At 34.5% G+C, this 51222-nt stretch overlaps 4 protein-coding genes and 2 long non-coding RNA genes across 8 annotated transcripts; 2 read left to right on the forward strand and 4 right to left on the reverse strand.

Moving 5' to 3' along the window:
• Window positions 1–9858: 9858 nt before the first annotated feature.
• LOC108989883 (RING-H2 finger protein ATL63-like) lies at window positions 9859–11080 on the reverse strand. Its single transcript, XM_018963647.2, has one exon. The coding sequence runs from the start codon at window positions 10857–10859 to the stop codon at window positions 10041–10043; it is 819 nt and encodes a 272-aa protein (XP_018819192.1). The 5' UTR covers window positions 10860–11080; the 3' UTR covers window positions 9859–10040.
• Window positions 11081–11868: 788 nt separating this feature from the next.
• On the reverse strand, window positions 11869–23079 carry LOC108989881 (6-phosphofructo-2-kinase/fructose-2,6-bisphosphatase-like). Its single transcript, XM_018963644.2, has 23 exons — window positions 22702–23079; window positions 22504–22567; window positions 21843–22138; window positions 21023–21241; window positions 20482–20691; window positions 20277–20372; window positions 19930–20028; window positions 19793–19822; window positions 18915–18968; window positions 18575–18631; window positions 18415–18492; window positions 18221–18312; window positions 18093–18150; window positions 17918–17992; window positions 17388–17435; window positions 15706–15803; window positions 14723–14798; window positions 13271–13333; window positions 12980–13071; window positions 12735–12803; window positions 12577–12640; window positions 12420–12485; window positions 11869–12122 (listed from the first exon to the last, which is right to left on the reverse strand). The coding sequence occupies exons 1-23, from the start codon at window positions 22894–22896 to the stop codon at window positions 12045–12047; spliced, it is 2277 nt and encodes a 758-aa protein (XP_018819189.1). The 5' UTR covers window positions 22897–23079; the 3' UTR covers window positions 11869–12044.
• A 4411-nt stretch (window positions 23080–27490) lies between these two features.
• LOC108989894 lies at window positions 27491–28039 on the forward strand. Its single transcript, XR_001995897.2, has 2 exons — window positions 27491–27597; window positions 27695–28039. It is a non-coding gene; the product is annotated as an uncharacterized LOC108989894 (long non-coding RNA).
• On the reverse strand, window positions 27862–31197 carry LOC108989893 (protein CHUP1, chloroplastic). 3 transcript variants are annotated; one of them, XM_035689933.1, is made up of 5 exons: window positions 30115–31190; window positions 29703–30019; window positions 29505–29616; window positions 28940–29071; window positions 27862–28864 (listed from the first exon to the last, which is right to left on the reverse strand). In XM_035689933.1, exons 1-5 carry the CDS (start codon window positions 30742–30744, stop codon window positions 28823–28825), a joined length of 1233 nt encoding a protein of 410 aa, XP_035545826.1. In that variant the 5' UTR covers window positions 30745–31190; the 3' UTR covers window positions 27862–28822. The 3 variants fall into 3 exon arrangements, 2 of the variants coding, with proteins under 2 accessions (XP_035545826.1, XP_018819203.1); XM_018963658.2 differs by having other exon boundaries at window positions 27862–28871; window positions 30115–31186; XR_004801484.1 differs by lacking the exon at window positions 27862–28864 and having other exon boundaries at window positions 28969–29071; window positions 29695–30019; window positions 30115–31197.
• A 3145-nt stretch (window positions 31198–34342) lies between these two features.
• On the reverse strand, window positions 34343–37101 carry LOC108989858 (pyruvate decarboxylase 1-like). Its single transcript, XM_018963620.1, has 6 exons — window positions 36493–37101; window positions 36058–36221; window positions 35251–35901; window positions 35033–35150; window positions 34718–34906; window positions 34343–34600 (listed from the first exon to the last, which is right to left on the reverse strand). Exons 1-6 carry the CDS (start codon window positions 37027–37029, stop codon window positions 34481–34483), a joined length of 1779 nt encoding a protein of 592 aa, XP_018819165.1. The 5' UTR covers window positions 37030–37101; the 3' UTR covers window positions 34343–34480.
• Window positions 37102–38853: 1752 nt separating this feature from the next.
• LOC108989871 lies at window positions 38854–39216 on the forward strand. Its single transcript, XR_001995893.2, has 3 exons — window positions 38854–38894; window positions 38992–39070; window positions 39188–39216. It is a non-coding gene; the product is annotated as an uncharacterized LOC108989871 (long non-coding RNA).
• The last annotated feature ends 12006 nt before the right edge of the window (window positions 39217–51222 follow it).

Below are 51222 nucleotides of genomic sequence, written 5' to 3' on the forward strand. Positions count from 1 at the left end.
TAAGTTGTTGAATAAGCTGCTGAATATGATTCAGATTTGTTCATGTGATGATAATATCACCAACATACACAAGCACAAAAATGTGAATGGAGTTGAAGTGGAAAGTAAAAAGTAAGTTATCCACTTGAAATTCATTAAAGCCAAGAGTAGTCGGTGCTTGTGACAGCTTATTAAACCAAGCCTGATGGGCTTGTTTGAGACCATAGATAGACTTTTGAAGTTTGCATACATGATCAGGAAAATGATTATTGACAAAACCTGGTGGATGTTCCATGAACACTTCCTTATTTAGTTGATCATGTAGGAAAGCATTTAAGACATCTAACTGACAAATTGGCCACTGATGATGGACTGCAAGAGTCAAAACCACTCGAATTGTGGCTGGGTTAATGACTAGACTGAAATTTCAGTGTAGTCAATATCATCTTGTTGTTCATATCCTTCAGTAACAAGTCTAGCCTTATATCTGTCTAGAGAGCCATTTGATTTTTGCTTAATTTTAAACACCCATTTGCAGTTGAGGACATGTTGGGTTGAGGGTCTTGGACATAATGTCCAGGTTTTATTTGCTTGTAATGCAGTGAACTCAGATTTCATAGCATCAAGCCACTCGAAAAAATTGGAAGCTTGTTTGAAAGTGTTGGGTTCAGTAGGCAACAATGGTGTGTGGAGTGCCATGATGGGATGTTTGCTGAAGTAGTATAACTGATATCCAGGAAAGGACTTAGGCCTGGATGTTCCAACTTGAGCTTGAGTGATCATTGGGTGAGATGGTTGAGTGAATTCTGCTGAGGCTGATGGAGGTGGGGATGAGTTATTATGTTGAGATGTTGATGTAGGCTCTATACTAGGAAGGTTTGAAATTGTAGATATTGATGAAGAAAGAAATGGCAATGAATGAGAAGAAATGAGAAGTGCATTACCTGAAGAAGATCCTGTGTCTGGTTTGGAGGAGAGAATGGCTAAATCTCTAGATGGGAAAGAATCTTCATAAAAAATCACATGTCTTGAAATAAAAACTCTATTGGTTGATGTGTCAAGACACCTGTAGCCTTTTTGATTTGGACGGTAACCAATGAAATGCACTATCTGGTTCAAAAATCTAACTTATGCTTGTTGTAAGGTCTGAGCAGAGGGAAGTAAGCACATCCAAATACTCGAAGAGAGGCATAATTAGGATCATTGTGCAGAATTTTGGTGTAGGGAGAAGTGAAGTTTAGGAGTGGAGTGGGGAGCCTATTGATCAAATAAATTGATGTGAGAAAGGCATCAACCTAATAAGGTTTTGAAAGTCCAGAGATGGCTAAGACAGTTAAACTTTTTTCCACAATATGTCTATATTTGCGCTCAACCACCCTATTTTGTTGGGCAATATGTGGGCAAGGGATTTTCAAGGAAAGTCTTAAACTGATTAGAAATGTATTCTCCTCCTCCATCTTTTTGTAAGACTTTGATCTTAAAGAATGGCAGATTTTCTACTAGACATTTGAATTTGACAAAGCATGTATAGATATCAGACTTTTGTTTGATTTGAAACAACCATGTGAACTGAGAATAGTCATCTACAAAGATGACATAATACTTACAGCCATTCTATGATGGAATGGGAGATGTCCACACATCAGAATGTATTAAATGAAGGGGAGCATTGCTTTGTCGAATGGAGTTATGAAATGGTAATTGTTTGTGTTTTGCAAGTTGACATGAAGAACAAAAATGAGTTTTATTAATATAATCTGTAACTAGAAGATTAAAATATTACAGTACTTTTCTAGTTACAGAGAGATGAGGGTGGCCTAATCTAATATGCCAAATTGAGCCGGAGGTCTTGGTGCCAACTGCCAAGTAGAGCAGTGATTTGACTAGTCTTATTCTTGGAGATTCTTCCCAATTGAATCGGATAAAGTCCATTCTCACTCTTTCCTTGCAGTAGGATCTTCCCTGTGGTGATGTCCTTAACAAAAAAATGATCAGAGGTGAGTAAAAAATAGCAAGAATCATCAGTGTAGAGTTTTTGAATTGAAAGAAGATTTGCAGAGGCTTTTGGACAGTGTAATATGTTTTGCAAGTGTAAAGATGAACCATTGGCTTGAAGGGTAGCTAATCCAATGTTTGCAATGTTAAGATTAGAGCCATTGCCTACAACTATAGAGTCATTGCCTTTAAATGGATGTTGTAGGCTCAGATTTTCAATTGAGGTAGTGATATGCTGGTTTGCTCCATTATCTGCAAACCAAGAGTCAGTTTCCTCAATTTGAGCATTGGTTTGAGCAACCATGACAACTAGTTGGTGAGGAGGATGACGCCCTTGAAAAGAGTAATACATCCTATGAAAACAATCAAAAGCTTGATGGTTAGTTTTGCCACATATTTGACAAGGTGTACGATGTTGTTTGAAGGCTGCTAATTTGGATTCTTAGAAGGGAAAGTTTTGGATAAGGTATTTTGTCTGAACTTTCAATTATTGAAATTCTTGTTGCCTTTGTTGGTAAAGAGATCAAAAGTACCAGTTTCAGGTGGAATAGCTTTTTGCGGAGAGTCAAATAGAATTTCATAGTTAAGTAATTCTACTTGAAAATTATCAAAGGTCATTGGACTAGTACAAGTGGCAAAGGAAAAGGAAGTAACAAAATGAGTATAAGATGGATGTAAGCCACTGATGATGAAGGAAATCAAATCTTCATCATCTATAGGCTTACCAACTGCTGCAAGCTAATCTGCCCAAGATTTGGCAAGTTAAAGATATTGAGTGCTGGACTTTGAGTCCTATTTGAGTGTTTGAAGTTGCCTCTTCAAATGAGTAACTCGAGACCTTGAATGAGAGGCAAATTTAGATGCCAAGGAAATCCATACTTGGCGTGAGGTGTTGAGACCAAAAACAGTAGAAAGAACACTCTCAGTTAGAGTCACATTAATCCAACTCAGAAGGTACTGATCCTTCTTATTCCAAAGAACATAATCTGGATTCAAAGTGAATGTAGACCCATCTTGAGAAGGAAGGAATTTGGTAGGACATGGCTCAGATCCAACTATAATTCCTACAAGATCATGGGTTCTTAACACTGGTAGGAATTGTGAAACCCATAATAGATAGTTGTTGTCGTATAGTTTAATGGAGATGAGTTGAGTTGAGTGATATTTGGAATGATAAAGGAAGCAACAAATGATGTATTTGACATGATGAATTTCGGTGTTAGCTTTTGTGGCTCTGGATATTATGTAAAAATAGTAAAAAGAACACAAAGAAGAATGGGAAAATTAAAACTGTATTTGCCTCAGTTTTACATGTCTATTTATATACACCTTGTAATGTAAAGTCTAAATATGTAAATACAAGATGATTTTTTCTTGTGTTGTATTAGTTGGTTTGGGACCTTCCACCATGGTGGTTAAAAAAAAAAAAAACTAATTTTGAAAGAGAAATTTTCACTTCATAGTTTGAAAGAATTTGATATAGATCACTCTACTACTATTCAATATTTTATCATTATTTTTCACATATTTTCATTATCTTTTACTACTATTCACTATTATTTAATTTTTTATCATTATTTTTTTATTACTATTTACATATCATTTAAGATCATCTCACTATTCAAACGTAGTCTAAAAAATAGAGAGAGAGAATAATTTAATGTGTTCTTGTGAAAAGTGATAGTCCAAATAAGTTTTTTATTGTATACATCCCAAAGTGTTGGTCCAAAAAGTTATCTTTTTTTTTTTAATTATTCTTCCAACTCAGACATTTTTATTTCATATACATGGATATTTTTCTTCTCGTTCTAAGTCCTTTCACTTATAAGCTTGTACGAAAAACACACCATCCACATCTTAACATTGGACATTATAGGATTTTATTTGTAAAAATAATTTTAAATTAAATTTTTATACAAATCAATTAAATTGCATCATATGTAAAGTGTGTTCTATACCTCAACTTTTAAGAAATAAATTTCATCTTCTTACATGAGGTCCCATTAAAGGCTCTCTTTTTAGACATGAATATAGCTATTGGAAAGGTTTGCTTAGACTGTCGAAACTTCTCCAGCTAGATGATAATGATGTCAAGCATTCTTTATTGAATTTTGCTATTATCATCTCTACATACCACACATCACATTTATTTATTTATTTTAGTTTTATTCTTTCTAAAGTAATTGAGTTATTCTACTCATCATTCATATACCACAAATTTGATAAGAAAAAAAATAAAAATAAAAAACTATGAGTAGTTTGATGTGAAGATGATGAGTAAATTTTTTTTTTTTTTATCTCTTATTTAATCTGTTTTGATGACTAGGATCTACTCACCATACCCCTTTTATTTTCTTCAAAAAAAAAAGCAAAAAATAATTTATATTCGAACATAACTTACTCTATTTTTTATTTTAAATTTTATTGTTTCAATTATATTTATTGATTTTATCACATTATATATTATTTTATATGAAGTAAACGGGTATTATATATGGTACTTATCTTTTGTTTTATGAGAAGTATTAAAGTTATAAAATAAATTATAAAATAATTTAATATAATTTAATATGATAGAGATGGATTTTAAAATAAAAATAATTTTAAATATAACGTAACACATTTAATTTATAAAATCATGGCTAAAGCATTATCTTTATGTTCCCCAGAAGGGGCCACGCTAGTTCATGCATATATCACATCAGAGGCTAATTAATTATATTTGTCGTTGGCAGCCACTTTAAAGAGGCTAATAGCAGTCTGTTTCATAGATTGGGTCTGGGACTTGATACCATGCATGCAGCTGCTAAATGACACCTTTTGAAAGATGCTCGCACTATCTCCCGTGATACACAATTTTGAGCAGCTCTCACTTTTTATGCGTGTTGTAGGAAGTCATCGATACAATGAGAAGGGTTATTTCTGCAAATAAATTTTATATAAGAAATTTTATATATCATCATATCTATTTTATAACAAAAATTATTTTTAAAATATGAAGAACTACATTGAATCAAGCATTTCTCCAATGAAATTGTTAGGGCTAGTTTGGATTTAGAGATGAGATGAGATTTAGAGATGAGATAAGATGAGATGATTTTAAATGAAAAATGAAAGTTAAAAAAATATATTGTATATTATTTTTAATAATATTATTATTTTGAGATTTGAAAAAATTGAATTGAAATTTGAAAAAATTGAATTGTTTATTATATTTTATGTAAAAATTTAAAAAAATTATAATAATGAGATGAAATAAAATATTTTCTGAATCCAAACGAGACTCTTTGTATGCTTGACGCTAAGAAGGTAACGATAACCCAAAGAAAGACTGCTATTGGCCGTCAAAGATAATTGCTTCATCTATAAAAAGTTTTATAAAAGTAAATTTTACAAATTGACGTGATTTAATGTAAAGAGTTAGATATGTTTTACTATAAAAGAATTACAATATAATATACCACATCAAATAACATTAGTTTGTAAATTTACTTTTATAAAAATTTTTATAAATGCAATTTTGAAGGTATTACCTTCTTTTTTTTTTCTCGGCAGTAGGTATTATCTACTTTGGTCAACTTCATTTGTTATTATCTACTTTGAGTAAAAGCGGGTTTTGATTAGAATTTTTTATATCTAAGCAAGTAAATTATATATATTAAACAGTTATTAGAATTTTTGTGGAAGATCCCAAAAATCATCACAAACCAACTAATACAACAACAAATGCTACTATGCCCCGTCTGCATCACCCCTGTATGGGCAGGCAGGCTACCCCGCATGGAACACCCCATGCCGGGGCGGGGGGCGGGTTGACCCTAGCTGATTAACAATAAGTCTCACATTATTTAAGTATGATTATTGTATTGTCTTAACCTTTTATATAATGGTTAGCTTAAGAGAGTAAGACAATCTAAAATATAATTCTAATGAGTTTATATTTTTTTTGAATGTATAAATTTCAATTTATAATTTAAATTATATTATAATTTGAGTCTAAAAAAATTTAGACCAAAAAATATTTTTAGATTCGATGTGTCATTGGGTTAAGCGGTAGGCGAGGTGTGGTTTCAACCCCACCCCCAATATCGGGGCGGGGGGCGGGAAGGGGGTGCCCCTGCCCCGCACCATGCGGGTAACACCCCTAGGCTCCCACCCATTTCTCATGAGGGGAAGTTTGCCTGAAGAGGTTTTGTTGCAGTCTGAAAATTGGATTGTGATACTACGACCAAAAGCCACAGTAGATTGTTTTATGTAGCACTTTTTTGGTTAAGCTTGGTTGAAGGAAACTCTTACTTCCTCTTTCTCTTGATTTTTGGTTAGGAGAAGCAAAAATATAGGAAAATAAAAACTAATAGATAGTCCAATACGCCGATAAACAATCATAAGTGGTTATGTAGGCGCATGGGGATCACGCACCGCTATTGGAGAGAGGAGGTTGGTTGGATCTACAAAATCTAAGGTCACTAATCTCACTACTGTCGGGCATGGCGGCAAAAAGCTTACCATGACACGACAATGCGTAGATCTCACGCATGACTTAGGCTGCGCACGAGACTCACTCGCCACTTGTTTGGACGATATTATTCCAGAAGCCAAAGGATAGACAGCTGAGGAATCTTATGGCGCAACACGTGACGGTCATAGGTAGCTAGAAAGTAGTAGATTGGCCCATCAAGAAAAATAGCTGAAAAAAAAATCCGCTATAAGCTCTGAAAAAGGACCGGAGAGTATAAGGGATGGAGGAGCTGAAGCTCCACCTACTCAGTAAAAACACATCTATATGTTTATATATTTATGTAGAATATGTATTATATATAACATTCAAAACATACGTACTAACTTATCACAACATAATCGAAACCTATTAAGGTAGTTTTGCCATCTCTTTCTCCAACTCCCAACCATCATCTCATCTCAAACTAAGTCTCTTTTTCCACTCTCAACTGCTTAAGGGTGTGTTTAGTTATTGAAATCCATTCAACTCAATTCAAATTAATCATTAATAGAATTCACTAATTTTTCAAATCCTCGTAAAAAAAAAAAAAAAATCATCTCAACATATTTCATACATTCAAACACATCTCAATCTATTTACACTTAAACACATTTTAATAAGATCTATAAAATATTACTATTTATAGATTAATTCAAATCATCTAAAATCATGATCTTAACATTTAAAAATTACACTCTCTTAGAAAATTATAAGATAGTAAAGCATGAATGATGTGGTATTTTCACTGAGAAAAAAAGAAAAGAAAAGAATGATGTGGTATTTTCGACCTATCACGATATATCATGACAATAAAAAATTTTGAGTAGCGCTACAATTATCGAAAAGGGTTTTGAATTTGGATTTTTATTAGTGTTTTTTTTTATATATACTTTAATCATCATAAATATTTAAAAAAAATAAAAAATTCATAATATCATTAAAAAATATTTATAAAAAAAAAATCTCATTCGGGACATACCCAAATTAGAGATCCAAAATATTTTTCAAATTTTTTGGATAGATATTAATTTTTAATGACATGACACCTATGATAGGTTAGGATATCACGTTACTCCAAATCTACCTAATAATTACTCCTCAGTCGCCTCCGGTCCATAGTCAATCTGCGTGCCATCTTGCACAGCTACTCTAAGCACTATGCTAAGCCTCCCACCGATAAAACCTCTTTCTTCCCCCCTTTCCCTTTAGTCCGATCTGTCTCTCTCGTTATCCTATATTTGTCTCCATCTCACTATTATTAACCCATTTTATTTTATTTGTTGGCTCAAGGATTAAGTGTATGAATGAGATTGTAGTGTGAAATATAGTTTATAATTTTAGAATTTATAATTTTTAATTTAAATAATAAATTTTATAGTTCAAAAGTTATTTATTGTTTAATAAATATGGATCTAAAGTATTTTTAAAATTAATTACATTAATTTTTTAAAAATATATAATTATCTGCATAAACTTTTTTATGAAAGTTTCAATTTGGTATTTTTTAAAAAAGTAGACTTTTAACTTTTTTAAGTAATTAAATATTTTTTATAAATTTACCAAACATATCATATTTTTTAAATAACTTTTAAATAGTTAAAAGTATTTTTTAAGCTTTCAAACTCAATCTAAGACTTTAAGTGATGGAAAATGATAGAATGAATTTTAAATACGTCCATTAAGGTTCCGTTTAAAATTTAGATTAAATTGAGATCAATTCAGTTCAGTTTAATTTTAAATTGAGTCTAACATTCAAATACGTAACTCTCAATTAATTATTAAACTCATCTCAACTCAAAACCTCTTTACACGTGAGACTCATAACATTTTTCAATTCAACACCTCTTTACAAGCAAGACCCACAACTTTTTTCGACATTTCATAAATACATTTAAACTATCGTAACATCTAAACACATTTAAAATATATTAGGTGAACCTTACAAAACTCACTCTACCATCTCAACTCACTACTATTCATAAAGAATTTAATTCATCTCAACTCAACTCAACATTTAAACAGGACCTAAATGTACTCACTCATATATTTTAATTTTTTTAATGATTAAGAAAGTGACTATTAGTGAATTTATATTTTTTTCTTAATAATTAAAGATATTTAAAAAAGAAAAATAATTTACACACAATATTTTTTACAATATTTTATACAATTATGTTTTAAATGAGAGGTATTTTTGTAAAACATCTTATAGAAATAACATTATTGTGTAATGAATTGTATGTATATCATTACTTTTTAAAAAATGAGAAATTATATTTGCAGTCCTCATTTGGAAACTGTATATGCAGACTCTTTATTAAATGAAAAAAATATTATTTTAGGAGGGATATTTTTTTATTTTTAAAAAATTTTAAAGATAAAATTATCTAGACTTGTATTACAATCTCTAAATGAGAATTGTATGTAGTATTGCTCTTAAAAAATACTTAAAGAGAAAAAAAATCATTTGCATTAACGTGGATATTTGGAGCGCACATTTAAGGTGCAACCTATCATTGTCCTTAAGTAATGTCGTATTAGGTTCAATAATTTGACAGATTCGTAGCTTCAACCATAAGGTGATTGTCTTCTTCCTCCTCCTGTTCTTCTTCTTCTTCTTCTTCTTTTATATATATATATATATATATATATTGATTGAAAGAGGCAGAAGAGACAATGATCGATCTTAAATGTAGAACATCGCAGTAGCAGTCGGTTGGACCATTCTCATTCACATATATAATTGGTGCGAGACTCAAAAACATCGGCCAGAAAGCACGGAAAGCTGAAACACTGCTTTTTGTCCTTCTCTCCAGTGTCTCCCCATATTACTCTCCAGTCAACGACATCAGATCCGACTTTTAATCATAATCACCGGAGATAACGAATTTATAAGAAAACAATGTCATGCAAACATGTCGTTTCTGATTTGAACGGGTAGATATGTTGTGCAGCTAGGCACCTTATCATTGAACAAATTACTAGCTTGCTTTTGTCTCAATACTTTAGATATATATAGCATATCAATCATTTTGTAATACTGATTTTAAATCAAATTATATGGTGAGAGAAATGCTTTAACTAATTTCTAAAAATAAATTTACAAAATGACTTGATGTAGTCACGTTATACTGTAAAATTATTTTTATTATAAAATAGATCTAATGTATTATATGAAATCATGTCAATTTATTGATTTACTTTGTGATTATAGTATTTATCATTTGGCAACAGATGGATTATGAAAGGTGCCAAGATGGGTACATAAAACATACAATTACCATTTCTGTAAGGCAAGTTGGGGGCACAATGATTGATAAATTACCACTTCTAAATATGGACCAGATGATCATCAGATGTTAGTGATTAGGAACACAAAGTACAGGAATCTTTGGATCTTACCATTAGTGATAATTAAAACCGGAAGAACTAATGTTTCATCAACATGTCCAATGAGAAAAATCTGGCAAAAGGTGATTACTTTCCGAGAAATCTCTATACAACAAAGAGCTGAGGTATTGGCATTCACAGTGATCTCTCTCTCTCTCTCTAGCTCTCTCTCTCTCTCTCAAACATTCACGTCATTCATATTAGACGATGGGAAAACCTTGCGTTCTGATGATCTGTTCCTGCTCAGCATCCTCTTCAGCGAACAACTCAGGGACGAAGATGATGATGAAGTTACTGATACAGAATCTCCCATCACAGCATTTTGATCACTCTGATTTTCGCAACCCGGAATATCAATCACAAACTCCATTGCAGAATCCCCATCACTGCCCACAGTTCCCAACTCAATCCCTACCCCCTCCGAAGAATCAACAGCTGAATCAGTCCCTGCATTCGCTTCCGAACCAACCGTCACGACCTTAGCCTCGCACACCACCGGAGCTCTGCAAATGGGACAATTCGTATGAGAACTCAACCACGTGTCAATGCACTCCACGTGAAAACCGTGGTGGCACTTGGGCAAGTCCCTCCCCATCTCGTTTTCCTCAAACGGGCTCAAGCAAATGACGCATTCCAACCCATTCTTGTGCTCCGCTGAGCTGTATAGAAAGAGAGGGATCGTAGTGATGAGTGACGCGTCGAGACCTTTCGTTGGAGGGCTGGGAACAGAGGTGTCGAGGTTGAAGGTATGGAAATGGTGGAACCGAGAGGGTCGGAGCGCGTGCGAGACGGTCATGGAGCGTCGCCGCCGTTGCTGGGCTTGGGCTAAGAACCATTTCGCATAGACGTGGAGAAGCAAGACGAAGAGGATGACAAGGAGTAGAGATATTACGGCCGCGAGCATGATGTTTCCGTCGTAAGAGAATATGCTTCGGACTATGTGGCTGAGTGTGTTGGTGGCTTGCTCTGGCAACTCAGGAGGGCTGGAGCTAGACATTGTGATCAATGAGCAGCAAGATAGAATGGTGGGTCTCTCTGCAACCTTGTGTCTCTGAGCAATCTTGTGTGCGGAGAAGGTGGGGGATATAAGAATAAAGATAAGCAATGGAATCTTCTTCTTTCTTTTTCTTTAGCGTGAGAGAACGTTTACGTGAAAATAAAGTCGTTGCTAGAGGTTTTATATTTTGGAGATTGTGCAAAAACTCTCTCTCTCTCTCTCTCTCTCTCTCTCTCGTGTGTGCGCGCCGTGTGGGGTTACTCTGAAGTCAAAAAAGAAATCCCTTTATTCAAGGAGATAATGAGACTCATATGCATGGGAGAGGAGAGAAAGGGGCAGAAATGAAGGACTCGTGAAGGCGACGGCAGTAGAGGGTGTTGGTGGGTGGGTGGGGTTATTTGATTCATGCGGTATTTGATATTTGTTTAGTGTGTGGGGGTGGAGGTGGAGGTACGGATCCCAATGCCAGATAGGTGGGGTTCCTTTTGAGGCCCCCATATTTTTCAACTCATTTCAGGGTCTTAGTTTCTTTTATTAGTTTTTGGTGTTTCTTGTGTGGTACATTGGTAGTAAGGTGTGGGGACCCCCCACTCAGACTATATTGGATCAGAGGTCCCATGTGAATCCAACCAGTAACAAGACAATGTCTTCTTTTGACTCTCTGCAAACACAACCATCTGCTTCCTCTTTTTCCCTTTTTTTTTGAAGTAAATGGTCATACCCATGATCTACAACCACGACCATCTGCTTCTTCTACAGTAGGTCCTTTGCTAGCTTTCTTCCACCTTTTCTTGCTGCATGTTTTGGGCAAGTGATCAAACTTTAGGTGTTAATTCTAGGCTCGTGACCTGGGACCTATCTCAGGGGTCAAATGTACCACCACCCCATACATGTGACAGATTTAAGATTCAGTCGTAGCCTCGTGGATACACAATCTATAGACCCAATATCCAAAAACCATATGAGATTTGGAGCCATTTTGGGGGGTCTGGACTTTGCAGAGAAGAAGACTGCACATCACATATTTGAACCATTTTGGATTTGATGATTATTTGATATGGTGAACCCAATGTTGCATTTATATGCTGATGCTACATCATCTTGTTGACGAATGAGAATCAAAAGAATGGAAACTTGCCTCAGCATTTTGGGTTTATATAATTACAAAGTTCTTGTGAGCTTTATTTAGTCCATGAGTTTGTATCGTTTCTCTTGGACACCTGTAACTCCCATTTGAATCTCAATTATAGTGTGAAGTGGCACCTGAAATCCAAAATGCTGATACTATTAGGATGTAACTCCACAATATACACCCACCAACCAAACGAAAATAAGAATCCGAGATTAATATATGCTAAACTGCTCATTTGCAGTATCACAATCCAAATTATGGTTGGCATCTGTAATTCTCAATATTTACCATCACTTACAACAGATGGTTCTTTGAAATCCTAACACTGTCGTGGAGGAGAAAGAGCTTTATCCCTCTTGTCCCAACATATTTGCATGACATATGGAGGGAGCAAGCAATAGTCAAGTCAACCATAGAAAGAAAATTACCTCAATGTATGGAATTTCTTTCAGAGGCCTGTCAGCAAAATAAGCATATAATGCTCTCAAAACTGCCTGCAATAATAAAGGAATACAGAACTTAGATGGATCATAATTGCGACATCAACTATTGATACACACAGATGCTCTATATGATATATATAACCTGATCAGATATCACTACAACAGGTGCTCGTTGTCGTTCAAGCTCAATAATTACAGGCTCTAGCCTGCATTAAGGGTGGGCGTCAATACAATTGCATTTGTTGCATAAATATGTATTCAAAGACTAAATTCATGGGTCCTCAGACATCAAATACAGACCTTTGAATAACATCCAAATAAGACTCCCCACGAGGATATCGATACCTAAGCTTGTCCTTCTTGCGTGCCCTGCAATTTTGTAAGTGACATAATTATCCAGCACACATCTCAAAACAACCACAGGTTATTCACACCAGGAAAAAATGAACCGAACAAACTGTTTGAAGAGAGATTAAGAAGTGTGTACATTCTCTATCTTTACCATATAAAAAGAGAAAAAAAGATATGACAAAATTGCAACATACTCATATTCCTCGGGCATGTTCTTGTTTATCTCTTCATAGGTCATTCCATCACAAACCCCAGCATTTATCTCATCCAGTGCACGCCATTGTATCTACCAAATATGTAACAAATTACACAGACTCCTATATGTATCCTAGAATAAATTCCAACACCTATCACCCACCAAAATCAGCTAAACATATCTACATAAATGGATTTGCAAATCCAATGACATTAATAAAAATAAAATTGGGCAGCTCTTCATGAAAAAAAAAAAAAAGCCAACGACTTCCACATAGACGAACACAAACCTTAGGAAATCCAACAATGGGACTTGCTGTCAAAATTGTTCGTTGTAACGTGCTTGTCCAAATCTAGACAATAACAAATTCAAAATGAAAGTACCTTAGTTCAAAGAAGTTCACAAACTAATAGTTGGAGTTCAAGCACAAATTAGCAGTTGACATTCACTCAATATATTGTAAGTAACATATTGAATGCTGGTATTTGTGTCGGGACCTGAACCATTTTTATCAGTTGAGCGACGGCCCTTCCACTCGGCACCGTCGGATCACTAAGGCCAACTTTTGTCCCTGCTCGACAGGTGGGTCTTGCAGTCAACTTATAAAAAAAACTGAATCTTAAGTTGACTCCATTGATGCATTAATGACCCAGTAAAAGGTAAATTAATCCCCAAAAAAAAACAAAAAAAAAAAAAAAAATGGGGTCGAAAGATCATAGACAAGTAGCAAGATCAATTCTAGACTACTTTCTTTCTTAAACTTATTTAACAACACTGAAGCCAAGACTTACAAGCAGGCCTAAGACCTCAACAGTATATTACTGCTTGCTTAACATCTTGAAACTACTTTCTGGCTTCTGAGGACAACAGATACCAATTTGTTTCTTAAAGCAAGAAAATAAATTTCAAAATGTTAAACAAAGGAAGTTAGTTTCCCAAATCTATCAGCTGTTAGGATTTAATCATTGTAATAGACTACTTTGTTTGCAGAGAAAAGGGGAGGAAAAGATGGTTCGTAACTCTCAAACTGAAAATCGGATGGGTATTGAATGAGATCTCGTGTTGTCTAAGAGGGAGAAGTTATTTCAGTTTATAACGATTCCAAGGAGATCCTATTGTAACCTTGACTAGTACTTTTGAGTATAAGTCTAAGGCCTTGTTTGTTTTCGCAAATGGGATGAGATGAGATGAGTTGAGATTAAAGTTAAAAGTTGAATAAAATATTGTTAGAATATATTTTTTTAATATTATTTTTGTTTTGGGATTTGAAAAAGTTGAATTGTTTATTTTATTTTATGTTTGAATTTGGGAAAGTTATAATGATTAGATGAGATGAGTTGATAGTAACTATGAAAACAAACAAGGCCTTAAATGTGGCTTGGGACTTTCCTTGTGTCATTTGAGAATGGCCTAATGAGAATATCAGCTCAGGAACTACCTAATGAGAATGTCAGGGATTTTAGTGTGGGAGATTGCAACACACAAAGTTGAGTATAGGAATGGTGGTGAATCAGATCCTACAATGTCTGTGAAGGAAAAATTCTTGCTGTTTATAATGATTCCTAGAAATTCAATTGTAATATTGACTTGTCCTTTTATAGTATAAATCCATTTGGCTTGCGCTTTCCTTGGATTACCACAAAGGTCCTTTATAAATCAAGAATAGACTTACATATATTGCTTCACAGTAAAAGAAACCAAAAACTTGAACATCACTATCATTCATATTGATGAAGCTTACAGAAGCAGCCCTTTCCGACTTCAGTCGCTTTTCAACAAAGTTTGCAAGTTTTTTAGCATAAACTTCTCCACGATCGCTGTACACAGAAGTTGCAGTATAAATGGGTGAGCCACAGTCATGATATAAAACCAGTTGTAATTGAAGAACGAAAGTTCAAAAGTATATTAAAATGCATAACTAGGACAACTAAGTGGACAGGACAAAGAAAAATATTTCTGCATCAAACAAATGAATCCAGCTTTAGATGGACACTGTGCCACTTACGACAGGAAAAAAAATCCAAAAAACTAATTATATGCCAGAAGAAGATTAGGTACAGAAAAAAAAGCTACATAATGTTAAATAGAATTTTGGCACGTCATTGTAAAATTCTACCACTTAATATTCACTTCAAACATCGAATCAGGAGCATATATTATGACCTTTCATTTTTTGGCACGTAATGAAACTCTTATGATGGGCAACAAGGTTTATTCCAGTTCTTTGTAATTTGTACTTGCAAAAATGGCATTCTTATCAATGAATACCAATCTTCAGCAAACTCAAGTTGGATGGCAGGATTTCAATGTGACGGCTTCTGTGTCCAAGTCTGCAGTGTGTCCCTAGTGGAATGGCTAGCAGTACCTCCAATGAAAGGAAAACAAAGAGGGGGAGATCCTGAAGTCTATCACCAGATTGTCAACACCAGACTAATTCCTTGTAAACAATTTCCCCAGAAAAATAAATAAAAAATAAATTAAATCCTTAGAACCTGCTGGCAGCACGCTACTGTAATATGGTCAATGTAAACGAATTTATTAATTCAGTTACTAAGAGAATACCATGTGCAAACAGACGAAAATTAAACTATCAAAACATTTAGGTTATCCAAGATAGAAGACACAGATTACATAGGCAAGTGTTTTATTTCAGAAACACTTCCAATTTCTTCGAATAACAACAAAACCAGCAAACTATTCTTGAATGTTAATAAAAAGATATACCTCAATCCAGTGTCACCTCCAATCCTGCCTCTAACATTGTCCTTACTCTCCCCATGCCGAGTAAGAAAAATTGGGCGGGGCGTGAGATGGGTATTAACCTGCAAAGGAACAAGAATATTAAATCAATATAGTAAACACAGAAAAGGACCTTGTATCAAACAATAAAGCTGCACCTAGTTACCTGTATTCCCTACCCCCTCCCAATGGAAACCATGTTCCAGTTTGCAGAACCTTAATTATAGTGCATTCTTGTTCTATTTCACTAAATTTGGCAATAAGAAACAAATAACAACTGATTTGATCTACGATTGAAGAACGAAAAAAAAGTTTTATAATTTTCCTTTTATAGTTTTTCCTTACCAAAAAAAGATAATGCTTGATCCGATCTCATACCTAAAATATAAACCCAAGATATTTGATTAATCTGATAATATATTGATTAATCTGATATACAATTGATCCCATACCTAAAATAAAAATTAAATCTAATCTTTTAATAAATTTTTCCTTGAAAGAACAGAATATTTTACTAAACTGATACCCCAAATAATAAATCTGATCTGATTTTTAATGGTTTTTTCATATAACCATAATACAATTGATTACATGATTTGATCTCATCCAAAAGTAGAAATCTGATCTAGTTTATAATAATTTAATTTTCAATGTTGTGTTAACACAAACTGTTATGATATTATTTTATCCTTCAAACAATTGCATACTGATTCCTTTTCCTTTGCATTTATATATGCCACATACTTTAAATCCATACATATACATGCCTGCCAACAAGGATACATGACACATACAAAGCTATATGCATGTTCGCTGCCAGTCCGCGTGCATATACATACATACGTACAACATACTCAACATGACCCAAATTAGTGTCCCAACTAAGCCTGCTCCCATCACAGTGATCACACCACATTACAGGCACTAGTATACCAAATTTGCATAGCAATGCCACAGAACCAAATGTGCCAGACTGCAGGTAACCTTGCTCTACACTCATTCAGTACTAAGTGCAGTGATGTAAAAGTCAGTCCCTAATTACAAGCTGAAATTTACTTCAAGAAATCTGTTGGAAAAATGCATGGAACCTTTTATGAACAAGTTAGGTATATCTTCAGATAATGCAGTTCCTCTATTAATCATCTCATTTTACAGTTTTTATTCCTCTAAATTTGCTCTTCTTCAAGCCAAGATGCTTATAGAAAAATCATCTTATTCAAGCCAAATGGTCATTGCATATTACAGATAAAACATGGAATGTATCGTATAGAAATATGGTGTCCGGTACATCCTAAAGCTACCTTGGACACCAACAGGCCTGCCTATTGGTTTACATAGTACAGACACAGACACAGATGTTCATTAAGAACTCAAAATATGACAGTTTGCACATGAATGAAAATATCACCCATGGCTAATTAAACATTCCTTATCCAAATGCAAAACCCCAGGCTAATCCATGCAAGATTAACATTATGGTCTCGAATTCACATAATTTGTGAATACCACTTTGCATTATATAAAATGGCTAAGATTAGAGCTTGCCATGCAGTTGACTGAATTGCATCCTAAAGAACAAACAAGATGAATTATGATGATAAAAAAGCCTAATAAAAGAAGCAAGATATAAAATATGCTAGGACCATATCTTTCATAGGACGACATACCAAGAAAAAAACAATCCGCCCAGGAAGATAGCCACTGATATTGTTCACCTGAAGAAATAAAAAGCATCTTCACTAATTTGGAATTCATAGGTCTATATTACAATAGGAAGACTACAGAGATGCATGATCATCTAATGAAGAATTTTCAAAATAAAAATCTTAAAAAAAAAACATAAATAACATCTTAATATAAATGAAAAATGTTTTAATGGACAAGTAGCATCCTATCCCAGTCCCCCCTACATGGCAGGGAGGTGCCAATGCTATGAGCTAAAGCACTATTTAAGTGAAAAGTTCAAATAAAAGGTCAACAGTACCCAACAAACACTATCGTACACAGCTATCTTCAAGAATATGAGGAAGTAAATGCATCAAACAATACGCAACTCTACCACATTCAAAATTTCCCAGTAATCATAAAGCAATTTTCTTTTCAAGATATTAATGATGTGCACAATTAAAAGACAATGCATTTAACAGGCACACAGCATTCATGAGATTCTTCTAACTAATAAATTCAGCAAACTAACTTGTATTTGTCCACCATGTCCACTGACAGTGTCGATCATTTTGATGTACGATCCTTCTTCCACTGTCTCATAAACCTAGTAACAGAGTGCATTGCATATTGTATCATGATACTAAGCTGTCTAATAACCAAATCTCACCTAGCCCAATTCATAGAAGTAGGGTTGAGGCAATTACTTTTTCATAATTGGATAGTCTATCCTTGAAGTCTAGTAATCCAGCCTCATAATCTAGCCTGCAGGAGGAAAATTTATTAGGTATACAAATCAAAGTAAGAAGTAACTGGTTTCCAAGAGCAACCATACTCTTCTGCATAATCAGGGCTTTGTTGAATTTTAAGACGTATATTTCTTTCAATAATGCGTTCATCATTGCATATTGTTTCCAGAAAAATAATCTGCATCAAAACAAAAGTAATATCTATCAACATTCTATACTATTTATGCTACTTTTCATGCATGGGACTCCTAAACTTTCACCCATGCAATGATCAAGGTACCTTGCATTTTCCTTCAGCCATTTTCATCAACATATTCCTTCGTTTCTTGGTACTATTTGTGGCATCAAATATCCCTACCTAAAACCAAATTCGGGTTAGTGAAAAAAATGGATTGCACAGAAGCCACAGCGATATAAAAATAAATAAAGCATAAATTTACCTGGCCACCACCTTCTTGCATCCAATATATCATGTCTTCCATAGCCAAAGCTGCTACCTAGTAGCATGTGATATATTAAAACTATGTACAAAGAACAGGGTTAATATGGTGTTAATATTACCAACTGCCAAAAATAAAATAAATTAGAAAAAAAGTATTAGAGGCCACCACAGAGAAACTTTTAAGAAATTAATCATTCTGTCCAAGTAACCAATTCACTCACAGAAATGGCATCAACTTGTTTAATATACTGGGAGGTAATAAGAATAAAGAAAACACGGAAAAAATCGGTACTTCTATGATATACTTAAAGCAATAAATCACTCTGGTGAATATTAACCTCATTACGTGCTTCCAAGCCTTCCGGATTGTCAGCTCGGAAAAAATCTGCAGACTGCACAAGGATATTCGTCATCCATCAAGAATCATTCCAGAGAGTTAAGAAAACTAATGCAATCTTCTTCAGACAGACACTTCTACAAGGCATTCCAAAAAGGAAACTTCTGCCTGATGCGAAACTACGAAAACCCTGACATTTGAAAGACGACACCATCCCCGTAATAACCTGGGCTCCCTCTCTCCTAAACTACAAAAGCCATAACATTTCAAAGAGATAATCGCTTCCTCCAGCAAAAACTTCCAGACTAGTTTGTTTAAAAGGGCCACAAAATCAGACGCCACCACATTTATACCCCACCACCAAAACCCAATTCCCTCTTGCTTTAAAATATAGATCCCAACGTTACATCATGACAGACCCACATACATGTGATTAATATACTGAAGTGGACCAGAAGCACAATCACTAGCTATCAATAACTCGGGGGAAATTTCCATGCACACCAATCAGCTTTTTGAAATAAATTTCTCAAAATAGTTTTTCTGATATCATCTATGTGTTGTGCATCATTTTCACTGTTGTGAATTGTGCGAAATTAAAGATTGTGAGCCTGCGACCACTTAAATTAGTATCACAAAGCAAGCGGTGAAAAATTGTAGCAAGTTCTTTTTTCCCAAAAATAATATATAGATATAGTGAGGCTGGCAGAGAAGGAATATCCAACTGTGTTTATCACACAGCCAGGAAACCACTCAACAGATTATAATCAATTGTGCAGCCAAAAGTGTGCATGAAATTAATTGTGCCAGACTTTAGACAACTTAAATGTTTATATTAATAAAGGAAATATCAGTATGAAAAAGTGGTCAGTGATGTACCTGATTCACCCCATGCTTAAGCCGCCGATACTGTTGCAATAAAATAGAATAAACAAATTAGAATGATCTTTACCTTCATATTTTCTCTTTTAGATCTGGAGAGCAAATGGAATAGTCATGGTAAGAATATAAATGACCTTCCCAACATTGAAATGCTTGGTATGATGACCCAACCAGCGAAGATATCTGGTAAGTTTAGCTGCAGTGAAAGTCTTGCCTCGAGCTGGCAAACCAACCTAAAGTCAAAACAACTACTTAGAATTATTCAATCTCAAAACCTCTCTTTGTGAAGCAAGAGAAACTGATGATGTTGACAATTATTGCCAACCCAATTTTCAGGCTATCAAGGGTCAAATTTTTTTTATCAGTAAGAATGATGGCTATCAAGGGTCACATTTTGCATTCCAATTGATGAAGTTCACAACTGGGAGAACAGTGATTAATTTTATTAGCAGTCTCGACAAACAAAATTACAAGGAAATACCAGGACAATTGCCAAATGTCTATCCTCCTTTGGTCCAAGCATCTGATCAGCGACAGCTGCAGCTGCGACAGCTCCAGCAGCTGCTGGCATTGAATTCTAACAATTAAAAAGAAAAGAAAGATTATTACATAAAATAACGCCACCAAAGCATTAATTTAACCTGCAGAATCTTCACTAATCAGAGAAAATGAAACCTTTTACAAACCTTTGTTTCTGTGTCCATTTTGAGATCAATAGTGAAAGTACTTGCACTAGCAGATTTACCTCGCCTAGGAGATCCAACACCCCTATCTACAAGGAGCCCCCTGTGACTATTCTGCTTTTGAAAAGGCGAAAATGTCCCAACTGACTTTGATTCAACCATTCCAAAACTTGAATACATGCTGGATGAATCAGGGACTATTACTTCCATCTCCTATGTAAAAAATAACACAAAACATTAGCCGCAGGATAATATAGTATTAATGGAAGAGACAGATAAATTTGGGAGGCATGTGCAAGTCTGACAGGTTTATCAACCATAAGTGTCTTCTCTGACATCTTAAGCAATAATGTAACATTGCTGCTGAATCAACTAGTAAGCCCAACATAAATACGATAGCTGCACATAGTAAGTTCCATTTCCATTATGGACGACATAACACCCAAATATCAATGTCACATCATGATGGTGATACAGCTTACTATTATTCCAAAGCCATAATAAAGTCAATCTACATATAGCAAGATGGGCTACCAAGAAGAACCTTTTTAGATGCAGGTCGATCAACAGAAACACCGCCATCTTTAAAGGAATGCAAAACATTCCCTGAGCCATCCATGTTGTTAAACACACCAGCACAAGTTAATGACCTTGGAGTCTCGGTGTTGTTAGCTGCATAAACCAAACCTGAATTGGCAGAAGTTGATGGAGCTGGTATAACATAATGTTCCAGATCAAGCTCCAAACTAGTTGAAGAGCCATTCTGCAGAGCAAATGGAACCAAAAAAAAAATAATAATATTGAGCTATATAAGAATTTCAAAATAAATGTCGTAACTAACATTTTCAGCAAAGAATGCCTCATTGGCACTTCAAAACCAATTGGCTTAACCCAATATTAAGCCAAAAAATTATTAAGCCACTTTGAATATAATTAAAGACATCCATGGCTTCACAATTTTTCTTAGGAAGAAAATTAAAATTATCCCAGCTATATAAATTTAGAGAAATGCTTTAGCCACAAAAGAATTTCACAAAAGTAAACACACAAACTGATATGTCTTTATGTGGTACGTCAAATTGTAAAGTTATTTTTATTGTAATGTAAATCTAATGGACAACAATAAGCCACACCAGTTTGTGAGTTTACTTTTGTGAAATCTTTTTGTAACTGTAGCACTTCTCATAAAGTTAATCTGTTGGAAAAGGAACAAGCTCTCATCTTTATTTATTTATTGCGGTTCAACTGAATTAATTGCTTCTTGCACATGTGTACATCTCTCAAATTTACTTACCGTCAGAACACCTCTTTACTAAATAAAACAAAGAAGGATTAATGGTAAATGATTGCAAGTCAAAATGTACCTCGGCTTCCAACTCTGGCACTGAATTAATACTAACATCAGGAATGCCACGAACAGCTGAAGGCCGAAGGTTCTCCTGATAAGCCCTCCAACTAGCCGCAAGATCAAATGGAGAGACCTTATTGGCATGAATGAATACCCGAAACTCAAAAATCTCGTCAGCATTAAGCCTAAACAAAGCCAGCCTTGCATCCCCTTGCAAGGTTCCCCTGGTGAGCAGTCGATTTGGACCCTCCTCAACTATACAGGGAGCATTATCGTACATAGGCTTCAAAAGGAACTTGAAGTCCAAGGTTTCTATATCCGGAAAATAAAATAAAATAAATCAAATACACCCCTAGATTTTATAGCATGACTGTTTGCTGCAATATTTGAAAAGTGAAACAACTAGGTTTCTTTTTTCTTTCATTTTTCAACATTTGAGACCGCATTAACCAAACCAACCGAGGGGCGAGGATAATACCAATCGTCTCAATTGAGATTTTTTTTTTTCCCTTTATGTTCTATGAAACAAAAAATAAAAATAAAAAATCTTACAAGCGCTGTTTGCTCACTTATTGAGCAAGCATGACTACTTTTATGCTTTGAAAGGCGATCCAATAACTTCCCAAGTAATCAAAGTGATTAATTCAATAAGGACGTTATGGAGAAAATACGGTTACCGTGATTAGGAGGAACAACAAAGCTCAATTCCCACGTAGACTGCGACTCGCGTTCCATCGGAAGCTACAAAAGCCAGAGTTGCTACGATCAAACAGAACAGAATTGAAAAGAAGAAGAAGAAGAACCAATACAAGATAGCCGAGAGAAGAGAGAGAGAGAAAAAATAGTTGTATGGTCATATAGAGGAAATTAAATACCGCTTTAGAAGAATCCCAGGACCCAACGAGAGGAACAGAGCCGTAGACGTGGGGAGTGAGGTCGCCCTTGCGCTTGTAATTCTCCATCTTCAAGGACACATAGAGCTGATCGCCGGCTTGGTCCAGGTTCTCCTCTGGCTCCTCCTCGCCCCCATGGGACGCGCCGTCAGTACTCTTCGACGCTCCGGTTCCCATTCCGATTCCAATTCCTCCAAAACAAAGTTTCTACCTTGTTGTTTTGGGTTCCTCTCGCCTGTGTTTTAAGCGAAGCAACTGTGAAACATATATGTGTGTGTGTATTGCGCGCGCGCGTGTTCAGAAAGTTTCTATTTTCTGTTTCTTTTGGTATTGGATAGTGGGGGAGAGATAGGTGGGGATGAAAACAGTGAACACTCATAAAGTTAGGAACGGGGAGGAAAAGAGATTTTATAAATAAATAAAATAAAAGTATTTTTTTTTTCTTTTTTCCTTTTAGATTTTCATATAATATTGTGTTGTTTTCTAACATTCTATAAAAGTATTTTGTTTTTAGTATAATTTTTAATAAAAAACACTTCTTGATTTGGATAATGAGTTGAAATGAGATAAAGTTAAAAGTTGAATTAAATATTGTTATAATATTATTTTTTAGTATTATTTTTGTTTTAAAATTAAAAAAATTAAATTATTTATTGTATTTTATTTGAAAGTTTGAAAAACTTGTAATGATGAAATGAGATGGTCATGTTTGGATAATAAAAGTATTTCATCCAATCTTTTATCATTATAACTTTATCAAATTCTCATATAAAATATAATAAATAATTCAATTTTTTTAAATTTTAAAATACTAATAATATTAAAAAATAACATTCTAATAATATTTTATTCAACTTTCATTTCATCTTAATTCATATCATTTCTACTCACTATCCAAACGATACCTAAACCAACCAGATCTTAGATTTTCATATCTCAATCCGTGATGATATGACATTATTTATCAACTCATAAATTAGTCATTCTAAAAATTAAGAATTAATAAAATAGTTGATAGGTACTTCCACATCAGCATAATTGAATGAAATTGAGATGAGAGTGCAATATATTATATATTTCAATTCTCGAACACCGGCCATATTTATTGGAGTTTTTCATCCAAAGTTTAATAAAAGAATTGATATATTACATAGATATATTCACATACCTATGGGCATAGAAGTTCAAAATCAGATAAAAAAAAACTATGGTTATAGATGCAAAGTTTTTGAAAATTCTCGATAGGAAAAGTTACAAATCTCTGCCGCCTAAGGGCATAGAAGTCCACGATGGTGTTAATGAGACTCCATCAACACTATTGTTATAGATGCAAAGTTTGAAAATTCTCAATGGGAAAAGTTACACCACGGGCATAGAAGTCCTCGATGGTGTTAATGAAGACTCCATCTACACTATGGTTATAAATCCAAAGTTTTGAACCACGTTTTGGTGATCGTTTTGATTAAAGTATTAAAATAAAATATTTTGATATCGATATCATTTTAAGATAATTTATATATAGATAAATTATATTTTAAAATAGTATCAATATAAGTCTTAAAAAGTTAAAACACATATTTATAAAACTCAATAATATTTATAAGTTTTCAATCTAACTATTAAAAAAAACAATCATGCATCTTCATCACGAAAAATGAAATAGGGATTTGATTTTCAGTTCTCAAGAAAATATGATTAAAAAAAGTTGAGAAAATAGTTTTTAGATATGAAAATACACTATAAATACAAATTTCGCCTGGTACACTGAAAACCAATCGGTACACCAAAAATCGGTCAATATTGATCAAAACATATTAAAATGACTAATATTTGATCCGGTACGAAACACTTATCTATTCCTTGCCAATTATTAGTCTGGCGTGGTAAATACCGGCTGTACCAACCGGTAACGATATTTAAAACTCTGGTCTCTCCCCAGTTCCAAAGGTGAATACCATTTATTTATGTAAAAAATTATAAATATTTATCAATTTTTAATTATTATTGATATTCTGTCATAAATTCTAACATTATAGATATTGTCAGCATTTGGGCTTTTGGCTTGTCCTAAACCTCACAACAGTCCCAATGATTTTTTTTATTTTATTCTTTAAAATATATTATCAAAAATTCATTTTTTATATTTTAATCAACGATTTTTACAATATATCATATATTAATTTATTTATCTTTTTTATATATCATTTAAATATGATTTCTTTCTTTCTTTTTTTACTTATTCATTTTAATTACTTTTCTAACTACGGTTAAATATGTAATATTCTCATGTTTTTCAATATTTTTCTCATCTATTAATGTGAAGACAATATCATTTGTTGCCAAAATGACATCGATAGCCCAATAATAAATTAAAGAAAATAAAGATGGTCATCCTGCTTTTGTGAACTTTTTACCCTTTTATCATGTTTTGAGAAATTTGTAACATGAGTATTTTTTTTTATTAAAATAAAATGCTCTAATAATATTATAATTTTCATGTTTTATAAATAAAAGTGTAAATGTGAGAAATATAAAAACAAAATAGGAAAAAGAAAGAAATAAAAAAAAATGTTTAATGTTAAAGGTATAGAAGCATTTCAACACATTATGTATTTTATATTGATTCTACCTAATCTAATGGAAGCCTTATTTTGAGATATTGTTAATTATTTTATAAAAAATACCAAAATAGAGAAGAACCAAAATTGATTTGTCATCAATATTTCTCTTACTCTTAATATTGTACTCACATGACATCACTTGTGCTTGGCATGCCATTCGTAGTGGACACCGATGGTTCTTACGAAAGATAAAGAGCATTTTAAAGGATTAGTTAAAAGTTAAATATATTGATTATTTAGTTATTAGTTATAATGATTTTTAAAAAAAATTTTCAAATATGTACATATATCAAATATATATTTTATTAATTATTTATCTCTCACTTTCTTTCTATCATATATTTTACCATAATTGATATATTAATTAATATATAATAGGTAGAATAGTAAAATATGATAAAATTAAATAAATTCATAATTATAAAAATTAAATATTTTTGAAATTATTAGTTATTCGTTACTATATAATGAATAAATAGATAATCTAATGTAGAGATTTGATATGAATAATCAAAATTAAATTCATCTTATATTATTTTATTGTTATATAATGAAAAAATAGATATTCTAATATCGAGATTTATGTGAATGAAATAGTCAAAAGTTAAATTTTTCTTACATTCATAAAATAATGTCTTTTAGTTTTGACTAATCTATTAAGAGTGCTGTTAAGTTTCATTTTTTTATTTTTTTTTATAGAAATACTGTTATTTTAATATTTTTACGTCTTATGTTACTTACATGATGTAATTTAATTTAAAATTTAAATTTTATAAATCAAATTTTATTATTTTAAATAATGAGAATAGCGTGCTCAATATGTGAGCTTGAGAATAGAATAACTATTTTATATGTGTACTGGTACACTGATCAATTTAAGACGCATAAGTTGGTATTGATTAGTGATATAAAAAAATTAAAAAATAAAAATAAAAATAAAACCTAAATTAAAAATAAGAATGATAAAAGTGAGTGAGTTAGGTGAGTTGGGTATGGACTTCATCACAAACTAAGATTTTACTTTTTAATTTGTTGTCGATATATTTCATTTTTTATAAGAGGGTGAGTGGTTTGATTTTAGATTTTTTGTTTAAAGAATCAGATTATATGTCGTCATCAGGTTCTTGGCATATAATTATTAATTATAGAGTTGATATTATCTATGAATAATATTTAATATCAGAGTTATATATTATGCTTATCTTTTTTTAAATTAATTTTACTCATCATCATTTTTATCATCATATTTTCATTATTTCATGATGTAGTTTTAAATGATTGACGACTATTTATTATGTTTTACGAGTGAGTCTATTATTTAACGACACATCAAAATATCAAAAAAATGTTGAGAAGATAATCATAAAAAAGATGATAAGTAGATTTTTCTTAAAAGTTATTTCAGAAAAAATATTTTTTGGAGATTGAGATCCTCTGCTATTCTCAATTTATAAATCGTGACATGTTGATGGGTGACAAATGACGGTCACGAAAAAAACAACAGAATAATTGCATTATTGGAATCAAGTTATTTATTTGAAATCTAAGGTTAAAATAGAAGAAAGACGTATGAAGTAAGTTCTATGTTATTTTCAATTGACCGGTTAAATTTATCACATAGCATTAATTTTTTTATTTTTTTTATACAATACGGTTGGGGTTTCGAATTCAAATTTTTCATTTAGAGAATCGGATCATATGACATCAAGCTATCAGACTCTTGATGTATTAATTTCTCTAATATCTTGAAGTTTGAACAAAAATTGTAAAAACTTTATAGATATAAATATATATCTATATAAAGCAAAATCTTTGATTTAAAATGAGTAATATTGAATATAGTCACATAAAATGAGTAATAAGGTGTGTAAGTCTCGTACACTTTCTTTAAAAAATAATGAAATCCACTATTTAAGTATAAATTTTTTTTTATGTAAGTTTTATATTTACATTTTTCTTTTAAAAAAAATGATAAATTCATAACTATTCTATAACTGTCTACAAGTCTACAGAAAATGGAGAGTTGTTTTGTAATATTAAAATTTCAAATATGCTGATCCACACTGTGATGGGCCCAGTGACCACGCACGTTTTTAAACCCGGCCCAGTTAAATAGGGCTTGCGTATAAATAACGCTAAGCCACAGAAATCTTACTCGTAACGCGGCCTTCGTTTTCCTCGACTGCGCAGAGTTATCTAGGGTTTTGGCAGGCGGAGGACAGGGTTTCTATCTCACCGTGTCACCATGAGAGCCAAGGTAACAATCGAACTATGTCGAAATAATTTTCATTGTCAAAATAATTTCCACTGCGCTAAATTACAACGGTGGCCGTGTATTTCTTTTTTTCCTTAAGTGGAAGAAGAAGCGTATGAGGAGATTGAAGAGGAAGCGCCGAAAGATGAGGCAGAGATCCAAGTAGAAGCAGATCAATAGTGGGGTCATTTCTCACTCGAGTTCTTTACCAGCTTTAGGAGCTTACTGTCTGCCTTTTCTGATTTCATAGCTGTCATTTACGTCTGCTTGAGGAAACATCTCGTAACGTTCTTGTTTTCTCAAGTTATATGTCCTGACGTAGTGATTGACTCTGTTGAGCGTTTGATTTTGCATTTATGAGATGGTTATGTGATATTGACGTTGCTAATTTATTATGCTTAGGTTTGGTGGGTATTGTTTCTGTGAATGCGATTGGTTTGATTTATTAGTATTTTGACTCACTAGTTAACTGTGATGGCGTAAAAGTTACAATATCTGCGCAAGTTTGTTTTGCCGGATTTGATCCCTAGAGTCGGAGAGTGAGACACGTTGGAGGAACCATTTCGACTGATAGGTGGCGCTAGCTTGTATGTTAGGTTTAGGATCAATGTGATGTTTGATGGGCTGGCATAAATTTTCATGTTGAGCCTACAAACATTCCGAATGGCTCTCTCCTGAAAGCATGTCTGTGCATTCTTTCCGTGTAAATCTAAGCAAGGAAAATAGAATGACATTTGCAAGGAAAATATGATTTCCACACATTTTATTTATTCACCAATTTTTTGGGGTTAAGACTCCCTAGGCAGCCAAGGAAGGAATGGATCTGTAACAATTTTGAGTCATTAGTAGTAGATCCCATGTAAAATGAATGGTAATATTTTTGCAGATGTAATGTATACCAAAAAGATAGGAAGGATTCGCTTCATCAGCTTTAAGGTTACCAATGTTTGCCACAGCATTGATTGTGTATTATCATAGAGTTTGGTGCCCAGGTTGGCAATCAATGGAACTTATGTTGGTACTCAAGTTAGTAACCAATGGAACTTACCCTTGTCTAGAATATATACCCATATATGTAATCATTGAAAAACTAACATGAATAAACTAGTAAGGATACCTCACTTGCCAGTGGATTTATAATATTCCACTTAAAAGTTTCAATATTCTAACTTGTACGGCGTGTTTAGCAATGCATGCAATCATTTTTCACTATCCAATCCGGCTTTCTTTAATTTTTCAAATGCTTGTATAGCCTCTGCATCAAAACCACCTGCAAACTGAAGATTCTGGTGGTTAGTAAGATAGATATTGATGGGTGCCATTCATTTTTTGGAGTCCGTTGTACCTGGTGTACTCGATATGCATATCGAACTCCTTGAAGCTTAAGATTATCTTCACATGAGCATTCATCAGCCTGCAGTTCGTTAGCTATCCTTTTCATGTATTCCCTGGCGAGCTTCAGTGAACTTAGTTTCATCTGCTAATAGTAAAAAGAGTTAGGGTTTGCATTTATTATGATTGTTGGTTTTGGTGGAAGTGGAGTTATTTTCCAATATGAACTGATGGCCGATCTGGAAACCCTAGTGTAGATTATTGAAATGAATACATAGAAAAGAATCGATGGATTGCTGGCCGTTTAAGTAATCCTAGCTTGATTACTTATCAAAAATAAAAAAAAGTAATCCTAGATTGATCATTTAGCTATGAAGTTTTGGCATCTTTTGACACTAGTCAAAACAATTGTGCAAGAGAGTTTTCTGATTAGTAGAACTTTGCTTGGTTGATAGTTGGTGAGATAATTTCCATTGCAGTCATTCTATTTCTATTTCTATAGTTGGTGAGATGATAAGCCATTGTTATCAGTGGAACCTCTAAAAGCTTTGGGTAAAGATCAACCAGGTGATGCGTACCTGACCGAGTAGACCTGTGTCCAGCATCCACTCCCAAGGTATCTGGAGATCCTTGTATCTCTTGATTGTGCTTTCCCTCATCCTTTCGATATTGTCGATACTTTGCTCCAACCTTTTGATTGAAATAAGATAGTTGAATTAGTGTATAATGTGGAATGAAGTATTAAACTTTTAACATAACAGTATATACATGCTCGCCTGTCTTGCAATGCCTGTATTCTTCTTAGAGCCTGGGTCAAAGGCTCTTTTGGGTTGTCCACAAAACGTGAAACTTCAGATTCAAGGCTTTTCAGATCTCGGTAGGTGCAAGCTGCTTCCCTTAGTGCATCTGCTTTTCGTTCTGGCCATTGTGGGAAATGCTTCAGTACAGCTCTTTCATCAACCAACGAAGACAATTCCCCATCTAGCCATTTCACAAAAGCCTCCACATCGGAAACATCTCTATAAGTTGCAGACTCTACCTCTTTAGTGAGAAACTTGATGAATTCCCCACGTCTTTCCACGTCTGACTTTATCTGATCAGGAGTTTGTCTTATATCAGCAGGGGGAAATTGTTTAGGGGGTAGGCAGGTAGCTAAAAGTTAAGACTAGGGTGCACAACCATACTTACAGCTGAAAGATATCTTGAGCGGTTTTCAATTTCTCCAATCATGTTCTTAGTAGAGGCAACTAGTGGAGACCCTGTAGGATTGGTTCTGTTCTCCTTTCGGGGATCTCTCCTGGTCAGGGAACGGTACAACTCGATCACCTCTGGCACACGGCGCACTGCTCTTGATCCAACTAGCGGCTTTGATGGCAGTGGTGGTGGCGGTGGTGCTGGTGCTGGTGCGGATGGAGCTTTGTTTCCATTGACTTCCTTTGATGAAGAGAGCGTGCCTGAATTAGGCCTTGGTGGTGGAATTGGTATCCTCATTGGTTTTTCTGCAGTTGATTCTGGGAAATCTGTTCTGGTACATGATTTTCCTGCTTCTGGACTTTGTTCTGATAAATTGACAAAAGTGGATGGTTTGTGCTGAGGTGCATCTGTGCAGTTGCCATCCAGGGAGCTCTGCAGCTTCTTCCATAGAATGGTCTTCCTCTCATTGTTGTATGCTCTGAGGGAACTTATTTGCACTTTTAGACGGTTTGCTTCCTGTTTTAGCTCCTGGTTTTCTTTCTCCAATGAATCAATTTTTTCCAGAGAGGCTTCAAGTTTTTTCTTAAGAAGGTTGATCTCTGATTCATCATCCTCTTGTAGCATTCTCTCGAGCTCTGCTTTAACTCAAAGGATGACACAGGCACAGGAGTCGCACCCAACTGCTGTCTCTTTTCCCTTTAATCTCGATGATCTTGCTTTTGAAGCAAGGTCTTCATATTCACCTAAGACTCATGAATGATATTCAAGAAAATGCCCCTAGATATTCTAGTAATGGCGCTCTAGGCATTAGTGTACATTAGTCTAGACAAGGATGCTTTCGACATTTGTAAGTTTTGGTCTCTTAATGTCGAGAATTATTGTTTTGTTGGCTGCTGACCTTTGTTTTTTTCTCATCTTTCAATTTGTATTTAGGTGAGAGACTGCCTCCGCTTGCTAGTGATAATTTCACCCGAAGATATTGTTAAGTACAGCATTAAAATTTTGTGGAATTTACTTTAAAACTCTTTTCTTTTTCTGTTCCTGCCATTTGTGAATTTACGTTCGTTCAGCTATCAATAATAGTCTTGGTACGAAACCGTAAGCCCAGCCATGGCGTAGGTTAATGCGTTGATGGGATCATCCGCCGTAGGTATGGTGCTACATTTTCAATTGAAATATATATATATATATATATATTTTTTTTTTCTGACTGAATTGTATGGTCTAATGTAGGAAAAATAGTTATAACATTAATTGCTCGGGCGGGGCTCATTATGTTCGAAAATTTTATACGGACAACATTAAATATTGTAGTATCTACATACGAATGTATCTCTCTAGAATCCTACTATCTAGTTCAATTAGGCAATTGAAGGAATCTATATTCCTTGCCCATAGCAAATGAAACAAGGACTCACATAAAACTATCAACTTCCTCTGTTTGAAATCAGTTTGTTTTATTTATGCTGTTCCCGAGGCAATCTATGCGAGTTGATGCAGTGTTTCTGTGGATTTAATTGGCTTTTGCTATTCCTTGCTTGTGAAGCAATGAAAAATAAAGAAAAAGGGTTTTGGGAAATGAATAATATTTTTACAGATGCCGACAGTGAAAAGTAAAAGAAAAAGAAAAACAAAGATCCTGACAATTACAGCCTACCATATTCCAGAATGAGATCCTCATGGCAATTGCTTGATGTTTGCTCTTAACCCTCAGCCCCTTCCCCATTTTTATCTATTCTATTTTCCCCACTTTCATTGTTGATTAAGAATGCCTAAAATATATACATAGCTGTTACCTTTTACACAAAAAGTTTAATGTATTATTGGTGGGATTGTAGTGATAGATATGATGAGGCTAATTATTTGAGTGTGGTAAAAATAATTTGTTGGGCTAAATTGTGCTTTTGTGGTAGTTGAATCAGAGAGAGAATTCAGCAGAAAAATAATTGTGGTAAAGAAGTTCAAACAACATAGAATGAGAGGTTGCTCAATGCCCCTCAACTCCTTTCGCTTATAGAAAATATAAGGCACAATTACTAGGGTCTAGAGGAATTAGATATATCTTTACAACCTTAAAGGACTACTATATTCTTTTCGATTTTTGAAAGATGAAAAGCAAAAGGGTCTTAAATGGAGTAGGAGTTGGTGCAGTTTTGGAATTTGACCTTTACTTTTTGGAGGTCCCTTGGTCTTGTTAGGGATCGTTTTGATAGTGAGATGAGATCGTTTTAGATGAGTTGAATAAAATATTATTAAAATATTATTTTGTTAATATTATTATTATTTTGAGATTTGAAAAAGTTGAATTGTTTATTATATTTTGTGTGGAAATTTAAAAAAATTATAATGATGAAATGAGATGAAACCATCTCCATATCCAAATAGGGCCTAGTCTCTAGCTCCCGCTCCTACTCCTACTCCTACTCCTACTACTACTACTACTTCCCCATTGGCAAGGGAACTTTGTAATGTGATAGGCTAACAACTTGATTGCTAAAGGCTCAAAATTGGTACAAGGATGGCAGGTGCAAATATGAATATGTTGTCGGGACCTTATAACTTTAGGACTAATAATGTAATGACTCAAACAAGACTCAAGTTACGTCTAAATCTATATACTCTGGAAGGACGAGTGTAGACTCTGTTACGAGTAGATTAGTTTGAAATCATTATAAATAATAATATTTGAATATTACAAATAATAATAGAAAAATGCATAAATAGCCTAGAGAAAAAGGTGGGTTGGGGGAGTGAATGAGGAGAAAGTTCTGTGGTAGGCATATCAGATATAGTTGTGGTCTATGCCCCAAGACAAAGGGAAACTAATCAGCCACAGTTTAGTCAAAGAACAATATTGATCTTGCAGTCGTTGCCGTGATATTTATTGAGGTGGTTGCCGTCCATTCAAATCCTAATTGCCCATGCAGTTCATTATTGATTGCATGTTCTTTAACATATGAAGTGGAATTTGTTTTGACTAGTTTAAAACTCAGAACCTCTAGGGATAGGATCATGATCTATCTTTAAACCTGCACATATATATATAGCTCCAGTCCATCAGGGTGCACATGATTTTAACATCCCTCACATGTTTGCAGGCCCATATGGCTTCAAAAGGGTAGGGCGTTTCTGGTTAGAAATGCAGAAAAAAAAAAAAAAATCTAGAATGTTAGAATCAAAGGCATACTCTCATGTAGTTTGCATAGACAATCAGAGCAATCCCTGCAAGTCTGGATTGTGTGATATTTTTGTTGAGGTATACAATGAGTGGCTTAGTTTCATGAAGTTCAAAAGCTTTGAATACGAAGTTGAATCCAGATATATTATATCTATCATTTAATTTTTGTAACTCTTAGCTCATCTTTTCTTTTATTTACACCTATCTTGATTAAATTGTGAGAAACATCCATGACAGATGCTTCATTGAATCCTTTGATTAGAATCATTCGAACTCCCCCAACCAAGCATTGTGCTAGTAAGTAAATATCTGTGGCAAGGTTGTTCAATTGGAAGATAGAATTATCATTGGGTTCTTGCTGCCCTATCAAGTTAGGAGAGCTCATCACCCTAGTCTTGACCTGAAGCCCCTTTCTGGCAGGTCAGGGAGGGTAAAATTAAGTTTTTTGAGGAGTTGTTATTAACCGAAAATGAATGCTATACATCAATCACTATTCACTCTCACACCCTATACCTACAATTTTTTTTTTTTTTCATTGGGTGTAGAAGTGTTTTTATATTGTGTGGAGTGGTGTATAGTGGCTGATAAGAATAATTTTTCTTAACCGAAATGTAGAACATTTTTTCTTTCACCGGTTGATAATGGCACATTCCAAGTGATATCAAATAAATATGATTGAAAATGATAAAATTTAAGGTACATATTGGTATGTCTCTCTCTCTCTCTATTTATGTTGGGGAACTAGAAGAACATATTTAAAAGTTTTTTAGAAGACAGGTCTAAGTCATGGGATAGACCTAACAGGGCTGGTGAAAAGTCAGGCTTCATTAGGCTTGAAGAAAGTACTAGTCCAAACATGCCCCTGAGAACTTAGCCCATAAGCTGGATAACAGAACCCGAGTTATTCTCAGCGACAGAACATTACAATCATCAGTTAGAACCTAGTATTCATGGTCACGTCCAAGCATTATTATGTGGTTGATTAGTCAACCAGTTTTGAATAAAATGAAGAAAAAAAAAATGATCAATTTTCCACACAAAATATAAACAAAGATCCCACATCGATTATATTGGAACATATCAAAGCATAGGTAGCTTGGATCAGCAGTTTTTTTATTTAGATTGTTTAATTTCTCATTAAGGATTTGGTGGGCGGCTATTGGCTGCACTGACCCTGGACCCTCATTCCAGCAACTCTTTGCTGGTATCATCTTTGTGCACAATCACTTCTATGAAGCAGAAGCAGTCTTTCTTCCCTGAAGCTGTTTCAATTGCTTCGATAAGCTCCTCTTCGCAATAAACCTGATGAATGGATTAAGAAAGACATTCCATGCATGCAGATCAGTGTTGAAATAACTTGTCCCCAGCTCATTATAAGCAGTACTAAACACATTATATATATATACACTTCTTAATTACCTTTTTTGTCCAGCAGTTTCCATTCCCATTATGTATTGCATCCACTAATCCAGTGTAGTTCCAGTTCTTGATCACGTTGTAAGGTCCATCATGGATCTCGACTTCTATGGTGTATCCACCATTGTTTATTAAGAAGATGATGCTCTTTTGGCCACATTTTATCATTGTTGAGACCTCTTGTCCGGTCATCTGAATTAGGTCATAATATATCAGAGAATCTTCATTTTCTTTTTAATTTAATTTGTTCTTAGAGTCCATCATTCAAATTCCTGTTTTAGATTTATATATTGGAAACATGATGAATAATTAATTAACCTGGAAGCTCCCATCACCAATGCAAGCAATGACACGTTTATTTGGTACTGATTGAGCATAACCGAGCGTTGCACCAACAGACCACCCGATTGAACCATACTGCATCTGGAATTCATACCTGCAATGTACATGAGCAACTTCTGTATTCAGATTAATGTTTATAAAACTCGATTAAAACCAAACAAACGTGCTAGCTAGAGTTTTTGTTGCTTAATTACCCACATCCTTCTGGTAGTTTTAGTTTCTGGCAATTAAACCAGGAATCTCCCGTCTCAGAAATTACACTAGTGTCGCTTGAGAGCATTTTCTGTATATGCTGAAACAGAATATTAACCCTCAAAGGCTCATTAGGCTGGCATTTAAGAGGAAGACCTTCTGGGATATAGATCCTGTGGTAGTTTTCATAAGCTGTCGTGTTGGGGTTAAGCCTATTTGAGAGTGCCTGAAGGAAGTCCTTCATTAGGACACACCCGAAAGTGGGGCCGTTGGCAACAATTACACGATCAGGCTGCACAATGATTGCTTTCTCCTTCTTGAGGAGGAGGGAGTAGCCGCAAGAGCTGTAGTCGTTGAAGATTGGCCCAGCAAACAGGTATGCATCAGCAGATTCTACAATCTCAGCACAGAAGGCAGTGCTTACTGCACCCCAATATGTCCCAATAAAGTGGGGGTGGTTCTCCGGTACCAGCCCTTTTGCTGATGGCATCACGGAAATGGCATAGCCACAAGCATCGGCCAATTCAACAAAGGCTTCACAAGCCTTTGCCACTCGGAGTTTCGGCCCACCCACCATGACTGGCTTGACTGCCTTGTTCAAGAAGGCGGCTGTCGCCTCGACGGCAGCTTCTAGCCCCATTTTGTTACTCAATCTGTGTAAATAGATCCCAACAAAACCGCAAACATTAGTTGCTATCCATATACCTCAGAACCAAAAACCAAAAAACCGCAACTAGCTATATATCCATATACTAGGTTCTCAAAACCAAAAAAGAATTTGGAAGGTAGCAGATCAAGTTTTTACGTACCTGGGTGACAAAGCAAATGGAATAGGCTCCCCGCTAAAAGTTGGATGCGGGATGCCAGCCAAGTTGCAGCTGATGCTGATGTAGACAGGCTTGCTTTCTTTCAAAGCAGTAGAGATGGCCCCATCAATCAGTTCGTGTGCGTCTTCCAAGTTGGTCACTACAGCCTATAGCACAAAAATGGCCATATATAGCCATCACCGCATTACCAAAACACAACCGGGTAAACTTTATCATTACGTAAAACAGAAGTGTTTTGCATCACTTATTGGTATGAAATACTTGCACCAACTCACCCAACTCGACCACCTCACCCTCCGTTATGAAAGATTCAAAATTTGGTAAGTAATTGCATCAGACGGTCCATAGCATATTCACTGGCATGGCATGCTAGAACCCTACTCCCGATGCCATGAAGAAAGATAAAATATTGCTTACCTGAAAGCAAGTAACAGGCTTGAAGCATTGCTGTTCTTGGCTGAAATCCGGTGACCCAATGGTATGGTGAAGAATTCTGTTTGTCCCAAAATCGTTCGAATTCGGGCCACCAACAATACAAATAACTGGAAGATTCTCACTGTACGCTCCAGCAATAGCGTTGAGAACGCTAAGGCCGCCCACAGTGAACGTGACAACGCATGCACCGACCCCTCGAGCCCTGGCGTAGCCATCGGCGGCATATCCAGCGTTGAGTTCATTGCAGCACCCAACGTTGTTGAGACCAGGCTCGGCAATGAGGTGGTCGAGAAGAGTGAGGTTAAAGTCACCGGGGACAGAGAACACGTCGTCGACGCCGATCTGAACAAGCCGATGAGCAAGGTGGCGGTCGAGGGTGGCCGCGGAGGACACCATGAACGGAGGACGATGAGTGTCTTGAATCGAGGCCGTGCCGTTCAGGCCGGGAGGGCAGGCCATGTCGTTGTTGCAGGGTTTGCATGAGTCTAGCATGCCGGCCATGATCATCGTGGTGTCCATGTGAGAAAAAACCACAAAAAAAGAGAACTGAATCAAGGTTTATGCAATTCAGATCGAAAAGGATGTCTTAACTCAGCTTGATACTGCTGAATACACTACAAGAAATAAGGCTTTTTGCGACGATTTTATGACTGTTGGAAATAAAATCGCCGCAAAAAGCCTTTAATTGCGGCGATTTTTAAATCGTCAGGAGCTTTTTATATAAAATTTTTAAACTGGTCTTTTACGACGATTTTTTAACTTTTTGCAGCGAACATATTCGACGCAAATACTAATATGGTCATTTGCAGCGATTTTTAACTTTTTATGGCGAAAACAATCGCCGGGATGTTAAAAAACTTGTTACGACGATTTTTAAATCGCTGCAATTGCAAAAGTGGCCTTTTGCAGCGATTTTTAACTATAAAAATCGTCGCAAATATTAATTAGGCTTTTGCAGCGATTTTAAACGTGTTGCAAAAAATAATGTAAATACCTGTGGATCAAAATGGAGATCAGAATTTCGACTTAACTTTTTGTGACGACTTAACTACCTGTAGCGGCGACTTTTGTCGCCGCAAAAAATATTTGTTAACTGTTGCAGCATTATAGTTCCGTCGATTAGAGGGTTCGCTGCAATTGAACCTATTTGCAGCAACTATTATCGCCGTTAAAAGTATCTGAGGCAATTAAACGGTATTAGCGGCGAATGAAAGGCGCCGCAAAAGATAATAAAATTTAAAACCCGCGCCCTGCCCTTTCCCCTCATTTCGTCCCCTCCAGCCCTAGCCTCTCCTTCGCCCCCCTCCCCCCTCTCTCTCCCCAATCCCTCTTCTCCCTCAAGCCTCCGCCGCCCACAGCCCGATGCCAATGATCCCACCACGCCGCCCCCACCTCACCTCGACGACTACCCCCTCCTCCCCCAGCCCCACGCCGATCTATTTCCTTGTCCCCGAATTTGGCCTCACCTCTCTCTCTCTCTCTCTCGGATCTTTCTATCTCGGCGGCGTTTGGGGCACCATTCGCCACCACCCACACCTCGATGCCGTCGCCATTCCTCCATTGGAGCCCCCTTCTCCTCCACGCCAAGCCCAGTAGCCCGAGGTCGTCCCTCTCGCCCTTGCTCTGTTTTATTTTTTGTTGAACTTTTGTTTTTCTTTTGACAATATATTCTTGAACTATACAAAGATAATTTATATAACAATAGATTTATCTATTTGCATTTGTTATGTATAATCATCTTTTAAACTTGAGGTTGTGGTTTTGGAAATGGAGGTGTTCTTCTTTTCCTAGCTCAATATTGTCAGCGAACATATTTCTCTGCTATATGTGAATGTTGGTCTGGAAACTTGGTTTTCATGACTTGTAGATGTGGACAAAGCCTCGTGAATAGATGGTGGGGATCATCAAAGGATATTTGACTCTTCAAAAACTCTGTTTTGCATTTGCCCCTCTCTCTCCTTTATATATCTATGAAGGTTGCAGTAGAGCTTTATTTTTGAATATATGGACAGCATAATCCAAAGTTGTTTTCTTAAGTGATATATATGGGATATTTAAATTACATGATGTGTTAATAGTCCAAAGTGATATATATGGGATATTTTTTAATACATGATGTGTTAAATTACATGCCTTTGGTGGTCTAAATGTGGAGGAGGCATTGGCGATGCGATGTTTTTTCTGTCCTTGAAAGAGAAGATCAGAATGGGGCTGCAGAGTTCATAATAAAGGATGTCCAATTGATTTGTGCTGAGGTTTCTAGCTTAAATCCATATCTTTGCCAAAGATCTATCTGATCTCCATTTTCATTAAGTTCTTTGATCATGTCAATTAAGTTGAGACTGGTTCAGGTGGTTCTGAACCAGAAGACTTGTCTAAAGAAGGTAATTTTGCCACTGCCCGGGATTTTGCAATTTTGTTCATCGATTGCCATGGAAAAGTTCATTCGTAAATCCAGTGTTCATTATTATTAACATTTAGGTAAAAGAAGGAAAGGAACCAAACGTTATGTACCACAAAAGAAGTCCGTTGCATATGCCTTGTTAATTGCCCTTTACAGGTAACTGATGTATAATTATTTCCTTTCTTTAGGCAAATCTTTTACTGAACCTAGAGTTTTAATATATATTGCATTATCAAAAATATATATATATATATATATATATATTGCTGCTAGGGGGATTGCAAATGGGAATGAATTTATGCATAAACAGGAGCTAATTGATGCAGCTGAAGCAAGTGGACTTTCTCGGGTGCCAATTGCGTGCGTTAACTCATTATATTGGTTTCTGATTTTTTTTCGGTAGTTTTAGTGGTTTCAAAGGTACAATTGAGTTTTTTTAGACTGTTCTTGTTCTTAGGCCAGAAAAGGGAAAAGGAAAACTGGGGCAATTTGGAAGTTCTCCAAGGGATTGGTATAGTGGGTGGAACTGCATGAAGACATTGATAACCAAGGGATTAGTTGTTAGATCGAGTTGCCCTGCTAAGTAAGGCTACAATTTGCGCATTTCCTATTTGTTTTTCGATACATACATCTTTTTGTTAATTATTGCATTGGGTATACAAGCCGTTATCTCTATTATTATTTTTTGGATAGTAATTGTTAGGATGTGTTATGAGATGCTTTATCTGATGGTAGCAACTGTCAATGATGTCAGGCAAGTTATGAATTATAGTTTTAATACGATTGTGGTAAAATAATATGTTTGATACAAGAAACTTCTGTGTAATCTATTTCCAAGTTATTTTGTTAGAATTCTATGAGCTCTTGAAGTATAAATAATTGTGTGTATGATTGCAGTTGGTGGCTGCTGTTTTATGCAGGTACCAATAACCACTGTTATATAACAGGTACATGCTAACCCAAGAAGGTCGGGAAGTAGCACTTGACTGTCTCATGAGATCTGGTTTGGCTGATCCAGCAGATAGCTTGGCCAATGCAGAAGGCTTTTCTGATAAGGGGGCGCATGGTATGCCAGATCTGGATTTGGTTCTACTTGACACGGATATAGATGTGATGCCCACATCTATGGGTTTAAGTCAGCAGAATAAATTACCAATCAAAAGAAGTCGGCAGAAGAAATCAATTGATGTTCCATTTGAATCACTTGAGAGGGTACATTTTCAAATTGTTTCTTAAAATATTACTTGAACTCTGAGGTTAAACTATCTAGGCTAGGAAGCTATCAACCATTTTAGTTTTTTTCTTATTATGTTCTTCTCTCTCTCTCTCTCTCTCTTATTATATTCTTAATACACCCTTCATAAACTTATCCTGAAACCTCTGATTAAGAATTTTGTTGATTAAAAATGAAACAACCACCACCAACTGCAACCATATGCACTATTATTTGGTGGCTGCTGGGCATATAGATACTAGAATGATTTGTGTTGAAGTATATATCAACTCATGCCTTTCATATTCTTTTTAATTGAGAAAACATTTTATCTCATTCTGCTATTTGGAATATAATCCACTTGGTGCCTGTGCATATTTGCCAAGACAATTACTTGCTTCATTTTGTTACTTTCATCTTGTCCTTGATCACATTCTTGTCTTTTTCTTCGTTTAGCTGTTTCTTTTATTTTTTCTTAAGAAAAAAAGCAGAATGGAACAATATATTTATGGAACAACATGGAAGATCACGTTTTTCCTTTTTGCGGTAGCAGCACTTAATGTGTTGACTTGTGCTTATTTATTTGTTTCATTTTGTTTTATTTGTTTCATTTTGTTTTATTTTTTTAATTTGTTTTTATTGTACAAATACCCTTTACTGTAGTTTATGCGCATGTTTTGTCATCATTTTTTCATTTGGCTTTTGGATAATTCAATAAAAGAGTATAATGGCAGCTCCCAACCCCCTTGTGGCAAAATGAAAATTTGATTGTGAATGCTTTTTTATGTTGAAATATCTATAAGTTACATTCAAAAAGGGTTGATAACCATTCCATTCTTAGAGGAATTTCTTTATTACATGCATATTGGCTGAGAAGATAGTAGTTGTAAGATACATTTTCTTGAGTCGGCGTCCTTGTGTATGTAAAGGTTGGATCAGAAAGTGCAATTAATGAAATCAGGCATGTAAGATTTTAGTAGCTCATATATATATATTTGATCTTCTTTAATTTGTGCATGTATTTCTGGCATGCAATTAACAGATTGAGTTGAATTAATCAAAATCATACCTTTATTTAATTGAGCATCCACATGATTTCTTTTCTTTTTGTTTCATCTTGATCTACATGAGTTATTTGAGGGAAAAGGAATATAAATATATATAGGAGGGAAATGTCTTGATTTCCCTCGACTGAAACCAGTACCACTCTCATGTAGTAGTACTTCTTTTATATATTAATATATAATTAATTTCTTTTCATATCCAGCCTTGATTTGCACTATATATGCTTGCTGGCCTGCATGTTCATGGTATAATAGCTAGGTCCTCCTACTAATTAATCACGGATTTCAAATCTATTTTGGACGCCATTGATATCTTCATAACATATATTAGAATGATTGTGTATGTATATGCTGGAACACATGGGTCCGTTTGTTCTCAATTGGTAATATTTTCTGCTTTGCTTCTGTTTGGGCTCAATTATCTAGCTACATTGTGTATCTTGATTCTAAACCAAGATTACATAGCTATTGCGTGAAGTGTAAAATGTAAAATGTAAAATGTGGTTGAGTTTATAATTGTGTGATTGGGTTGAATGGCATAGCTGTTGGGTTGTTATTCATTCTGCTTTTGTGCATTTTTTTTTTAATTACCTGAAATTATTTCCGGCGAGTATATTTCGCCGGAAATAATATTTTCGTCATAGAAGATTATTTGCGGCGGTATTTAGTGGCCGCAAATAATCTTTTGCAGCGACACTTACTCGCTGCAAAAGAGTCAACCTTATTTGCGACGATTTTAACCGTTGCAAAAAATATTATTCACAGCGATTTTTAAACATGCTGCAAATAATATCAAGATATTTGCGGCGATATTTTGTGTATTCGCGACGATAGAAAACGCTGCAAATACTTTTCCGCAGCGAAACGAGACTGAAATCTCAGCGTTATTAGCCACGAAATTAATAATATTAGCAGCGAAAAAAATCGCTGCAAATAAAAATTTTTGGCGACGAATTTTGTAATTCGCTGGCTAATCTTTTAAAAGGCTCTACAATTGCGACGAACGCTCGGCGCAACATAAATCGCTGCAAATAAGAATTTGCAGCGATTTATGAGGTTATTTGCGGCGAATTTAAATGCCGGGAAAGACCCTGTTTCTTGTAGTGATATCAAGAAAATCAAGAAGGAATACTGATGATCAGCGAGGGAGTAGTACAGAAGAGTGATCATACATATATATATATTATATATGGCTAATGCTGGCATCAACACACCTTTTAGAATATTTTTTTTATTTTTTATTTTTCAATTCAACACAGTGTTAAGGATGTAAGTTGATATTTTTCATTTCTATATATATATATATATATACACATCTCATAGCTGGATAAGCGCGAAAGAAGCCAACCATATGATCTATGAGGTTTCTTGGGGAAGAATCAGCCTCCAAATAAGGTAATTTTTGTGGCCGGGTTTCTTAATTATTTGACTTACTTGAGAAAAAGTTAATGGTTCTGCGCGAAAATTTATAAATTGTTAATTTTTTTTAGTCGGGAGCTCGCGCAATGTGCACGAATTTTCTCAATTATCTAACAAAAAATAATATAAGGATGTCAGCAGTCGTGTCGCAATCAGGGTTGACAATTCGTGTTTTTGAAGAGTGTTATATCAATTCATAACATTTGACTATATGCGTCAATATGATTTTAACTCGTTAAGCTAAACAATCAAATTTTAATCCTACTAATTTAGATAATGGGTCGGATCGTGTTATCTATTTTAATCCGTTTAATAATTAATTAAAAATAGTTTAATACAACACGATTTATTTAAACTCATTTTATGTAAATAGGTTGAATTAACACGTATTACCCATTTGATTTAATTAACATAATTTCATATAAAAATTAAAATTTATATTTATTAATAATTATAATATCTTAAAAAAAAGACTATCTATTAAAAAAAATCAATATTTTTCAAATTTTAACATATAATAAAACCAATATTACAATCTCAACAATAGTAAAATTATGATTTTAAAATAAAATCTAAATAGATCAAAACGAGTTAATTTCGTATTAAATGGGTTGATCGATCCGTTTATAAATTATATTAACATGTCAATCTTTTTTTATCCGAACTCATTATATAACATCAAACTCAAATCTATTAATTAGTTCATGTCGTACTGAATTCACAAATTGTATTACATATTACCACCCTTAATTATAACTGTAATATTTGAGATGACTATGAGTTAGTGTAGTCAAATTTGGTAAGAACCCATAATAACGCACATGGTCTAATAAGAATATATTGCAAAAAAAAAAAAAAAAAAGAATGATATTCCCGTAATTTTATTTATATGTCTTTGCTTACTCATGTGCCCGGAGGAATACCTTCATTGCATTATAGAATCTTTGGCCATCGTAAAATACCAAAAGCCAAGAATTGTAATTACCTCTCCTATATGGATTAAAAATTAAAGGCAAATTAAAATCTAACCCAACCCCCACTGGAAAGTATTTCAAAGATCAAACTACAAAATAAATATGAACTCAAGTCATTTTTAAACCTTTGAATATTGTTTTCACTGGGTTTTTTAATGCGGCAGATCATGATGCCTTTGGCTCCAATTAAGCATATTCCTGCCTCCTCAATGATGGATAACTTAATAGTCAATACCTTAGTCTTAAGAAGGTATACCTGATCATGGCTTTGTGACTTTGTCCCCTTGCCAATTAGGAACACATTGCCGTTACAAACTCATGCCCATGAGTGGCATCCTGAATACGAATAGTCTCAAAGCTCCCTTTGCAGTACTACTCCCTATTCTTGATGAACCCAACATGTCCCGTATCGTTTCTTCCAACGGCCTGTCACCATGACTAGCTAGCTAGCTACATTCCCAACATCGATATATCGAACTTGATGAAGTAGTAGTCTGTGATCTTGTTGCTCTCTAGCTAGCTAGGTCTGGCTTGATTGTCATTTCATTGACCTAAATAAGAGGATTTGGATAGTGACGAATGGTTCGTCTATATGTATACATATATTATAGGTGTCTAAATATAAATGGAATAATATCTTTATTATAAGAAAATTGTTTATTTATAATTAATTATTTTTAATTAAATAATTATTTTTAGTTAAAATGAATATTTTCGTTATAAATAATCATTTTTATTAAAAAAAAAAAGTCACAAATATCTTTTTTTTCTTATAATTTTTGCCACATATATCGATGATCAGTCTAGAGTTTTTAGACCTTAAAAGCTTTAATTGCCTCTTCATCCGTGATTGAGTGGAGGCAAAAGAAGTCGACCCGGCCATGGTGTCATTAAAGAGTCGGAAGTTCTCGTTTGTGTGGGGGGATTTGATATAACATACATGCATGTAATCTGCATATATGCAGGATATGCTTTATCAGTCCCGTTCTTCCATGCTAGCTTCCATGATCTAAGTTTTGTTTAATTTTGAACATGATCACCCATTTATTAGGCACCACGTACATTATAATTATGGCGAAAGGTCTCCAGGTTTGGTTCGTCATTAAAGCATGCATGCACCATGCATATCCACTTGATCTCATTGCATCATTAATTAAACCAGTAGTACTCAGGTTTAGAATTAGCTGTCAAACGAAAGCTGGTAAGTGCATGATTAATGATTCAATTGGAGTAGTATGGATAATAATAACATTATCATGATATGACTGAGTGGGTACGTATTTAATAATGGAATGATAAAAATTAAAGTTCAAAATTTGTTAAGGATTTTGGCTCATTTGGATAGACGAGGAGATGAAGTGAGTTTGAAATAGAGAGGAGAATGAGTGAGGAATTGAAATTAAGAATATATATATATATATATGTTTATATATGTTTGAGTGGGATTAGGTGAAATAAAAGGTGGTGCAATTTAAATTCGGAAGTAATTCCAGAAAATTGAGATGAGAATTTTGTGTTTTGTTTTGAAGTTTAAAATATTAAGTTTTAATATTATTATTGTTTTGAGATTTGAAAAAGGTGTATTGAGATTTGAAAAAGTTGAATTGTTTATTATATTTTGTATGAGAATTTAAAAAAAGTGTAATGATGAGATGAAATGAGATGAGAATTTTGTGTCTTGATTTTGGCCCCAAACCTGCCCTAGTACAGAACTTCCAGATGTTGCAGGAACCAGCTTGTGGGATGTGGACATTACCCTTTGCTGCAAAATTTATAATTAAGCTACGTACGTACGTACAAGAGGTGTGAGTTTTGAGAGATTGTGGATCATAATTGCACCTCTATATCTCTCATTACTCATTATCTCTACAGTATCAAACATGTCACACTTATTTTTATATATTTTTATATTTTTTATTTTTTATTCTTCTTAAATTAATTAAATTCTTTTACTTATTATTCATACACTACATATTTAATAAGAGAAATAAATAAATATTGTTATAGTATAATTTTTTAATATTATTTTTATTTTAAAATTTAAAAAAATTGAATTATTTTTTATATTTTATTTAAAAATTTGAGAAAGTACTTATAATAATTAAGTAATTATTAGATGAAAAAGTCCAAAATTTGAAATTGAAAAAGTGTTCATGTTTGTAGTCATGTTTAGATATTGAGATGAGATGTAATGAGATGTAAGTATCTTGTTATCCGAATTAGGCCTTAATTGTTTCCACTTTGTGCTTAATTCATGTGTTTCCTCCCAACAATAAAACTTTGCTAAGAGATGATGGCATATGAGCCTAATAAAGAAAAATACATGCATTTTCCCATGTTGGTTTAGGAATTACTTAAATTGATTTGAGAGGTACTCCATCGCTTCTATGTTCTGATCGAAATTGTTTGATGGAATGGCAAAATTCATGTTTTGAAACGAACAATTTGAATTTGATAAAAACTTTTGTTTATATAAAAATGAGTGTGTTGACATATTATTGTAAAATTTTTTGTAAAATTGTGTTGTAATAAGTGCTGAAGTGTATCAAAGTGAAAATGGGGTCAAGTGAGCTCAACACGGCTTGAGCAGAATACATACAGGAAGTTAACTCGACCTACGCTCGAGCAGGACTCAAACAGAGAGAGGGTTCGCTCGACAAGCACTTAACACACTGCTCGAGTGAAACTCAAATAGAGAGTTTGCTTGACGGGCGCTCAACATAGCACTCGAGCAGATGGCAAACAGAGAGTTCGCTCAACAGATACTTGACACATGGCTCGAACAGAACTCATCAAAGTTCGCTTGACATGCGCTCGACATAACGCTCGAGCGAAGGTCATCCAAAGAGTTCGCTCAACACTTCGCTTGAGCTAATATTCAGAAACCTAATTTTTTATAGGGTTTGAGTCATAGTTTTGAAAATCGTTTCGTACCGGCCATTGGGCCAGTACAAGTACTACCTGTATTTCGTACCGGTCGAAATACCGGTCCGTACCGGCCATTGGGCCGGTACAAGTACTACCTGTATTTCGTACCTGCCGAAATACAGGCCGTACCGGCCGTTTCGGCCTGTACCGGCCGATATTTCGGCCTTCAATTTTTTTTTTTTAATTTTTTCAAACTACAAGCTCATTTTTTTTACCCCCAATTCAGATTAGACTATTTATAATTTATATATATATGTATTTATATATAATTTATTTATATATAGACTATTATTTTAGAATATAATTTTGAAATATAATTTATTTATATATCGACTATCTCGAAATGTTATCCCGAAACGGTACCGATACCGAAATATTTCGTTCCAGTGCCTTGACCAGTACAGCGTCCGGTACGGTATTCAAAACATTGGTTTGAGTGCCTCACTTCTTGGGAGGTATAAATAGAACATTTTGTTTAGTCATTTTTGCAGAGGTGAGAGAGCCAAAACAAAGCCTTATTCCAAGAGCATTTGAGAGAAACTCCCCTCCATATTCAAAGTTGAATATCTCTTAGAAAATATACCTCCATCATATCACACCCAAGATTAAACACAGTTGAGTCCACTAGTGTGGACGTGGTCATTGGTCTGAAGGTTTCTAGAACTGCTGTTGCTGCAGAGATTGAGAGGTTCTCATGGGACGCTATGGAAAGGTTGGAGTTTTGCGTGTAGAGATCAAGTGGGTCACTCGCGGTGTTGCAAGCCAAGTTTAGGAACTATAAAGGTTTTGTGAGTGTCTCTAAATTAGTTGTAACAAACTAAAGTTTTTATAGTAGATTTGAGGTGGTGTCTTACACCATGAGTAGTTTTAGATTTTGAAGACGTTTTTCAAATGAGTTTCTACTTCATGACCAAAATTACTGTGTTGATATTTGTGTGATTTGTTTCATTGATTAATTGTTTGTTTAACAATATTTTTGAATAGATCATAAAAATCGTTTTACACCTATGCACCCCCTCTAGGTGTTGTGTTGGGGTAGAACCACAGTTTTTTCAATTAGTATCAGAGATGGTTCATTTTGCTAGGATTTAGTTCCTGAGTATGATCCTGCTGTAGTGGTTAAAATGAATAGGTCTCAATCACTCACATCACCACCATATTTTGATGTTAGCAATTATGCGTATTGAAAAGTTCGGATGAGAGCTTTCTTGAAGTCTATAGATGAATGAGTGTGGGTTTCCATGATAAGAGAATCGAAACAACGAGTTACAATCGTTAAAAGAGTTGAAATTCTAAAAAATGTGAAAAATTACTCTAAAGATGAAATCAACGAGTGTAATTGGAATAGTAAAGGTCTGAATGTGATTTTCATGGCTGTGTCTCAGGAGTTTAAGCAAATCTCCATATATAAAATTTGCAAAGAGGTATGAGACATTATTGAAATTACTCATGAAGGTACTAAGGCTGTGAAGAATTCTAAATTTCAAATGTTGACTACCAACTTTGAAGAACTTAGAATGAGGGATGTTGAAAAATTACAAAATAGAGAGGAACCAAAATTGATTTGTCATCAATATTTCATGCCTCGTTTGTATTTGTAACCCACCTCAACTCATCTCATCTTATCATTACAACTTTTTCAAATTCTCACACAAAATATAATAAACAATTCAACTTTTTCAAATTTCAAAACAACGTTTTCAAATTTCCACACAAAATATAATAAATAATTTAACTTTTATTCTACTATTCACAAACCATCTCAATCCATCTCAACTCATCTATGAATCTAAACCACTTCTCTTAATATTGTACTCACATGACATCACTTGTGCTTGGCATGCCATTCGTAGTGGACACGAGCGGTTCTTACGAAATAACACTGGCTTCATATTTGATAAAATATTACCACTTAAACTACTTATGTGGCGTAATTTAACTTAAAATTTAAATTCTATAAATTAAATTTTATCATTTTAAATAATAAAATAGCGTACTCAATACGCGAGTTTAAGAATAGAATAACTGTTTCATATATGTACTCGTAGACCGATCAATTTAAAACGCATAAGTTGGTATTGATTAGTGATAAAACAAAAATTAAATTAAAAATATGAATGATAAAAGTGAGTGAGTGAGGGAGTTAGGTATTGACTTCGTCAGAAACTAGGATTTTATTTTATTTTTTAATTTGTTGTCGATATATTTCATTTTATTTGGAAAAAGGTATACACTTTATGTCTTATAATTATTATTTTTTTATAAAGGGGTGGGGTTCAATTCCAAGTTTTTCGAACCGACTACGGACTATATACCATCAGGTTCTTGGCATATAATTATTAATTATAGAGTTGATATTATCTACGAATAATATTTAATATCAGAGTTATATATTATGCTTATCTTTTTTTAAATTAATTTTACTCATCATTTTTTTTATCATCATGCAGTTTTAAATTATTAAAGATTATTTATTATGTTTTACATATGAGTCTATCATTTAATGACACATCAAAAAATGTTGAGAAGATAATCATAACAAAATATAATAAGTAGATTTTTCTTAAAAATTATTTTAGAAAAAATATTTTATGAAAATTGAGATCTTCTGCTATTCCCAATTTATAAAAATCGTGACATGTTGACAGGTGACAAATGACTGTCACAAAAAAAAAACAGAATAATTGCATTATTGGAATCAAGTTATTTATTTGAAATTTAAGTTTAAAATAGAAGAAAGACGTATGAAGTAAGTTTTATATTATTTTCGATTGACCGGTTAAATTTATCACGTAGCATCAATTTTTTTATTTTTTTTATACAAGAGGTGGGGTTTTCGAAGTCAAATTTTTTATTTAGAAAATTGAGTCATATTATAGACTATCATTCTCTTGGCTTACTAATTTCTCTATCTTAAACCTAAAGACCAAATAAGATCTTGAAGTTTGAACAAAAATTTTAAAAACTTTATATAATATATTATATATGTTACTGAAGTATTTTAGTAAGCATTGATACCAAAATTGTGAAACATGAGCCTACTACTCCAGCCATGTAACGAAAGGAAAAACAGAGTAGGGAACCCAGAAATTGAAGAGGAAAAGGAAAGGAATAATTTTCTGTTGTTGTATCTTTGCTGTACATCAACCCGTGTATATAAGTACATAAAAGAATATTCTAACAACCTATATAAAATGAAAATACAATGTTGCCCTTGTGTATAACTCAGCATAAAACAAAATAAAGAATAACAAACTAACTAACTGCATTACTTGGCGCCTTCCCTTTGTTTAATAACAGAGATGATGGTGAGGATTGCATGGTATGCTCCAATACCCCCCCGCAAGATGGAGAGTGCAGATTAAGAACTCCCATCTTGGATAAGTGATGATGAAGGACAGTGGAGGATAGAGCCTTAGTTAAAATATTAGCCAATTGATGGGTACTTGAAACGTGACAGGTTTGGATGCTACCCTCTTGAATCTTGTCACGTATCAAGTGACAATCGAGTTCGATATGTTTCGTCCGCTCGTGGAAAACAGGATTGGCAGCGATGTGGATGGCAGCTTTGTTGTCACAGTGTAAGAGGGCAGCTTGAGGATGAGATACCTGAAGGGCAGAGAGTATGTAACGCAGCCATGTGAGTTCCGAGCATGTTGTTGCCATGGGGCGATACTCAGCCTCGGCTGAAGAACGAGACACAATAGATTGCTTCTTTGATTTCCAGGAAATCAAAAAGGAACCAATGAATATGCAGTAACCTGTTACCGAGCGCCTGGTGTCGGGGCAGGAGGCCCAATCGGAGTCGCAATAGGCATTGAGGTGAAGAGAGGAGGAACTAGAGAGAAGTAATCCCTGTCCAGGAGCAGCCTTAAGATACTTCAAAATTTTCTGAGCTGCTAATAAGTGGAAATCAGTAGGATGAGCCATAAATTGACTCAATGTTTGTACACTATAACAAATGTCGGGTCGAGTGATTGTGAGATAGAGAAGACGACCAATTAATCTCCTATACACACTCGGGTCTGATAATGGTTGGCCTGAAGATTGACTGAACTTGAGGTTTTGTTCCATGGGGACTTTAGTTGGCTTGCTGCCCAAAGTTCCAGAATCGGTTAGAATGTCCAAAAGATATTTTCTTTGGCACAAATGAATGCCCTTGGAGGATCGAGCAATTTCAATTCCGAGGAAGTATCTCAATGAGCCGAGATCCTTTATTCTGAATTTGCTGTCAAGAAAAACCTTCAAGGCATTCACACAAGCAATATCGTTACTAGCCACAAGTATATCATCAACGTAGACAAGTAGAGCTATGAAAGAACCATCAACCTCTTTGGTGAAAAGGCTGTAATCAGCCTTAGATTGAGAGAAACCAGATTCAATTAAAGAGGTGGAAAACTTAGAATACCACTGCCTCGAAGCTTGTTTGAGGCCATACAAACTTTTGAGTAACTTACAAACTTGAGTGGGTTTTCCCTTGGTGTAACCAGGAGGTTTCTTCATGTAAATGTCCTCATTTAAGTCTCCATGTAAAAAGGCATTATTTACATCAAATTGATGTAAATGCCAGCCCTTAACTGAAGTAATGGCAAGGAGACATCTCACGGTTACCAATTTAGCAACAGGTGAGAATGTCTCATGAAAATCAACTCCTTCAAGCTGTGTGTAGCCCTTGGCTACTAAACGGGCCTTTAACCTCTCAACTGAGCC

The sequence above is a fragment of the Juglans regia genome, chromosome 5 (assembly GCF_001411555.2).
Source record: "Juglans regia cultivar Chandler chromosome 5, Walnut 2.0, whole genome shotgun sequence".
NCBI classification, from domain to species: Eukaryota; Viridiplantae; Streptophyta; class Magnoliopsida; order Fagales; family Juglandaceae; genus Juglans; species Juglans regia.

Excerpts from the sequence above, each read along its gene's own strand:
- LOC108989883 (XM_018963647.2), bottom strand. The coding sequence starts at position 10,859 with ATGTCTAGCTCCAGCCCTCCTGAGTTGCCAGAGCAAGCCACCAACACA.
- LOC108989881 (XM_018963644.2), bottom strand. The coding sequence starts at position 22,896 with ATGGGAACCGGAGCGTCGAAGAGTACTGACGGCGCGTCCCATGGGGGC. Across the intron at positions 20,692-21,022 it reads ATCGACCTGCATCTAAAAAG|GAGATGGAAGTAATAGTCCC; the intron begins GTTCTTCTTGGT and ends TTTTTTACATAG. Across the intron at positions 12,123-12,419 it reads AAGAAATTCCATACATTGAG|GTGCCACTTCACACTATAAT; the intron begins GTAATTTTCTTT and ends TTTGGATTTCAG.
- LOC108989893 (XM_018963658.2), bottom strand. The coding sequence starts at position 30,744 with ATGCTACAAGAGGATGATGAATCAGAGATCAACCTTCTTAAGAAAAAA. Across the intron at positions 30,020-30,114 it reads GCTCAAGATATCTTTCAGCT|ATAAAGTCAGACGTGGAAAG; the intron begins GTAAGTATGGTT and ends ACTCCTGATCAG. Across the intron at positions 28,872-28,939 it reads ATGCATATCGAGTACACCAG|TTTGCAGGTGGTTTTGATGC; the intron begins GTACAACGGACT and ends CAGAATCTTCAG.
- LOC108989858 (XM_018963620.1), bottom strand. The coding sequence starts at position 37,029 with ATGGACACCACGATGATCATGGCCGGCATGCTAGACTCATGCAAACCC. Across the intron at positions 36,222-36,492 it reads AGCCTGTTACTTGCTTTCAG|GCTGTAGTGACCAACTTGGA; the intron begins GTAAGCAATATT and ends TTTGTGCTATAG. Across the intron at positions 34,907-35,032 it reads TTGGTGATGGGAGCTTCCAG|ATGACCGGACAAGAGGTCTC; the intron begins GTTAATTAATTA and ends GACCTAATTCAG.